The following is a 71405-nucleotide window of genomic DNA, read 5'->3' on the forward strand; positions in this document are numbered from 1 at the left end:
AAGACCTGGACTCCCAACACAGTGCTCACAGGTACCCACAGGGTTAGGCTGGCGAGGGCAGGAGAGGCAGAGAAGGAGGCAACATACTTATAGTGTTTGCTGTGGTCGAGCCCTGTTTCAGGAACAGGTCTTACATGGGCCTTGTCAACACATTTTAGAGATGACAGTCTCCCAGAAGGATGGTGACGTCAGTAGGCTATCCATCTAAATCTGGGACCCTCATCTGCCTGGCTCTAGCTCCTGGTCCTTGTCTTGCTTTTCCCTGTGACAGCTGTGCCACTTGGGGCACAGGGCCTCCTCCCTCGGGGCCCAGGCCCCTCAGCTACACAGTGGGAACAGTGTTCTTGATGTGGGGAATAATCAGCTCTATGATAACAAGCTCTCAGAGTCAAAACGATTTGTCAAGAACAAAGCACTGCGTGAAAGGGAGGGAATATTTCTATTTTTATTGTTTTTGTGTCAAGAGGCAAGTTTACCCACAGGATTCATACTGGAATGCATCAATTAATATCGCTCTAGGGCACTTAGTAATGAGTACCCTATTGGCTGCCAGGTTGCTCAGCAAGAGAATTCTTTGTGGGGATTGCAGCAGGGAGAGGGTTTGGGGGTATCCAGGCACAAGAGTTTCTGGGCTGGCACAGGCCTCTGCCCCTCTGTCCTCCTCAGGGCCCAGCGAAGGCCTTACTCGAGCTCCCAGGCCTGGCCATGCTCTGGCGTGCTTTGTCAAAGGCCACCCTGATTTCTTGGTTGATCAGGTCCTGCCAGGGATCCCTAGGGGAGAAGGAGAAACAAGGATAATAATACCACCACCCAGAACAACAGGGTGCCCTTCTTGTAAGGAGCCCCTTCTGCTTGGGCTTCTCCTGATCCCTGCAGCAGTCCCTCCAGGGGCATACCCAGACCAGGCTCAGAGAGGTGAAGTGTCGCAGACTCATGTGCATGTGGGGCTTTCGTGCCCAGCAGCCTTCCAGGAGATGGAGAGCCAGCCCCAGTTCCATCCCCCGCTCCACATGTGAGCTGAAGAAGCCAAATGCCGTGGGCTGAGGGGGCTCTGTGACTCTTGGGGCATGAGGTATAACTGGGATTGGGACCCTGGACCCCCACCCTGCACACACTTTCATTTTCTTATTTGCTTTTCTTCAGTGCCTAAAGGAGGGCAGATTAGAAAATAAATAAATAAATAAATAAATAAATAAATAAATAAATAAATAAATAAATAAATATAAAAGGAGGGCAGGTTAGGGTTATGTCCCTTGCTTGGAAAAGAGAGCAAGGCTTGACTGACAGCCAGGGTGTCACATCATCCTGGCAGGAAGCACTTTGGAGCCTGTATGGTAGGGGTAGGTGGGGAGAGAAGGGACCATTCTGTGGAGTGTTTCTGTGACATGAGACAGAAGGCACTTCCATGGGCACTTCTGTTGTGGCTACACCAAGACATGGGAGGGGGGCTTTGGTCCTTGCCCTGATCTTCACCAGCTTCCCTAAACATCCCAAAGTATGAAGCTAAATTACTTCTGCAGGTATGGCAAGTACAGAAAGTGAGGATAAAAGCAGCTTTAGAAAACTCTACTTTAAGAAAATATATTATAGCATCTAGGTCAAGTAAAAATTTGGTAACTGCCTTATAAATACAACTCCAAGATAAGTCTCCCTAAGCCCTTCCTGCAGAGATTCTGTGTGTGTGTGTGTGTGTGTGTGTGTGTGTGTGTGTGTGTGTGAGAGAGAGAGAGAGAGAGAGAGAAAGACGTCATCTCCAGGCAAGCAGAGGGGCCTCAGGTGGCCTTGCCACATGTATTGTGCATGTATTGGATGCCCACGACAGATGTGATGTGGGTGTACACACATGGATGCACACCTCCGTTTGTGGGCCCTGTCTTAGGTCTGAGTCCGTGGGCTAGGTGGGTGCCGATTCTCCCCTGCCTGCCTGAAGGCCTGAGGGGCTCCCAAGTCAGGCGGAGCTCACTGGGACTAATCTCAGCTCTCTTCTCTCCCTGAGCCAAGACGATGAAAACGTTTCTGGCACTTTCTAAAGTTTCCATCAGGGAGTGGAAAAGTCATCAGCTGAGGGAGCTCAAGATGACAAATGTTTGCCAGACCTGCTATTCCTGCTCCTAGGATGGGGTGAGCCAGGGCGCTGATGGGAGGCAGCGGGAGCTTCAGAGAGCCCCTTCCCTAGGCTGCTGGTGCTGGAAGACCTGCGGGTGCATCAGCAGCCATATCTCCTGGGGCTGATGCAAGCAGGGGAAAGTTCCAAAAATGAATCAAAAAGAAGTGTCAGGAAGCAGCAAGTGCTACGGGGATGCAGTGCTAGGAGATGAGAAGGAGGTGACACCAGGGCTTCCTTTCACACGTGCAATCAGAGCTGCCTGGCGAAGGAGCAGCATCAGAGCTGAGGCCTGCAGGGTGGAAGGGAGCAGGCCAGGGCATTCCAGGTACAGGGGATAGCAGGAGCAAAGGCCCTGAGTTAGAGAGACTTCCAGGGTGTTTTAAGGCCACTGCAAGGAGGTCCCAAGCAGGCAGTATGCTTGTGTTCCAAAGAGCCAAGGCCAGGAGCAGACCCAGGCCCAGGGGAGCAGGCCTCCAGGCTAGGGTGAAAGAGTTTGGGCTCGAGCCTCAGAGCAGTAGGAAGCCCTAGAGGGTGTCAACCAGGGCATCTTCTATGGATCATGGTAACTTTGTACTTAAGACCTTGATCCAGGGACACCTGGGTGGCTCAGTGGTTGAGTGTCTGCCTTTGGCTCAGGGTGTGATCCTGGGGTCCTGGGATAGAGTCCTGATCAGGCGCCCACAGAGAGCCTGCTTCTCCCTCTGCCTATGCCATTGCCTCTCTCTGTGTCTCTCATGAATAAATAAATGAAATAAAAAAAGAAAAGACCTTGCTCCAACTGCCAGGTAGTCTGGGTGGAGGGGCACAGTGGAAGGGGGAATGGTGAGCAGCCCCTGCTGCGGGCCAGAAGAGAGATGCCAAGGTGAAGCCCTCAGGCGGGGGTATGTTGGAGGCAGGGGTCCTGGGGACTTTAGGACAGCGTCCTCCACCTTTCTGACTGAGGATGGCAAGGCCACCCACAAGGAGAGAGCTCTGAAAGAGGGCCAGGCTGCCAGGTGGAGCTCCCGAAGGGTCTGGTGAGGGACAGCATGAGCTCTACAGCCCAGAGTTCCAGAGGGGAGGCCAGGCTGATCAGCCTGTGACAGATGTCATCAGCACATCCAGATGGAAAGGGACCACCCCCCCACCACCACCACTCCCGCATTGCAGGGTCACGGAGAGGAGCAGAGCTGGCTGGCCCAGAGCCTGAGGAGGGAGAGCTGAGAGCTGGAGAGGAAGGAAGGAGCACAGCTGGGAGGCCTGGGGCAGATTTCTGGGAAGAGGGAGGGCAAAGGGGAAATGCTGCCGAGCTGTCAATCGGATTGAGAACTAAAACTGCCCACGGACCTAGTGACATGGATGGAGGTCACTGGAGACCTTCTGGGCACGTGGGGTAGAAGTCAGACTGCGGGGGCTGGGCAGGGAGCAGTGGGTGAGGAAGTGAAGTCACCGTCAGCAGACAGGCCTTCTGAGAAGAGCAGCTCCCTGTGGGGGCGGAACCTGGGAGCACCTGGAGGCTGAGAGGCTGGGAGGCTGGGGGGCCGGGAGGCCAGGAGGCCAGGGAGGCTCCTTGAGGGGCACGAGAGGTGGGCTGGAGCAGAGGGCCTTGGTGGAAGTGGGAAGGACGCAGTGGGCTGGAGCTGTTCTCCTGGGGATGGGTGAGCCAGGGTGCTATGGCACATGGGAAGGCCCCAGGCCATACCATGCTCCTCACCCCACATTGCTGCCCCAGCAAACCGTCCCCACAGAGGCAGTCTGCAAAGTGGAAGGGACCCTGGGCGGCGTGGAGGCCTTTCTGTAAGCAGAAGCTTTCTGTACCCAGGAGGCTGGGGTGTCCTTATAAAAAGGGTGCCCCTGTGTGTCCTGCACCCTGGCCAGTACACCAGCGTGTGTCCGTCCACCCCTTCCCCCCAGCTCTGCTGCACTGGAACCCTCCCCAACTCCGTGCTGGGGAAGGGTACTCAAGAGATTCCCTTGGGCCCCCCAGACAGCAGGTGGAGAGGAAACGGCCTCCATGAGCATCTCCCTGCCAGGAGCCCCTGCCCACACCAGCCCGTCCTCCTGGGCCGCTTTAGTGCTGGTCTTTTCCCAGGACACACGTGTGTGTCCCGCATACATCTTGTCCTTAAGAGATGGGGCGGGGCAGGGCGGGGGTCATCCTGGGAGAGTTGAGAGAAGCCAGTCAGAAGTTCTGATGATGGAAAACCCTGGGCTGGAAGCTCTGATGCGCTGGTGCTGTGGGACACTCGTGGGGCTCAGCCTCTACACCTGCAATGAGTCTGTGGGTCCCTGCGGGGAAGCTGTCACTTCAGCCATCGGCAGCCCCCAGACGCCCTGCGCTGGGCCCCCTGTGGCCTGTCCTGTCTACTGCTTGAGAAGAGCACGGGGCAGTGCAACAGCTTTTCCTGCCACCCATCCTCACTGCCCTCAGGGAAGGACATAGGGTCACAAAGGACAGAGGACAAGGGGAAGAGCCAAACTGCCAGGCAGGCACAGGCTCTCTGTGGATCTGCCTCACTTGGCCCTGAAAGCGTGCCTGCTTTTTGATCTCTAAATCCCTCATCTGCAGAAATAGCCTGAATGGCGACAAACCACAAAAGTGGCCCAGTCACTTTTTATCCATGCATCCCCCGTGACCGGCTCAGAGTGGGAGGACTGGACTCGTGCCGTCGTGCCCAGCGAGAGAGGCCGAGCCGCCCACGGCGCACCCACGTGTTGCCATCCGAAGCCCGGAGGGATGCGCGGTTCTGAAGTGCCCGGCCCGGCCCGGACCAGCGGACCAGCGCGCAGGTCAGCGAGGCCCTAGCCAGGCAGCCCGACCTCCCCACGCCAACGTCAGCAGCAGGCTGTCTCGCAGCGGAGAGAGGTGACCGACTTTCTCGTCGTTAAAGAATCCTGTGTTTTCCAGGTTTCCCGCATTGGGCAGATAACACTCTTATAATCAGAAAAGAAAGAATGAATATCAAATTTCAAACAAAAGGGGGGCCGAGCTTTGGGGGGAAACTCCTGGTACTCACCCAGGTTTGATGTCCAGAGGCGTGGGGAGGGACCCAGGGAAGCCTGCCTTGCCCACCAGCCAGTAGGTCTCCTCTACGCCCTTCCCCTGGAGGAGAGAGGGAAGGGGATTGAGCGCACCTCCTGGGCAGAGCGAGGCCAGAGGAAAGGGCTCAGTTCTAAGCAGAGCGGCGGGAGTGGGAGCCACACTCTTTGGGTCCAAATCCTGCTCCATCCCTGGCTAGCTGTGTACTCTGGCCAAATTCCCGCACCTCTCTGTTCCTCAATACCTCATGAGTTGTTGTGAGGATTATGTGAATTAATATTTATCTATTAGAGAAGTAAATGAATAATAAATCATGAATTCTATGACCAGCAGATCTGGAAAACTGAGATCCCAAGATGCTACGATCTGTGATTTTTCCCAAACTGGTTGGGAAGGACCTGGTTGCTTCCTGGAATGAGGGTACGACTGCCTGGAACTTAGGAGTAGAGAGAGCATTAGGGGCCCTGGGGCCAGGGCTGGCTGGCTATAGATTCTGTACCCCACCCTTGGCCAGGGATGGGTATTGCCCTGCAGAGCCCCCAGGCCATCTTGAAGAATGTGAGGTTGGCCTGTTGCCCTCCCCACCCCCTCTCTGCATTCCCCTCTGGCATCAGAATCCTCTGTTCCTCAGGACATCTCGTGCCAGCTCCCCCCATACAAGACTCATTCCGGCTCACTCTGCCATAACCTCCAGAGCAAAGGATTCCACACATGCCAGCCCTCAGGGGCTGTGTGACCATGGACAAGTTGCTGCTCCTCTCTGAGCTGCACCCTCCTGCTCTGACATTTCACAGCGAGATGAAGTGAGTTCCAGGGAGCAGGCAATTTCTAGGGCTCACTCATAGTTCTGGGCCTTGAATGCCTAGGCTGCTCTTGTCATACCACCAGCCTGACTGGGAGGAATGGGAGAATGAGAGGTGGTAGGGTAGGAAGAAAAGTCACTCACTCGTAGGAATACGAGCCCTTACCGTTATTGAATGTTAACATTTTAAAAATGCAGAGGTGCTCATGGGCAGGTGTAACCCAGTGACACACCTGCAGCAGCAGAGGGCGATCATGGGACCGGTGGGGTGTACAGAGAGAAGGCATGATAGTGACTGCTGGGGAGAAGGAAGATGGGTGTACCTGGGTCAGGGCAGGCTTCCGTGACAGGTGAGATCTGCTCCTGGGCTCTGAGGGATGAGTAGGAACCCGATCATGTTATGGAGAAAGCACAAGCTTTAGAGCCATCAGATCTGGCATACAAGCTATGTGACTTTGGGCGAATGATTTTGCCTAATTTCATTTCCTCAACTATAAAATGGGGCCATTGATCCTTCTTTCATTATTACTGTGGCAATAAATATGTTAATGTTGAGCACCAGCCTGCCGCCCAGGTATGTCATCAGTAGAAGTAATTTCTCAAAGGGACGCGTGGGTGGTTCAGTGGTTGAGCATCTGCCTTTGGCTCAGGGCATGATCCCAGGGTCCTGGGATCTAGTCCCGCATCAGGCTTCCTGTGGGGAGTCTGCTTCTCCCTCTGTTTGTGTCTCTGCCTCTCTCTGTGTGTCTCACAAATAAATAAATAAAATCTTAAAAAAAAAAAAAGTAACTTCTCAATCCTGGTCCTTCTTTCTATGAGGAGTCATTGAGGGAGTGGTTTCCAGGAAGAAACAGTTCTTGAGAGTTTGGGGAGTGATGAGGATGTGTAAGGTGATCAGCTCCAACCTCAACTACAGGCAGGCATTTCCTTCTATATCAGTCAGATGAGTAAGAATCTCTCATGCTGCCCACAGAAACTGGATTCGGGGGGGATTTTTCCATCAATTCCAGGAAAGAAAGTCCCCTACCTTTAGCTCAGTCTGGCCTCTGATGTCAATTCTGTAGCCTTCATCCAGGCTGCGCAGTGTCTGGGCTGTGCTTCCGCTGACGTGAATTCTGTATGCTGATGAGAAAGATAGTAATCAAGTCACCACCTGGTGGCAGCATACCTGGTGTTTGGTAATACTAAGACCTGTAACAGCCCCAGTTCCAGCCAGTGACATACACAATTCTGGTCCATACATGCCCTTCACCTGACCTTCCTGTCCCTCTGGTAGACTGTTGGTCACTAAATTAGAGGCCTTGAGGAAAAACAAATTATATAGAATGAGTGTTAAGAGGAACTCAAGATGAAATCAGAACTCCTAGGAACATAATTTTCATTTATAAGGAAGTCTGTGAAGGCTGAGTCAGAGCAGATAAGCAGTTATTTTTCTTTTAAGAGCTGGGCTCCCACTAGAGCCAGCACATCTAGTCAGGCAGGATGTGTACCAAATGACACAACAGAGCACACAACTTACACAGCCAGAAGCAGAGGTCCTAGGACTTCAATTTTTATACCTTCTCTAACCAAGCCATCAGAGTGGCCTCTGCTGCCAGCAAGGGCCTAAAATGGCATTAAAAAATTGAGAGGGGGGATCCCTGGGTGGCTCAGCGGTTTAGCGCTGCCTTCAGCCCAGGGCATAATCCTAGAGTCCGAGGATCAAGTCCCACGTCAGGCTCCCTGCATGGAGCCTGCTTCTCCCTCTGCCTGTGTCTCTACCTTTCTCGCTGTGTCTCTCATGAATAAATAAATAAAATATTTTTTAAAAAATTGAGAGGGGATCTCCTAGTTGTAAAGATGTGAAAACCAAGACCTAGAGGAAGAGTATTTTGCCCGAGGACACTTAAGCAAGCCAGTGGCAGACAGGGCTAGGACCCAGGCTTCCTGCCTCTCAAGTCATGTCTTCCCTCATGAGATCATCGCAAAAGCCCCACGGAAATTTAAAAGAACCAGTGACATAGGTTATCCCCATATAATTGTTTTACTGACAGCTGAGGTACACTGCCACCAGGTGGTGGTTTGGTTACTAAGCACTATTTCAAATAGCCAGGCTGCAGGGGTCATTGAGCGTCCTCCCCCAGGCAAGATAGAAATATAAGACACTCACGCAGTCCTGTGGACTCCATCCGGGATGCAGTGTTAACAGTATCACCAAAGAGGCAGTACCGCGGCATGGTGAGGCCCACGACCCCTGCCACGCAGGGCCCTGAAACTCAAATGTGCCCAGTGAACTCCAGGAGGTCCTGGACCCAAGAGAGGTTCCGTGACAGTCTTGCCCTCCCCTCCAACCCCTACCATCTCGGCCCCACTTCCAGGGCTCCAGCTTGGGGGTGAAGATAAAGCTATATGCTGTCTGCAACTATACCTAGAGAAGAGATGTATCTGTGCCAGGCTCTGGGCCAGCAATAGGGGGACACAGATAGATCAGAGGCAGTTTTTGCTCTTGAGGAGTTCCCAGCCTGCTGGGGGTAGGAGGAGACGTGTAAACTGTGATCAGTGTTGTAAGACGGAAGCACCAGAGCTGTGGCAGCCCAGAAAAGGGAGTCTGACCCAGCCCAGAGGACTTTCTGGAAGAGGTAGTGTAATGAGCCGTATCTTGAAGGACGAGAGAATGAGTTGGCAGGGAACAGCAGGTGCCAAGGCACAGAGGCAGAGAGGCACATGTCTGTGGGAAGCTGCAAGCAGCTGAGTGGGGTTGGAGTGGCAAGTGGGAGGTGGCAGGAGACGAGGTTGGATGGAATCTGGGAAGCTGTGGGGGGGGGCAGGAATTTGGACTTTATCCTGCAGGTGAAACCATGGAGGGAGGAAGGGGTGGGGGCCCGAGAAGCCTGTATTACAGACTGTGAGATCTCTCCTAGACTCATCCCAGCAAACATTTAGTTGTTTGCAAAGCCACAGAAGGTCTCTGTCCTGCCTCTTCCATCAGACTATCAGCTCCTCAGCATGGCCTCAGATGACTTTGACAGATGCTGAGACAAAATGTGTGTGTGTGTGTGTGTGTGTATGAAACTGAGCATCACAGATTCTTTGACTTATAACATCTCAGAAGCTTCAAATAATTAGAAGGAAAAAACAAATGTCAAATTTTCTATCATAGAGTTTTAGAATCTCAGAATTCCAGAAGCACACCACTGGGGTTGCCCCGGCCAGTGCCCCTGGCAGGGTTGGGAGGGTGGTCTGGCCTGTCACCCCCCACACCCCTGTTTATACCTGAGTGCAGGCCAGCCCGGATGTAAATAGGCACCTCAGGTGCATGCCTCATCCGGAAGCCTCTCACAGAGCTAAGGATGTCCAGGGCCATGTTGGCGATCTCAGCCGCGTGCCGGCTCCCGTTGCGCCGGGGCAGCCCCGACGCCACCATGTAGGCATCCCCGATGGTCTCCACCTAGAAGTCACAGCCCTCATGTTCCAGTGCAAGAACACGTCCTCCCTGGACTATCCCACAGTCCGCACAAGGCCCTTCTGAGGACCCCTGACCCACCCCTCAAGTCTCTGGCCCACAGTGCCGTCTCTACCAGGCCTCCCATCCCAGTGCTCTAGCAACAGTTAGATCTGCACACTTCAAATTGCCTTGGTCTGAATTGCAGGTGACCGTGCCTATCTGCTGTCCACCGGCCCCAGGCCACGAGCGCCTTGGCAGGAGACATAGGCACCCTGTCTCCACAATGCCACAGCGACAGGTCAGGACTTCTTCATCTGGAGAGGAGCGCGTGTACATTGGACCCATATATACCCTGGGGGGTTTAGAAAAGGAGTACACCTAGTAGGCTTTCCAAAATGTACTAGAAAAAAATGTAGGGTCGGAATCATATAAATGTGGGTTTAATCCCCATCTCTGCCATTTACTTTGGGCAGCCCACTTGTGCGAGCCTCAGTTTCCTCTTAGGTGGAATGCATATTAAAGATAAAGTATTGAAAGAACTAGGCCCTGGTTACCAGAGGGGAAGTGGGGGGATGGGTGAAACAGGTGTTGGGGATTAAGGAGGGCACTTGTGATGAGCAGCAGATGTTGTATGGAAGTGTTGAATCACTAGATTCCACCCTTGAAACTAATAGTACACTGTATATTACCTAAACAAATTTTTTTTAAAGAACTAGGCTCATCATAGATGCTCAATGGATAGGAGACTCCTGTCACCACCACGGTCATCATCATCATTTCCCTGGCTAATGGTTTTGGAGATGAAAGAATCCCAGAATCTCAGAACTTGGATGGGCTTTGAAGTCCACCCACCTGCCTCCTGCCTCCTCAGTGGCTGGCCCAGCGTGCTTACATCTTGTGATAGGAAAGTTCCCCCCTTCTAGAGGTGGCTGCTTCTTCCTTTGGGTAACTCTGATTTTCAAAAGTTGAGTTGAATTGAAACCTGCCTTTCACCCGCTGGTTTCAGCTCCACCTCCTGAACTCCAGCCACAAACCCTTCCCAAGCTCCTTCTCTGTTTCAGGTACTGGGGACACAGATATGTACTGTGGCCTTCTTCTCTGCCATGGGCCAGGCCACTCAAGATGGCAACTCTACCCACCACCGGCCCCACCCAAGTTTTCCCCTCTGCAGGCTAAAGAGCCCAGCTCCTGCACTGCCTCTCCTGAAGCGAGCAAATGCTGGCACCCCCAGGACCCGGGGAGCAGAGCAGTCCTGGCCTGGCCTATCTGCTCTCCTCAGCACCTGGTGGGTAATAATAATAATAAAATAATAATATCCCTGCCCATAGGGGGCGTTGTAATTCAATAAATCTCTCACACATTTGCTGTGGACTGTGCCCTATTACCTGCACCCTCCAAACCTCTCCCTCACCCAGGCTATCTCTACCCCAACCAGGGAGTGACCTGCCTGAATCATGCCACATTCTGTTCAGATACCTTCATCTGCTCCCTGGGCCCTGGCAATCAGGAATTCCCATGATTTGGAGAATTTCCTGAATAATTCCTAACAGTTGCTCCTGGTTCCCCATGTTTCTGCCCACGGGAATCTTTCTGCTGTCCGCAGAGACACCCAGTGCTTACTTGATGGCCTGGTCCCTCTGCCCAAAATGCTCGCTCTCAGTCCCTGTTCGTTGAGATCCAAGCCCTCCATCAGCCCGGCTCCCACTTCATCATGTCCATAAAATCTCCCTGGTCACCAGATGTTTCCCTCCTCCGGGCTGTGAGCTCCACCTTGCTCTCCATCACCAGCTGTTGCCCACCCAGCGCTGGTGGGCTGGCAACAAATGTGGCACGGACATGGCTACTCCCCTCTGTGCACATTTCCACGGAGGACCTCCCACCCCATACCCCAGGAGGGAAAAATATGATCAAGCCCGGCTTTCCCTCTGCCCACCCACTTCTCCCCCATGGGAGGAAGAACACATGATCTGTCAAGTTTGGAAGAAGGACGTAGCACTTAAGTACTTGGACAGCAGCTCTTACATGCCAGATGCTGTTCCAAACCCTTCACAAATATTAACGCGTAGACCTTTACAAGAATTCTGCGGGGTAGGTTCTATTACCACTTTGCAGGGGGGCAGCTGGCCAGAGAATGAAGTCACTTGCCAACGTCACGCAGTGCAGACTTGAACTGGGTCAGTCCAGCTCCAGAGCCTGTATGCTGTGCTGCCTCTTGATTACACATGGCTCGGGCCCTTTCCCTCTCTCTTTCGGGGAGAGTGGCTGTGGTGTGGGGTTTCCCTCTGCTCTTGCCCTGCACGTGGTAAGCACGTGCCTGTAGGTCCCTCCTGCTTCCCAGGGGCTGCCCTGGAGACCTACAGCTCACTGACCCCACTTCTAGCCGCCAAGTGTACAGCTGCCATTCAGAGAGAGTATGTCTACTTTGGGGACCCAACGCTGCCTCTGTTAGGTGACCTAAGACCCAGACTGGGGATGAGGAACATGGTTGTTGTTCTAAGCTGTTAAACTGACCTCTAGCCCTCCATCCGCCTGCCTCCCACCTGAGCTCACCTGATTGGTGTCATTAACAATCACCCCTACAACTCCAGTGACAAAAATACGACCAGGCACAGGCCCCTAGGAGCTCAGACCCATAGTGATGCTGACTCAAAGACCCCTATGATAGTGGGCACTCAGCTGCAAACAAGGGTATACACAGCTGCGGTCCTTTTGCAGATGGGAGAACACGGCCAGAGGAGTGAGGCAAAGGTTTCCACACTAGCAAACACAGATGTGAATTCCAACTCTAGACACTGACTTGCTGTGTGACCTTGGCCTAGTTACTTACCTCTCTGAACCTGTGTTGCATCTGAAAGGATAATGGCCCATTCTTCTGCGGGCCATTGGGAGGGTTAATGACATCCCTGTGATAGTCCCTAGGCTGCACCAGTCCTCTGTAGATGCTTGACTGACACTGGGCCCCACCCCCGGCCCCTGCCCCACTCTGTTTTAGCCCCTGAACATGGTGGTGCTCGGCTTGAAGTTGGTGAATGAATGAACCATAGCACGTCCTCTCGCATTGCTCAATCTGTGAAACGCTTCTAAGCCATGGGCACTTTCGTCTCTGTTTTACAAACGGGAGCTTGAGATTCAGAGAGGCCAAGTGATCTGCCCAGGGTCGCTTGGCAGTGTGGCCAAGGCCAGTCTCGCCCACTGGGGCTGTTGGCTGGGGTAAGTCCTCTCTGCCCCCGTGGTCCACCTGGGCTCTGCTCTGGGGCGATGTCCATAAAGTACTTATTCAGTGCGTGCTGGCAGGGAACCACAAACCCCAGCGGAACCAGGAAATGATCGCCTGGCTGCCTCCCAACCCAGGCCGGATTAGAGAGCGGTAACCAGATCCTGCTGGGGACGGAGGGGAAACCGAGGCGGATGGCGTGAGTGATGAGAGACGCGCTCGCACATCGTCAGGAACAGGCTGCCTGTTCCCCCACATCTGGAGGGGCGTGTGGGCCTTGTTTTATTTCATTTCATTCTGCCAGAAAGATGCAGACCTCTTGGCCAGGGTTCAGAGCAGATCAGAAAGCATGATTCAGAGCTGGGAGGGACACATGTGTGAGAAAAGATTAGCAGGAGAAGAAGAGACAAGGCCAGGGGTGACTCAGGGCACATCAAAGCTGCAGGGCCGAGCAAGATGAGATGAAGAATCTTTTCCTGGGGCCCACAGGGCCAGGGCGGCTCTGGAAGTAAGACGGACATGCAGCCAGTGTGAGAGACGACACCTCCAAACCAGGGGCTGGGGTGGGAGTGTGGGCTCCTGAGAAGGGAGCAGGAGGGAAGCCACGTCCATGCAGTGTTGGGGGCTCAGGTCTCTGAGGCCCAGTGTGAGGCTGTGCACTGTAGCAGACAGAGCCGGGCAGTGGTGGTAGACGTTGCAGGTCTTGTCCTGTCTCTACCACCTACCGGCTGTGTGACCTTGGGCAAGTCACTTTCCTCTCTGGGCTTCAGCAAGCTCCTCACATAGTCAATATATATTTCCAGAGGACCTACTATGGTTTGGACATTGCCATGCTCTAGGGACAGAGTGATTTGGGTTAGAGCCATAAAGTGTGGCTATGCTGCCCAGGGGTACTTAGGAGAGCACCACACAGGAACTCCTAACCATGTCTTGGAGGGGAAGGAAGCTACCCCAGGGCCAGAAGAATGAGTAGGAGGGAACCAGATGAAAAGGTGGGAGAGCAGTGTCCCAGGAGGAGGCAACAACATATACAAATGCCTGGTGGTCCTGAGAGCAAAGCACGTGTGAGGAATGCAGAGGTCTATGTGGAGTGGCCAGAGGTACAGTTGGAGAGGTAAAGGGGGCCAGCTTTTAGGGGGTCTTGTGGGCCCCTATGAACCTGGGCTTTATCTTAAGGACGTCCATGTCATGAGGATGGTGAGCCCCCTGGAGGGGGTCTTGGGATCAGAATGCCCAAGTTCAAATCTCAGCTTCACAACCCGTTGGAAATATGTAATTAGATAAGCCTGTTAATCACCCATTTCATCTATGCATTAGGGGCACCATCTCCTACCTCACAGATTGTTACGATGGTTAAATGAACTAGTACATATAAAAGTACTTAGACTAGTGTCCAGTATACAGTAAGCACTCAATAAGTACCGGCAATTATTGTTGTTGGGATACTGTACATAATGCTATCAGCAGACTGCCTCTGAAACTTCCTGCCCAGGCCTCCTGTCTGTCCTGGCTTCTGCTCCAGGGCCTGACCCTCGCCTGTCCCTGCCTCCCTGGAGGCTGTGGCTGGAAGGTGACTGGTGGGTCACAACAGAAGGCTGAGGTCAGTGGAGTCTGAGTCTGGTGGTTTCTGGGGAGCTCTCTCCCAACCCCACCCTCACTGTATCTGGAGTGACCCAAGATCCAGCAACTGGATCAGCATAAGGGGCAAGATCAGGGTGGGGTCCACACAGCAGGCACAGAGGGCTAGGATGCTATTCACTTTTACAGTCTCAATTTACACAGCACTTCTTCAAGGGGGACAGGATCCACCATCATCTGTAAATGCCTAGGGCTGGGATCATCATTCCTATTTTATAGATGAGGAAACAGAAGTCCAGAGAGGGGAAGCCATTTTCCCGAAGCTACACAGAAGCTGGTGGCCAAGCTGGGACTCAGACCCAGGATGGAGAGATGAATAGGAACTCAATCATGGAAGGTCTTGACAGCCAGCCACCGCCCACTCCACCACTGGGCCACTTCATGTCCAGCCATTACAACCCATTCAGCACTCCTCATACTCACTGGGCCCATCCTCCCAAGGCTCCAGCTTTGGCACATTGCTCCTCCATGGCTTGCCTGGAGCAACCACACCCAGATCGGACAGCACTAGCAAGACAGCACCTCCTCCGGGAAGCCTTTCTTGCTTTTTACTGTACATATCTATCCCTAGCCGGGTTGGGGGCCCTCTCGCCTCCTCTGCCTGCCCTGATCATCATTTTTACTATGGATTGTCTTCCTCTCTCATCTACAGCACTGAGAGCTCCCTGACGGGAGGCATAGGAGATGAATCATCTGTTGGCCCTTGCCTAGCACAGGTGGATTTTATTTCCCCTTTCTTGAATCTGGGTTGGCCTTTTTTGTTAATTCAACTCTATGCCCAATGTGGGGCTTGAACTCATGACCCTGAGATTAAGAATTATATGCTCTACTGACTGAGCTAGCCAGGTGCTCCTGGGTTGACTTTTTAACTTCCTCTGACCAATAGAATATGTCAGAAACAGCCACACATCCAATCCCAACTTAGACCTCCAGAGGCTTCTGTGCTTCTGCCTTCTCTCTCGGAACCCTGCCACACCAGGTGAACGATACCAACCAGGCTGCTTGAGGCTAACAGACCATGTACTGTTCCATTCAAGGTTCCAGAGATGTGAGAGAGCCCAGCAAAGATCAGCAGAACTTCCTATCTCACCCACAACTGCCCACAGAGTGGTCCAGCTGAGTCCAGAGAACTTTCCAGCTGACCTATAGGTTTGTGAGCCATAATAAATGCTTATAATTTTACACTACTGGGTTTTGGTGTTATTTGTTACATGGCAATAGCTAACTGATACAAACACACAGATAAATGACCAGAAGTGAATGTATACCACAAACCCAGCAGTAAAGAAAGGAGAGGTGGGATGCCAGCCTCCTGGTCTTCTCACCTTATACACATCGTGGCTGCCCAGAACAGCATCGAACAGTGTATAGAGGTCGTTGAGCAAGCCGACCACCTCAATGGGCTCACTCAGGGCTGAGATGATGGTGAAGCCCACAATGTCACTGAAGTATATGGTGACCTGGTCAAAGTACTCTGGTTCCACAGGTACCCCCATTTTCAGAGCTTCAGCCACAGACCTGAAATAATGGGAAGGACCAGAGTGACGAGGTGGGAGGACCCTCTTCCCACAGTTTGGAGGTGAGGGAGGGATACTGGGGGGAAATTTCTGGGTTGAGAAACAGGGGATCTGGGTCAGGTCTGCTTGTGTGCTCAGCACCCCCCAACAAAGACCTATTTCTCTCTGGACATTATTTCCTCTGAAATCCAATGGGGGACACCATGCTCTCTCCTTGCTCTCAAGGGAGTGAGGTAGCAGAATTAATACTTAAAAGTGCAACATAGTGCCTGGCACATAAAAGGACTCTATGAAAATATATTAGATAAATAATGAATAAATTGAATGAATTCATAGAACCTAGATTTACTGAGCACCTACTATGTCCCAGGTCCCATGCTCAGAGCCAATCAAGCCCTAAGGGGCCACTCACGAAGGGAGCATCTGAGAGAGCAGTCTCTCTGTCTTCTGCTTCTCCACCTCCAGTTCCTCAGTCCTCTCCTGGATCAGGTCCTCCAGGTTCTGGGAATACTTCTCTAGCATCCATAGCATAGAGTCAGCAACACTGGTCTTCTTGCCTTGATTGATGCTTTTGAACTGAAAAATAGAACAAAAATCCCCATTCATCCTTGAAGGTGAACACACTCTCAGGTTGGAAATCTGGGCCACGGGAAAGAAGCAGACATAATCCCTGGCTGGAGGAGCTCTGCTGGTGGGGAGCAGATATGGAACAGACAAGGGATGGCAGCTCTGAGAAGGGAAAGCACAGACAGATGGGAGGAAAAGTGAGTTAGTTCTGTATGGGGCGGGCAGGCAGGGAGATGACTTTACAAAGGGGACTGTGCCCAGCATAGCATTACCATTAACAAACACTGATCCTACTGCTCTGGTTCTCACAACAACACTATAGAAGAGACATTCTCTGTTCTTCTCAAAGGTGGATGGATAGATGGACAGATGAGTGGATGGATACACAGATGATAGATGATAGACAGGTGGATGGATGGATGATTGGATGAATAGTTAAATACACAGATGGGTGGATATGATGGTTGGAAGGATGGATGCATAGATAAACAGATCTATAGAAAGGATATAAGTAGATTATTTATGTATATAATCATTTCTACCTCTCCATTTCTCTCCTTGTTCAAAAAAATTTTGTTTTACAAAATAAAATGATAAAACACTGGGACAAAAGGAGAATAAATGCTTTCTACTTTGGTGTAGCAAAATGCATGCTAGAAGTGTTCACAATTTTGGACATGAGCTTCCTAGCAACAAAGAGGGAAATATAGATTACACAATCCAGAGTCCATGAGACAGTGGAGCATTAAATTGGTTGCTCAAAAGAAACACAACTACTGCTGATTGCTGAACAAAGAGAAATACCTCTCTTAGGTCTCCATAGGAGGACATTCATGTGTGGTCATCAATCATACCTTCAATGAAAAGCTTACAGGAAATATAGCAGTGTGTTCCCAAAAAAGGTTTACTAGAACCTTCCCCAATCTGGTTCACACCTTCCCAAAGTGCAGTCAGTGAGAAAAGGAAATTAATGATGGCCAAAGTGAAGGAGTACATTCCTGCTAAATCCAGCAGCTTAGTGTGTGTATGTGTGTGTATATGCATGTGTGTGCATGTGTGTAGATGTGCATATCTTACCTCCATTAGTACCACTTCTCTCAACCAAACGCCTATGAGGTGGGGAGTGGCAGCAGCCGCTAACGTGCATCTATTTTGTATTGCCTGTTAAAAGCAGGGGTGCAAGCTTTAAAGATTACTCAGGGTGGGCATGGCAGCTGCTGACCTTGAGACTCCAAGGACACAATGCTGACCGGAGGTTCACTTTGGCAAGGAAGGCTCCCATAATACAAATGAAAAAACCAAGATCAAGGTCAAGAGGTAAAATAACTTGCCAAGGACCTCATAATGGCGGGACTGAGTTTCAAATTGAGATCTTCCAGGGATCCCTGGGTGGCGCAGCGGTTTAGCGCCTGCCTTTGGCCCAGGGCACGATCCTGGAGACCCGGGATCGAATCCCACATCAGGCTCCCGGCGCATGGAGCCTGCTTCTCCCTCTGCCTGTGTCTCTGCCTCTCTCTCCTCTCTCTCTCTCTGTGACTATCATAAAAAAATAAAAAAATAAAAAAATTAAAAAAAAAAAAAAAACAAAAAAAAAAACAAATTGAGATCTTCCATATGTTAATTTTATCATCAGCCACGCCACTGAATTATTTTAAAATTTTAGATGTGTTTTCCACTGTTTCTCTCGGGTTGCCCGGGAACACAATCATAGGATTTACAGATAGCAATCATTTTCTTCTCCCTTTTTGATATTCATTTTCTTGCTTAATTGCATTAGCAATATTAACATATCCCAGAACAATGTTAAGTGAACATGAACCCAAGCCTTTTGATTTTGGCATCAGTGTTCTTTCTCTAATGCCTCATCCACTATCTCTTTCTCAGAGAACCACCACGTTTTAACTTAGTTATCCCACTTGATGGTCACTCCAGTATGGCAAGTCAGGCCAGAGTTAGTCTTTCCAGGCCCACTTTTAGGGAGGTTGAAGTTCAATAGAGCAATCAACTTGCCCAAGGGCAAGGAAGTAAATTGCAGATAGATGTGAATGCAGGCATTCTGGCTCTTAGCAGAGCCCTCCCCCCAACCCCCCATCCCCCACCTCCATTCCACCCCCCACCCCCACTCCCGCAATGTGATGCAATTCCTGGAGCTCTTGGAGCCCTCATGGTGGTCACCCTACCTCATGTCTGTCCCTGACTTCTCTGCCCCAGAGCCTTGGGCAGGATCTGTCCCCACAGTCACCTGCCGCTGGCCATGGCAATCTCTGATCCCTGGATAGACTCCAGGCTCGTGTTTTAAGAATTGGCTGCTGGTCCCAGCTCAGCAACCCACCCTCACTGTGGCCACTGAGAGCTCATTTACTCTGAGACCCAGATTTCTCATCTGTGGAAGGGGGACACCACCCCTGATGCCAGAGCTGAGGTGGAAAGAGGATGTGGGAAGTCAGGGGTGGCAGTTCTCGGAGGACACCTGTGCATTCCTCCTGTCTGTCTTCCTGGCTCTCGCTCCCACATCACCTGTCTGGACGCCCCTCTTGCTTGCTGAGCCTCTCCTTGGCAACGTTTCCCTGCGGCTGGGGAGTGGAGGGCAGAAAGGGGAGGCATGAAGCTGTCACCGCAGGCTTGATGGGTTGGTCCTGTGGGAGCCTGAGCCAGCTCAATCAGGCCCGCACACTCCACCACCGCCCTGCAAACTCGTACAGACTTGCCTCACCCCTCTTGTGGCAAGTCCCAAGGCAGACTTTGGTGGGGGGAAGGGGAGGCACCTGTGCCCCTCACAGGTTCCACTCACGGACAAGGGGAACCAGCACTGCCTCCACAGCCACAAAGGGCCTGTGTGCTCCGGTGCCGGGAGGCCAGTAAGGGTTGAGGTGTACAGCACCAGCTCTGCAGAGAGGCCAACCCGAGTTTGGATTCCAGCCCCACTTTTCACTCCCTGAGTTACCTTGGGTGAGCCCTTCACCTCTCTGTGCCTCAGTTTCTCTCCTATGAGGCCAAGATAATAATAGTGCTTCTTTGGAGGGCTGTTATAAGATCAAATGAAGTAAGCATAACACTTAGCATGGGGCTTGACACTTAGGAAGGCACTCAACCAACATCCCCAGAACCTGGGGTTCTGAGAAAGCTTTCCTCAGGGGGTAGACCTCAGGCCCAGCCCTCAAGAGTGATGGTGTTGGCCTGTGCCCCCTTATTACACAGGGTTTCTAGGCCCCAGAGGTAGAGTCTGGCTCCTACTGGGCAAAGTGAGGTGAACTGATCAGCCATTTCATGTGAGCAGTGGCCTGGGAAGCACTGACCTGGGTGTAGATCTGGTCTAGGCTGGGTCTGTCCTCTGGAGCCTCCTCCCAGCACTGCTCCATCAGCTGGATACACTCGGGTGGCCCATGGTCAGGAGACACCCGGGGCCGGCACAAGGGAGGGGGTGATACCACCTTCCTGATGATTTCTGCAATAAACACCATGTGGATGACAGGCTCGAGGTTCCCAGGAAGGCTCGTGGGAAGCGGTTGGCCTGGGGTCCTGAGAGAGAAGGCAGGGAGGCCTCTGGGGGTGCAGGGATCGGGCCTTGAGGGTACTTCTCGGCTCCCCTGTTCCGTACCCCAGAGCAAGCTATTAATGGAGCCAGGGTTGCCCAGGATGTGGCCAGGGAAAGAGTCTCACGCTAAGAGGCTGAAAGAGTGGGTTTTGATTTCTGGATCTCCCACCATCTCTTTAGGAGCTGGTGAACAATAGAGTGATCTCTCTGAACCTCAGTCTTCCCATCTGTGAAATGAACTTAATAAACTGCCTTCTTAGAGCGCCTGGGTGGCTCAGTTGGGCAGTTGGCATCTGCCTTCGGCTCAAGTCATGATCCCAGAGTTCTGAGAGGGAGCCCCACATGGAGCAGGGAGCCTGCTTCTCTCTCTTCCTGCTGCTCCCCCTGCTTGTGCTCTCTCTCTCTCTGTGTCAAATAAATAAATAAAATCTTAAAAAAAAATTAACTGCCTTCTTGAGAGGGGTGTAGAGGGAAGAGATGATGGATGTTAGACAGCCAACACCTAGCAGGCTCTCCCCTAACCCCAAACTCAACTGCTGCTGCTTGCCAGTGATGCCCATCCATGTGCTTGAAACCCTGACACTGTGGCTCTTTCCACCAGCTCTGCCACCCAGACACTTTCTGGTGCCACTTCCCCATGTAAGAAACCGGACCGTCTGCTTTCATTACCATCAACATTATTATTTCCCAAGACAGCCCCTGCCATGATCTTCCTGCCCCCACTCCCTGTGGTAAAGACTACCAGACCAAGTTGAGGTCCAACAGATCAGTGTTCTAGTTCTGGCTCAGCCACTCGCTGTCACTCTGTGCCTCAGTTTCCCCATCTAACAACTGCCCAATAAAGCTCTGCCTCAGGAAGCTGTTGGGAATACTGAGGGAGCTAAGAGATTCACAAGGGCACTGTGAGGAAGTGAGGTTGGGTACCAAGCTCAGACTTGCAGTGGATCCGGAGGGGACTTTTAGATCATGTTCTAAGTTATGTCACTTCCCTGAGCCTCAGTTTACTCACATATAAAAAGGGCATAAAATAGTACAGACCCAGAGCTGTCAGAGCTACAACAGGTTTCTCTCCGAGGAGGACTGGGATCCTCCTCTCTTGGCGGAGGAGGTGGGAGCCCTTGGCACCAGTAAGAAGAAGTTTCTTTCTGGATTTCAATACGCACCCCCCCCCTCCCCCCCCCACACACACACTTCTGTTGGCCTCCTTGTCAGGAATACTGCTTGAGCCCCTGTCTCATTTTACAGATAGGGAAACTGAGGCTCCTGGGAATGAAGTAGCTCACCTACAGCTACAGGGCTGGTAAAAAGCCAATTCTAGATCTGAGCCTGATCTCCTGGCCTGCATAATTTTCTTTGCCTGGAGGCTTCCAGCCTGCAGGCATCAGACCCTGAGGGCCTCTGAGTAAAGGGTCTGGAAAGCTGTATGTGCTTTCAAAAGAGTGTGGGCAGATGGAATCAATAATACATCACACACACACGTACAACTTTTTTTCAAGAGTGTCCGGATGGTGTTGTGATGAATAAAATACAAATCCATTTCCAAGTGTTGCTGATTTCAGAGCAGATTCTGTCTTTGGGTATTGTCTCAGTCAGCGGATATTAAAAATCAAATAGTGGCATGTGAGGCCCCAAACGTTTTTGACATTAAAATGGAGCCCTTATATGTGAACGTGCTGCAAACCGCCGGCCCAGGCCAGGCCAGGTCTCGTGTTCCCTCACCGTGCCAGGCCCACTGTCCACACCCAATGCATCACCGTGATTGACCAGCCACGCCAGTGGGTGAGGAAAGAGGCTATACGCATCCAGCAATGTGGGAACATGCCCCATGGATGACTCCAGGAGATTTTAGGGCAAGAGCACTGACCCACTGCTCTCTGCTGAATGAGAAGTCCCTTCACATCTCTGAGCCTCACTTGACTACCTATGAGGAATGCACTACCCATTTCACAGGGGCTGCAAGTGTTCCCCGAGGGTCTGCTTCCAAGTTGGGAAGTCAGGAGAGAATGTGGGATCCCCCATCAGCACATCCCTAAAACCAGTCAGGCAAATATGTATGGAATGCCCATCATGTGTCAGGCACTTTGTATAAAGAATTTCACTGAATCCCCACAACCACTCTGGGAGGCCGGCAACATGGTCCCCATTTTATAGATGATGAAACCGAGGCTCTTTGCCTGAAAGGGATTTACTCAGTTATGAAGTGGATTGGCATGGAGCTGGGCTGAGGTTGGTGTCCCCCAGTACCGGTGCTCTTTGCATTTAACTCCCTGAGACCAGGGAAGGCACTCCCCAGGAAGTAGCAGGCCCTAGACAGCCCAATCCAGTGGTGACCATCCGAGCATTCCAGGCCTGGTCCATTCCCCTTAAGGCTCATGCAGTCTAGGCCCAAAGGGCTGTGCACTGGCAGCATGGCTTGCACACCCCATCTGGCTGGTCTTCCCTCTCTCGGTGGGCAAATGTGGGGGGCCGGGCTGCTGAGGAGTGTTGAACAAATGGCCTGACAAAGGCCCCTCTCTTTCTCACTCCTCCACCTCATAAATTTGGGGCCTGGAATGCTCATTACTCATTGAGCAGTGCTTTGGTGGAGACAGGAAGTGAGCCAGGCCTCCCATGAGTTAAAGATTATCCACTGGGGGTGGGAGGGGATAGTAGGCTCGGCTCCATCGCTGTCCTGGACTGAGGCTGAGAAGCTAGGGTGGCTGTGGGGATGGCTGGAAGAACTGCCCAGAGTCTGGGTCACCCTGACAGGGAACAGAAGGGGAGAAAATGTTTCTGAAATTGGGCCCTGAAACTGACCCAGAAAAGAAAACGTCTAAGATCAGGTGATGATGGGGAAGCTGTGAGTGACAATCCTGCACACCTAAAATATAGGGACTGAGATGCTCCTGAAGGAGCCCCATCTGGGCAGAGAAGCAAGTCCCGCAATACTGAGCAGCCTGGCCCCTTCTGACACGGACCAGATGTCTGGCCCATTCTTTTTTATTCCATCCCCATTTTAAAGATGAGAAAACTGCGGCTCAGAGAGGGGAAGTGATTTGTGTAAGACCGTGTAGTAAGTAAGTGACACAGAGGGGGAAAACAGGTCTGTAAAAGCACAAAGTCAACACTGGGCAAGGGGGCTAGTTAGGGCATGAGCACCCGCAGACATGGCAATGACTCTGGCTGGCAAAGGCAGAAGGGAGTGGAGGTTTCCTTCCAGACACCAATGTCTTCGGCCCTGGAGCTGGTCGGCTGCCATTTGGGCCGAGCTGCTGCAGGCTGCCTGGCTTAAGCCAGAGAAACTCAATTCTCGTGGTCAAACCAAGTGACCACAGGGCAAGTGCGTCTGTGTGGTTATTTCCAGGCCTCGCTCCGCTGATGGCCACAGGGCTCCCCAGCTACATGGGGACTCCAGCCAGGGAAAGGCCGAGGAGGGAGGACAGGGGTGCCGTACCTTCTGCGGAGAGCCCCGAGGAGCTGTAGGGTGGGCCTCGAGTCAGCACCTCCTGTAGGACGATGCCGATGCTGAAGATGTCTGCTTTGAGGGTGCCCCGCCCAGGCGCCCCCGGCGCCCGCAGCAGCTCCGGAGCCGTCCACAGCAGCTCTGCAGTCACAGGGCAGGGCCACGCCGTCCTCACCCACTGACCACCAAGCTGGGCCGAGATGGGCGGTGCTTCACGCGGGTGGCGTCCTCGCCCAGGAGGAGGTAGGTACTTTGGTTCTGCCCCATTCACAGGCAAAGGGCCTGAGGCACCCTCAAGGTCACACCATGGAAAGTGCTGGAGGATCAGACATCTCCTCCCTCCCCTGCCTCATAAGCATCTGATTTAAACAGAGGCCTCAAAACCTACTGGCAGCCCCTGCCTCCCCCTGAGCTGACCTTCTGGGGCTGGCCGGGGGCGGGGAGCCCGCTGAGCATCCAGGAGTTCCGCATAACCATGGTCAGTGACCTTGAGAACAAAGCGTCCATCCACCACACAGTTTCGGGACTTGAGGCGGCCGTGAGGGAAATGCCGATGGTGCAGATACCTCATGCCCTGGAGTGGACATAATGGTGGTCCATGAGGGCTGTGATGAATGAAAGGGACCCCTGATCCTCTCAGAATCCCATAGACCTCAGAAACCCTTCCTGCCTGCTCTTACCTTTTCCCACCTATTCAAATTTTTCTTAAAGGGGAAAGAGACCAGGTCTTGGGAATATGAGCATCTCTTGTCTCCCTCCCCGCCCCATGGCCCCCATAGTTCCAGGCCCAGGGACGGTTCTCACACGGATCAAATCCAGCAACAGAGAGGCCTTGAAGGTCCAATCCAACCGCAGAGCTTCATTCCGCAGCAGGTCCTCCAGGCTGCCCCGGGCACAGTGCTCCAGCACGAGCGCGCTGACCCCAGGGGCCACAAAGACTCCCAGGCAGGCAGCAACGTTCTCATGCCTCAGCTCCCGCATCTGTTGGGGCAACAGGCACAGTAGCAGCCCCCAGGGGCTTGTCCAAGGCTGGACCAGGTACAATCCACACCTGGGCCTCCAATATTTAGCACCCAGGACAGGGCAGAGCACAGAGAGGCACCAGAAATGTTGAATGGTTGGGTAGATGGATGGATGCATAGATGCATGGATGATGAATGGATGAATGGATGGTGAATGGATGCATGGATGATGGATAATAGATGGATAGATTATTGATGGATAGATGGATGGATGGATGGATGGATGGATGGATGGATGGATGGATAAATGGGTGATTGGATGGATGGATGATGGATGGATGATAAATGATGGATAGATGGATGATGGATGGATAATAGATGATGGATGGATAAATGAGTAGGTAAACAAGTGAGGGGAGGGATGCCTGGGTGGCTTAGCGGTTAAGCGCCTGCCTTTGGCTCAGGGCATGATCCTGGAGTCCCGGGATCAAGTCCCATATCAGACTCTCTGCATGGAGCCTGCTTCTCCCTCTGCCTATGTCTCTGCCTCTCTCTCTCTCTCTCTCTGTGTCTCTTATGAATAAATAAATAAAAATCTTAAAAAAAAAAAGTGAGTGGAAGCATCATGAGTAAATAAGTGAATAAGTTGTAACCAACTGCACAGTATAGGGATCTAGGCCTGTTTCCCAACCTAACTGGCACAATGTGCCTGAAAACTGTACATTCTCTCCCCCCAAAACTTAAGGCCTGATGAGGAGAGGAAGAAGATCAGAAGAGGTCAGTCTCAAGAAGAAAACAGCTTCCTTGATGGCTGCCCAGCAAGTCAGAGAGCCCCAACCCACCCAGCAATTTTAACATTTGTTCAAGCAGGAAAGATAGAAGGCTTATTTGATGCGGCTTTCCTCACAGAAACAGTTCGAGTCAAGTGAGTGGGGGAGACCTGAATACAAGTCACAATCATATTAATATACACGGTGAATTGAGAATGACATCAATCCTATGACACTCCTGACCTCAAGACGTGGGACCTCTGTCCTTTCCCCTTGAATATGAGTGAGCTCTGTGATGACCGTGACCAACAGAACATGGTGGAAGTGATCTTGTGCATGTTGGGTCTGGTTCTTAGGACACTGGCAGCTTCTATTTCCTGTCTCTTGGAGCCCTCTCTGTTGGAACCCTGAATGACTGTAAGAAGTCCCTCTCCCCAGGAGGGCCTGCCTTCAACTCAGTTTGTGATCCCAGCGTCCTGAGATCAAGCCCCACATCAGGCTTCTCGCTCATCGGGGAGTCTGCTTCCCCCTCACCCTCTACCTGCCACTCCCCCTGTTTGTGCTGTCTCTCTCTCTCTCTCTCTCTCTGTCAAATAAATAAATAAAATCTTAAAAAAACAATCCCTCTACCCAGAGTCACCACACTGGAGGGATCACGTGAAGAGGCCTGGGACTACAGAGTGGAAAGTCAGGTCTACCTGACTTCCAGGCATTTCCAAATGACCTGCCACGCATGTGAGTAACCGAGCATGTAAGTAAAGCCATTTTAGGCCCTCTGGACCAGAGGTCAGCAAACTCTTCTGTAAAAGTCCAGTTAGTAAATATTTTAGGCTTTCAAGCCCATACTGTCTCTGTCACAAAGACTTCTTACCTCTGCCATCCAAAGCCAAAAGCTGACATAGACAATATGTAAAGGAATAAGCATGAGTTCCAGTAAAGCTTTCTCTATAAAACCAAACAGTAGAACTGGTTTGGCTCACAGGCCATAGTTTGCCAACCTCTGACAGCCCATTTACAAGCTGAATACCATTGAGGGACTCCCAACCAATGCCAAGTAGGACCAAAGACTTGTTCAGCTGAGCCCTGCCCAAATTTCCAACCCACACAATTATATCATAAAAATGATTGTTGTTTGAAGCCACAACATTTTGGGGAATTTGTTACACAGTCAGAGATAATCAGAGCATATTAAAGATTCTGAAAAGCCCAATGGCTAACCTAAGCAATTTCCAAAATTGGAAATTTGACCACATATAAGACATTTTCTTTTAAGGAACATCAACTCATTCTGGTTGCAAGATGCCCACTGGGAAATGCCTACCCTCGCCTCTAGTCACTTAATCTTTCCAAACTTGATTTTAGATGATAGTCATATGGGAAATAATAATAATAAAATTCACCATTTATCAAAGGTCCGCTCCTGGCCAGGGACAGTTCTGGGTTATTTCATATGTTCTCTCTAAACCTCATGATTCCCCAGGAGTGGACTTAATTAGCTCCATTTTACAGGAAAGCTAAGCATTTCATGGAGGCAGATTTCTACCTGGGACCTTCTTTTTAAATTTATTTTATTTAATTTATTCACGAGAGATGCACAGAGAGCGGCAGAGACATAGGCAGAGGGAGAAGCAGGCTCCCCGCAGGGAGCCCAATGTGGGACTCCATCCCAGGACCCCGGGATCATGACGTGAGCCAAAGGCAGACGCTCAACCTCTAAGCCACCCAAGTGTCCCTACCTGAGACCTTCCTGACTCAAATCCTCTGCAATGTCCCCTAACCCACAGTGCCTCTCAGGATGATGGCAATCTCAGGGGTGAAGGGGCTTATGTGGTTAGTGATAACAAGTAAGTGGAAACTCCCTGAAGGAAGGAACCTCATTCTTCTCAGCTGTAGCCCCAAACCTAGAACATGGCCTGGCACATAGGGGGTGCTCAATACACAGTAAATAAATGGGTATATGGATGGAGGGATGGAGGGCACAGGATAAGGTCCTTCGGGGGTATTGATGATACTGACAGAAGGGACGGTGCCCCTGGTGGTCATGGTGATGGCCATATTGGGGTGGTGATGTGACTTTAGGGATGCTGGTATGTAAGGATGACAGTGATGGTATGTAACTGTGGTTGAGGTGTCAGCCATGGGACAGTGATTGTGACAATAAGAAGGACTCGTTGGTGGGACGCCTGCTTCTCCTTCTGCCTGTGTCTCTGCCTCTCTCTGTGTGTCTCTCATGAACAAATAAATAAAATCTTTTTAAAAAAAGAAGAAGAAGGACTCCTTGCTGAGACTAGAAGCTTCTATGTTGAGTGGGGACTACTCCATCCCACTAGGGGTCTCCTGACAGCACCCCCTCCACAACCCACTCCCCACACCCCCTGCAGCCCTACCTTTCTCAGGAGGCTGAGGCAGCTGGGCCGCAGCTCCGGGGCAGTCCCCGCTTCAAACCTCTTCAGCCACACCCACTCCCCCTGTTCAAGGAAGAACAAGAAAGAATTCACTACTTGCTATGCGACCTTGGGTAAATCCCTCAGTGTCCCTCGGCCTCTCCTTCTTCCCCATCAATGTATCCGTTCTGTGTGCTCCTGGCCAGCAGAAACCAAAGACTTTCACTTTGGTGGGGCAAAGCCAGGGGCCTGGCTTTGGCTGACAGACCCGAATTCAGTCTTAACTCTGCCACTGTCTGGCTCTGTCACCTCGGACAAGTGACTTTGGTTCTCTGAGCCTCGTGTTCCAACTCTGTAAAGCGAGGATGAGAGCCCCACCCACACTGCCAAGGGCTAACTAACAATGGGTGCATGGAGCGCATGTTAGCTCCCGGTCTCAGGGTCAGCTTTACTCTGCTGGCCTCGGGCACCCACAACACCCCAAAGCCCGCGAAGTGACCGGGCCTCAGTGACCCAGGGCCTGCAGGGGAGGGGCGGGCGGGAGAGAAGGAAGCGCGGGCCGGGGCTCTGTCCTCGCTGACCTGGCCCAGAGCTGGCTGCAGCCTGAGCCCTTGGTGCTCTGTCACTGATGACTTTCTGTCTCCTCAGCCTCACCCACAGCCTGTCAGCTAACTCAGAGGAGAGACAAAACACACTGTGTACATCGCGGAAGCCTCCTTTCAGCATCAAAGAAATAAAAGAGATGCGATTTCCCTGGGGAGAAGGTGGAAAAGAAGGAGCATGAGCCTCATGCCGCTTCCCGAGTGATTAGCCCGGCTCATCAACTACTGAGTCACAGAATATGAGAATCAGAGCACCAGCGGATTGTCGAATTTAAGAACACAGCACCCGAGGAGCCGCGGTGTCCTCAGCAGCTTTAGAATCCTGCGGGTCTAATCCCCCACTTTGCAGCCTCCCTATCAGCTGGTGCTGAGGCTCTGCCCACAGGCTGTCTGGGGTTGTGCGTGGCCCCACACCTCGGGGCCCCAGGGACCTGCGATCTCACTGTCCCTTGCTGAACCAGGCAAGAGGGTGACCCAGGCTGGCCCTGGTGCTGAGCGAAGCCCACATGCTGGGACTGCCCAGCCCCAAGTGGCCAGAGCCTGGCCATTCCCAAGGTCAGATCACAAATCATGCTGAACTGGGAGCTGGGAGTCCTGCTTCCCCACTCCTCCCAGGCCACTGATATGCTGTGGGACCCAGGAAAGTCACTGGTGCTCTTCAAGCCTCAGTTTCTCACTCCGTAACAGGAAGAATGACATATGGAAGACCAAGAGGCTGTGGGCTCCCTCAGCTTCTCCCAAACTGACTGCAGCTCCTTGGGCCTGGACATGGGTGGCAGAGGCCCTCACCTGGTACAGGGCCACATTGGTGGGTTCCTGGGGAGCTAGCAGGCTCCTTGCTGACCCCTGGGCCACCGACCTCAGGCTCCCACCTTCCACCGCACTCCTTGAATCGCTCACACTGTCCATGTGCAGCCGCTGGAGGGGGGGCAGGCATGGTCAAGCCCCTGGAGCAGGGTGCGGTCAGCGCCTTGCCCAGCCAACCCCAGGCCTGCCCCGCCTACCCGTCTGCTCGGGGGCCGATGGATGAAGGTGAGCTCCTGGGCTGTCAGCAGGATCCGGTGGGGGCCCCGCACCAGCCGCAGCTGTTGGATGCCCAATCTGGAGGCAAGAGAAAGTACAGGATGGAGGGATGGCACACACGCCATTCCACTTTGATCTGGCCCCTTGGACCTACGCTGATCCAGAGTTCTCTTCCTGTCTCCCCGGGAGTCCCAAACTGGGCTGGGATGGCACCGCTGAGCACTGCCTCCTGCAGAGGCCTTGACCTCAGTTCTGGGCTCGGCCCCTTACCTGATATGCCTGCTGGTCCCTAGCCTGGAAGTTCCCAAACTGCCTGGGAAGGTTCCTGGGGAGTCAGAGCCTGGGGTGAGGGCTGAGGGCGGAGTGCAACCCCTCCCAGTTGTGGCTGGGGCTCAGACCCAGGAAGAATTGTTTTCAATGCTAAAGGGCCCAGGGAGTCATCGTGGTCAAGCCCTCATTGCCCTCAGGGAGGGACAGTCTTGTCTAAGGTCCCAGGCTTCTTCCCCAACTTTCAAATAGACCTTTCCTAGAGGCACCCCAGCCTCCACAGGGCCCTGAGGGAGGCTCTAGGATGGACAGGAGTGCTGGGTGGTCCTGAGGTCCTGGGTTGGAGGGTAGGAAAGCCTCCTGCAGGTTGCCAAGACTGTCCCTACCCCTGTGGGGTAGGGAAGGATGAGGCTCCCGTACAGGCAGAGTCTCACCTGATGAGGCAAGTGAGGGCCCCGCCGGCCAGTACCAGGATACAGGCCAGGGCAAAAGCGATGAGGCTGCCCGGGGGCTGCACATCTGTGGCGGAAGCAGGGCGCATGTGAGTCCTAACAGTAACAACCACACAAGGAGGGCAACCCCATTCCCCCAGCTCCTGCACCTACTCCTTGTCCTTCCTCTGGGAAATGGGAGCACAAACCCCTATCCAAACCCTCCCCAGGGATGAGGCTCAGAACGGCCTCCAAGTGGGAAGGTCCGATCTGTGGCCTGGTCATCACACACAGATACTAATTCCTAGCACTTCCAGCTGGGCTCTTGGGCTCCCTGTCCCCAGGTCCCCATGGATCCTGCCCAGATCCCTTTACAGTCCTGATCATACTATGGTCTTTTGTCTGTTGGCTTATCAGGTCCCTTCCTACTAGACAGAGTAGCTGGATACCAGGGCCTGTGTCTTATTCGCCACACTGTCCCTGGCACCCAACACAGGGCCTGGACAAGGCAGGTACTGAATAAAAATTTTGTAACCCAGTCAATTGCTGTCCTACTTCTTACATCCATGCTGTGATGGGCCACTCACTACCTGTTTTGGCAGCCAGTCTCATTGTCCTTCACTCTGACTGTTAGGAGAGCCCTCCTTACACTGAATCCAAGTCTCCAGCCCTCGTGTCAGGAGCTGGATGTAAAGAGTCTGCTAAGGATCACTGGGCAAGATTGGGAGGGCTACTTTGCTCAGGCAACCCTGGCCTCAGCTTAGGCTGCCAAGGAAGCTAAATGCCCAGCCCTCTTGCTGCCACAGGAAGGGAGCCATCCCTTCTTCCTTCCATGCCTCCTCCCTTCCCTGGTGCACTGCTGTCTGCCCCCTGCTGAGGCCCCAATCTGAGTTAACGCCATCATAATAATAGCAGTGAATACCCTGCAATCCTATTATACTATTGTATTGCATTAAGCACGTATTCTGAGGATATTATGTATTTCATTTCAGTTATTCTGCACAATGACCTCTGGAAGTAGGCATGGTCATGATCACAATTTTGAAACAGAGGAGTTGAAAACAGAAGATGAAAACAGAGAGAAGTTACTGTCTATGAGTGGCAGAGCCTGGGTTCAAACCCAGTGGCAGTTTTTCTCTGGCATCTGGGCTTCTAACCAGAGCACCAATCTGGCTCTCACCCCGGGTCCGAGGGGGTAAGCTCTGAGTCTTTCTGGAGGGAGCCAGCACACAGTATGTGGCAGAAAAGCATTCCAGGCCTAGATGGCAGCAAATGCCAAGATCTGAAGCAGGAGCAGCCTGGTGTGATCACGTGAGGGCAGAGCAGAGCAGAAGACATGCCAAGGAGCCCAGGGGGCCAGGGTGCTGTGAAGCTTGAGGCCAGGACTCCTGCTTAACTCCAGGCAAGGCCAAGCCTCTGCAGGTTCTGCTGGGAGAGTGTCAGACCTGATTATGTTTCTAAAGGATCCTCCAACCTGCCAGGTTGTACAAGGACCAGGGGTAACAGGGTATAATCCAGCAAGAGATGTCAGGGGCCTGGTCCAGGGTGGGGGCAGTGAATGATGAACGGCTCTGCTTCTGGCCAAATTCTAAAGATAGAGCCCCCAGGGTATGTTGACCCACTGGATGTGGGGTATGAGGAGACAGAGGGCTCCTGCGCCTCTGGGAGGTTGGGGGTGCCATTACCTGCAATGGGGAAGATGGTGGGAGGCAGGTTGGGGGCAGATCAGGAGTTCAGTTTCAGACAACATCAAGTTTGAGATGCCTACTAGACCTCCAGGTAGCTCTTTACTGTCAAGTAGGAGATTGGGGAGATATGGAGTTCAGGCGCTAACAAGGATGGAGATGTCAACCTGGGACCATAAGAATGGATAAGTTGCCAAGGGAGCGAGCGCAGAGAGAATGCAGAAAGGCTCAAAGCACCGAGCCCACAGGAGTCGGTGGTAACAGGTCAGCACTGTAGGAGGACAGAAAAGGTGACTGAGAAGTGGCATGAGCAGTGGAGCTGAGCTCTCCCTGGCCCTGGCCAAGCAAGGCAAAGACTGACATGACAGTTGGCCCTAGGCCTCAGCCCCATGGAGGCCATTGGTGGCCTCCATATGGCTGCTCCTGTTAAGAGAATGGTGGACAGAGTCAGTGGAGAAGATTGAAGAGAAGAGGGGAAGTGACATTTAATCCACTTAGCATGGACGCTGTTTCAAGGAATCTTGTTGCCAATGGGAGTCAAGGAATATGGCTTGGGCTGAGAGGAGACGTGAACGAATGAATGAATCTCTAAGGTTAATATTTCAAGAGAATCAGATAAAACAAAGAACGTGGCATATCCTCTTGCCAAAAGAACCCTGAGACTCAGGCAGCAGAGAAGCCAGCCCTGGATAGGACAGTCCAGCCGGTCCCCAGGGTTCCCAGGTGTCACCTGGGGGAGTGGTTTTCACTGAGAACACCTGACCACACAGCTCGTTCTGTCTCCTTGAAGTACAAGGAGACAGAACCTGCTCCTGGACTCGGCCTTGCCCCTCGTGCAAGGACAGGTGGTTGAGGGTGCTAGGTCTTTGTTCCTATTTATGTATCAGAGATGGAGACCTAGAGAGGGTATGCAACTTGCCCAAGGTCACACAGCTGGTCGGCAGCAGCACTGAGCTGTAACCGTAAGTACATTTGCTCCAATGCCGCTGCCGTCTGTTCTCTCAATCCATGGTGGCTGATCAGTTGTATTGGGGATGATCATGACAATCCTGGGCTACAGTGTAAGTCACCGTGTTTGGATCCCTGAGATAAGGCCCATCCTGGGGCCAGTGCTGCTGCTCAGCCTCCCATCACCCTGGCTTCCCTATTCATAGCTCTGATCACACTGTGTTATGTTGTTTTCAGCTGTCCCTGTCTCTGCCACCAGACCGAAGCCCCTGGAAAGCAGGCTCTGGGGCTGGTCTTCAAGTACATCAGCTCTATGGGGGCAGGGACATCTTTTCATTCACTCCTAGAGCCCTGGGGCTGTGCACAGTGCCTGAGACTTGGGAGGTCCTCCAGCAGTATTTGTGGAAGAGAAGGTGCAAAGAAACAATTGGGTGAATGTAGCTTCATGAGTCTGGGGAACAGATGACACTGGTCCTTCTCAGCATAGGACACACACCCTATGAACATAAAGCAATTCACTCACGTGCTGTGGGGAGCACAAAGGAGGGGCCTTCAGCCCTAACAGGTAAGACAAGTAAGATTTAACCAGGCAAGATGGGGAGCACTCCAGGAAGAGGAAAATGCATTGGTTGGGTGGATGGATGGATGGATGGATGGATGGACGGAGAGATGAATGGATAGATGAATGGTGAATTACCTCTCACGCATAGCATTTTGGGGTCAAACCAGCAGCTGGAGTCACGTGCCGGAGGGGCCCCTCCTGGAAAGTGTATGGCCCTGTCCAGGGGCTGCACTTGCCATGTGCCTGTGTCCAGAATGTGAGTGGGGACCAGCTGGCTTCCCCGACCATCTGTGTCCAAAATGACATACTGAGCCAGCCTCCTGCCCTTCTCATCTGTCCGGATCCTCTGGCTAAAGCCAGCCACATTCAGAGCCCCAGTATGGTCCCCCAAACGGGCCCCTGAGAGTCCTGCACCATGGCTCTCAGAGCGGTTCAGGGCGTGGGCCAGCAGGACAACAGCATCATAGATGGTCCCAAAGAGCGGGGACACCTGTGGAAGAGAAGGTCCCTCAACTCTATAACCCCATTGCACAGGCTCCCAGACATCTCTGAGCCCCACCTGCAGCAATTGGGTGGATTATTACCCCTTCCAGGCCCCCAACACAATCCTCTCTGGGGTCCCACAGACCTCAGTCCCCTACTCAGTGGTATCACAGTCTCCGAGGCCACCACCAACTCTGATGTCTCACAGGCATCTCAAATCTGCCTGATATGTCTGAATTGGAACCCTCTTTGAGGTAGGTTCTCTCTGATTCTGCTACACAAACCCCACTCTTCCCACACTTTGGGAAATGGAACTACCATCTATCTGGTGTCTCAAGTCTAGGTTTGATTCCCAATTCCTCTCTTTCTCTTGTCCAGTTCATCTTTGAATCTTTTTGGTTTTATTTCAGAATTTATTGCCAACCCAATTGACTCCTCACCCCCTCTGCTCCCTCACTGCTCACCCAGCCCACACAGGAAACTCCTAAAGGCCTCCTTGCTTCATCTGGGTCTCTTCAAAACATTCAGGCAACCAAAGAATTTTTTTTAAAAAAACATAAATCTAGGGGCTCCTGGGTGGCACAGTCAGTTGGGTGGCCGACTCTTGGTTTTGGCTCAGGTCATGATCTCAGGGTTGTGGGATGGAGCCCTGGGTCAGGCTCTGTGCTCAGCACAGAGTCTGCTTCAGATTCTCCCTTCCTTTCTCTCTGCCCCTCCCACTTGTACTCTCTTTCTCTCTCAAAAAAATCTTTTTCAAAAACATAAATCAAATGATTTCATACTTAACACCTGTTGATGGTTTCCCGTTTCACTTATAAGTTGAGACTCCCTACCCTGGCATACAATGCCTCACATGGCTTGGCCCCAAGCTCATCTCAGACCCCTGTTCCCACCTTTCATGACAATCCAGCCTCTCCATGCCCTCTGCCTGTTCCTCTAGCCTCCAAAGCTCACTCTGCCCCCAGGCCTTTACACCTGACACTTGCCCTGCCTGGTCACTCTCACACAGATCTTCACCTCCCTGCTCCTTCCCATTCAGGACTCAGCTCAAGTGTCACCTCCTCACAGTGGACATCCCTGCCTGTTATAAAGCTTGTTACCCACTATTCCATCCCGACCACTCTCTGTTATTTAATCCCGTTTAATTTTTTTGGCAACATTATTGTGATTTGAATTTGGCTATATGGTTGCTTGGGTATTATCTGTTTGCCCCAATATAATGGAAGCTCTCTGAAGGCCAGGGCTGTCTTATCCATCACTGTGTTCCTGATGCCTGGCCCAGGGGCACAGCAGAAAGACTCAGTTCACGTCTGTCAGATGAATGGCTGGTTCTAAGGCCCTCCATCAGCATCTGCATCCCTGTCACCACCTCCAGACACTGTTTCCTTCTTGTCACCAAGAAATAGACATCCCAGGAGGGACTTAAGCAGCTGAGTCTTATACATCAAAGCTGAGCCAGCACCCACACCCCCACCACTGGCACTCCTCAGATTTATAGCAGTGACTCCGGAAAAATTTCCCATTCTCCCACACCCCAATATCTCTCCTACCCATCTGCACAATTTGCTAGGCAGATGCAGAGGAAGACAAGGGACAGTGTCTGAGAGAAGAAGAACAGCTGGGCCAGAAATGAAAATTCCGGGCACTGAGTTGGAGATAGAAAAATAGAAGCATAAAGTCACAAGAGAAGGAAAGTTGACAAAGCAGGCCGAGAGCAATTAATAGACACACACATGCCTGAACACACGCACACACACACACACACACACACACATAGACATGAGAGAGAGAGAGAGAGAGAGAGAAAGAGATAAAGAGAGAGAGAGTTGGAGAACATATATCTAGGGACTAGGGAGAGACACTTGGTCCGACAAGGGACAGGTCATGTACCCACAGTGGAGGTGGGACTGGTTGGCCAGGTGGTTGGCTGGCCAAGGCCAAGAAGGCCTAGAGTGGGTGAGAAATGCACGTAACCTGCTTGCAGCCCCACACCCTGGGCCCTGTGAGGGCCGGTACTGACCTACCTGCTCTGGCTCCAGGTGGGCAGCCACTTCTCCACTGGCCTTGGCAGCTTCAAAGGCCTTGTCCACAGGGTCAGACTCCAGGCTGATGGTGAGGACCGCATCATAGACCTCCTGCAGGGGCCCACTGTTGCCAAGGGCCAGGTAGGAGTGGTTGCGGTAGGGCAAGGCGAAGAGCATGGTATCGTAGGGCAGGAAGACCAGCCTCCCATCTGCTAGGCCCTGGGCCCACGCTCGGCTTAGCAGGGCAGTCTGCTCCAAGCCCCCCAGGAGCGCCGAGTGCATGCACAGCACCACAACTAGGGGTAGAAGCGGCAGGCTTACCTTGCAGGCCTTCCCTGAAGCCCAAGGTTTGTGGCCCTGGAGAGCTGCTCATGGCTCTCAGGTCCACTCCCCTACCATGAACACATTGCTCTTTACCTTAGTGAAGGAGATATGGCCTTGGTGATAAGGCAGCCAGTTTTGTCCCCAGGCACCCAGGACAGAAGAGAGCCCCTGTCCAAGGCAAGGGCCTCACACACCTCTCCCAGGTAGAGATCCCCTGGGTCTTTCCTCTCTTCTCCACTTGGGTCCCTGGCCAGGGCTACAGCCTCACCCAACAAAGGGTCACCACTCACCTTGGCCATGGTCCAGGTTCCTACTGCAATCCCCTTCTCTAGGAAATCCAGGGAAACGGAGCCACCAAGGAAGGCTAGGGGTTCCCCTGCTGGTGCCTGAGGCCCTCTGGTCATGTGGGAGTCAGAGCCTGGAGCCCTGAGCTCTGCGGAGCCTCTGGATGCTGTGTGGGCCACGGACCACGAGCCACTTGCTCCCTGTCCTGGCTTAGCAGGGAGGACCCTCAGAGACTCACTCACTAAGACTGGGAAGAAACAGAACCAGGGCTTCCTTTGCCCCAACTCTTCTGCCTTGTGCTTGTTCTGGCTTCTAACCCCAAAAAAGCCTTTGTTTTATAAGTTGGGGGAGCTGTTCTGCAGTTGGCCACAAAGGAAAGCTGGTGGCCACATCCGGGAGGAAGCATGGACTGGGCAAGTTCCACACTGATGGCAAGCGGTGGTCACTGATGCTGGGCACTATTGTAAGCCCCTTATGTGCTGTAGGCCTCTCATCTCCACAACCCTATGATGGAGGGGGTTTATTAGCCTCAGGTCACTGATGAGGACACTATAGCACAGAGAGGTTCAGTGAGTTGCCGGAGGTCACACAGCTGGTAGGAGGTGGGGCCAGGAATGAGACTCTGGCAATCCAACCTCAGGGAATGTGTCCTGAACCAGTCTGACTCCTGGCCCCCGAAAGCCCCCAATTTGGTTGGAACTCAATAACCTGCAGCAGGGGTGGAGGAGGAGTCTGATGAGGTGTCCTCCACCTCCTGCCACCGTGCTCTGGCCACACAGAACTGAGCTGTCCATTTTCCTAGTCCCATCAACATGTTTCCTCCATTCCTTTTCTCTAGCCCTTTGCCTGGAACACCTTCCTCTTCCTTGCCGCCTGCCATCAACTTCTTCTCAGGCCCTACCCTGGTGCCACCTCCTCTGTGAAGCCCTCCCTCCCCCAGAGTAAAGCGGCTCCCGTCCAGCTCCCTGGGCACCCTCTCCCCTCCACCTCCCTAGGCTCCTAGCCAGGCTCTGGCCCCGAGTAGCACTCAATGTGGCTGAATAAAGTGTTTACAAAGTGCTCAGCATCTGCTGCTCATGACCCTGCGAGAGAGGTGTCATTATCCCCATTTCACCTGCTGGAAAACCAGGGCTCAGAGAAGCGAGGTCCTGTTCCTCATGGGCAGCAGGCTCACTGGGGCCAGGTCTCACTGCCCACCTGGCAGGAGCTCCGGATGCGGCCACACCAGCTCGGGGGCCGCCCACCCACCCTCCCCGTGCAACGGCTTTGATTCGCTCAGATGGAGGACACAGTTGGGGGTTTCAGAAAACACTTTCCTCTGCTACCTCCTGAGACCTCCAGGGCCCAGCTCTATTCCTCCTCTGATTCTCCAAGCTCTATTCCCTTGGACGGCCTTGACCTCTCTGTCATAACCACCTGCTTATATACCTGTGTCTCTATTAGATAGTCTCCCCAGAGACCCTCCCCCTTGTCTGTCCTGTTCACCCATGCGACCCAGCACTCAGCACAGCAGGGACTTGATAAATGCAAGAAGAGATTTATCAGGCCACCCAGCTGGCTCAGTAAGTGGAGCATGCACCTCTTAATCTCCAGGTTGTAAACTCCAGCCCTGTGTTGGGTATAGAGATTACTTAAAAATAAAATCTTAAGAAAAAAGTGATTCTGACTCTAGCTGCCTTCCTGGGCTCAAATACTGCTACATTCTCATTTCCCTCAGTTTACCAGGCAGGAAGCGAGAAAGCTTTTGGCTCCCACTCCACAGAGCTTGAATCAGAGCTCAAAATCTGACTGCACGGCTTGCCAGCTGTGTGACTTGGGCAAGTTACATACCTTCTCTGAGCTGCAAAGTGCAGAGCTCCACAGGACTAGCTCACAGAGCTGCTGTGAGATTAAACGCAGGGCTGTCATCAAGTGCTCAGGCCAGTGTCTGAGGCAGAGAAAACTCCCCATCAGCGGCCATATGAGGCCCTGTTGCCCGCGGGAGGAAGGCACCCATGTACACTTACTTTTCAGGCCATCCACGCTGCAGAGCTGCTCCAGGACCTCCGTGGCCCCCTGCTCTCCAGGTCCTAGAGAGGTCACCAACCCCACAGGCAGCCCATGTGTCCTGAGAGTCATGGCCACCTGCCGGGCTGTGGCCACCCAGATGTCCTGGTGGGAGGACACAATGGCCACGTGAGCCCAGCCAAAGTGTCTCATGATAGACAGCAGCACATGGGCAGCAGAAGGCAAGGTGGGCACCAGCTCACTTCCTCCTTCCGGAGCTCCGCACGCCCAAGAGAAGAGGGTCTTGCCCCAGCCTTGGGCCAGCAGGGCTGCTGCTTGGCAGTAACCAGGATTGACGGGACCCACAAAAGCAGCTATGGTATTCTTGTGGGCCAGAAATGTGGCCAGGGCGTGAGGGGTGTCACAGCCTGTGGGAAGGACCACGGAAACCAGCCTTGAGCCCAGCACCAGGGAGGAGTCCTGGTTGGCTTGGTCCACAGCCAGTTGGGCAGCCACACTGGGGAGGGCCTGGGCAAAGATGGGGTCACAGTCCCAGGGACCCAGCACCCCTAAGGTGAAGGTCCCTGCCCCCTGGGCCAGATCAGGGAGGGAGCCGGCCCACAGAAGAGCACCCCAAAGCACCACAGAGAGAAGAGGACGGAAAAATGCTGTCCTCAGATGACTGAACGTGGACCCCCATGGGCCCTGGCAAGGCAGGCACATCTTCCCATGTGGCAGCATCCAGTACCAACCTTCAGGGTACAAGCCTCCCTCTAGTCCTGGGAAAAAGGGACAAGAATAAAGTTGCTTTCTAGCATTTTCTGCCATTACTCCCTGCATGATTCTGAAGCAGACAGCACCTTCCCCCAGAATCTCAGCCTCCTCATTGATAATATGAGGGATTTGGGCCCATCATATCTGAAGACATCCCCTGCTGCCCCCACTCGAGGGGCCTAACATCCTCTCTGAGACTGTCTCACAGCCTGGTGATGCCCACGCACAGTCCTGGGCTGAAGTTCAGGCTCTGGACTCAGAATGTGCCAGCCCTGGCTCACTGCTTCCCATCCTTCTTGCCCTAGACCAATCCCTGAGGTTTCTGAGTCTCATTCCCTATTCCTGTAAAAATGTGGAAAACAAAGCCTACTTTATGTGATGACTTAGCATAATCTCTGGTCCTTAGGTGTTCAATAAATCCTGCTTTTCTCAACCTATGATTTGTTTCCTGCACTCATCATCCCAGGTGGGCTAGTTCTTCGGGTGCCCTTCTGAGCCTGCCCCTGCCCTTCCCCTCCAGCCCAGCACCATCCCACAGCACTTGACTCTGCTGGACTCTGGGGCTCTGTAGTGCTACCAGGGCCTGGATACGGGCAGGGACCTCATCGTGTTTGCAGCAAGTGGGTTTACAATGCACATGCGCAGTCCCATCTCTAATCCCCTCGGCCCTGTTCAGACAACGATCTTTCTATCTTCACTGTACAGGTGAGGAAACTAGGGGAGATGAATGGAGTTGGCGGAGAGACAGGATAAGGACAAGTCTCTCCAATGCATCCTCCAACCCATGCAGGACCTCCTTGACAAGGATATTCAGACTAGAGCAGCCCCACTCCATCCTACTGTCCCCGACTTTGATGTCCACCCTGAAGCCCTACCACTTCTGCTTAGCCTCTGCCAACAGCCTTGTTGTGGCCCATTCCCGATCCATGGCACTCAGCCAAGTCATCCCACCTCCCTCATGCAGCCAGCAGCCTTCCACTATGGGTGCCCCAGGAAGGTGTAAAATCCAATCTCACCCTTAAGAAATTGCCAGGCCGATAGGGAGGTAGTTTCCAGCCAAATGAAGAGCTGACCACAAGTGCAGGCAGTAGGCAGGACCAGTAGAGAGGTACTGTGAGCTCATGGAGGGCTTTCCAGAGGAGGCAGGCTGGAAGCAGCCTATACTTGGAAGTGCAGGTCAGGAGAGTAAGGGGATGCCTTCTCAATGCCAATAACAATGGTCTGTGCAGAGGAGGTCTTTAGAAATTTTATTCCTGAGCACCTGACTAGCGCAGTAGGTTAAGCATCCAACTCTTGGTTTTGACTCAGGTCATGATCTCAGGGTTACAAGATTGAGCCCTGTGTGAGCTCAGTGCCCACTGGAGAGTCTCTCTCCCTCTCCCTCTGCCCCTTCTGCTCATGCTCTCGCTCTCTCTCAAATAAATAAATAATTTTTAAAAAAGATATTATGTTCAGTGCAGAGGAATAAGAAGTTCCTTGGAATCATACAGAGGAATAAGCCCTGATTTTATCACTCCCTTGTCCCTAACCCTGGATGAGATGCTTAACTTCTCTGGCCTCCATTTTCTCATCAGTAAAGTGCAGACGACAATAGCTATCTGGCAGATATTGTGCCAAAGACTAAAATGCGTAGAGTACCTACAATGGTAGGGAGGTAAGAAGTAGTAAGTAGTACTCGCTAAATGGAAGTAAGTGGATACTTACTATGTGGAATAGTTATCATCATCACCAGCACTGTCATCGCCATGATCATCACCATCTTGAGATCTTTGAGGAGCAGCAGGTTAGTATGGTGTAGAGAGAGCTGGACTGCGAGGTGGAGGCCTGAGTTTCAGCCCCAGTCCTGCCCCTGCCCTCCTTGAGGCCTCCGCCTCCCTGTCTGTGAAAGTAGCCGGGTTGCAGTGCTAGCCAACCTCGAGCTCTTCAGGCCTGTGATGCTGCTGTTCTCTCAGCTCAGGACTCAGTGACTTGGGGAAGGCTGCTCTCCTGCAAGCCTCTGAGGAGCACGCTCTGTGCCCTCCCTCCTCTTCTGCTATGATGCACCAAGTGGTCTCCTAGCATCCCCACCCCTCGGGATGAACCCCTCTGAGCAGCTGGGCTTGTTCTGGGCTCACAGAGAGCTAATTGTTTCCGGTTGGAAACGTCAGCATATATGCCTGATGCTAATGACAGCCACCTCTCCCCCTAATTTGTACTTTCCAAAGCACCTGTGATCCACTACTTTGCCTTGTCCTCCCAGACACCCCAAGAAGAAACCTTTTACCCTCTTTTCTGGAGCAGAAAATTGACTCCGAGGGAACAGCAATACGTCTAAGCTCTTGCCAAAAGTTAGGACTGTGTTGGGACTGGAGCTTGGCTTCCTATCTCCCAACCAAAGACAAAAATCAACTTTTTATCAAACGCCTAGAATATCACAACTGAAGGATCCTTGAAGATCTAAGTACTTAAACCAACTCCTCTATGTACAGATGGAGAAACTGAGGTACAGAAGGCATATGGATTTCCTTTAGTCCCAAAAATCAGGAGCAGGCTCCCATGGCACACAGTCCTGCTGGCTACACTCAGCATCCCAGGAATCCTGCAGCTGATGGCATGCAGGGACTCAGAGTAGACTCAGGCCCAGAGCTACTTTTAGCTCAGCTCTGCTGCTGACGTTTGGAACAAGAGTCCACACCTCTTTCTGTGCCTTGATTTTCCCATCTGTACAAGGAAGACTTAGTTTAGATGTGTAGGTCTCCAAAGATCCTTCAGCTCTAATGCTCTCTTTGTCAGTAAAAATCAGGAAATGAGTGGTTTTTGTCTCTGAAGTTGGCCATATCTCCCAGCCCTTCCCCCAGGAGTGTGTGAGCTGTCAGTGCTTCCGCCTCCAGCACAATGGGTTAATTCAACACCCTCCTAGGGAAAACCATTTGTATTTTTAGACTCTAGGAGATGGATGCTGATGAATAGGCACAGATTTCTTGGCTCATAGAGCCAAGCCCATGGAATTAGTCAACTCATAGTATCATAATTCAAAAAGAGAAAGATGCCTTTGGCTGCATTAAAAGACAAATGAGCAAAATTAAAAAGTAATGGGAACACAAGGAAGGAAGATGGAGGATTCCTGTTAGAGCCAGGGTTCCTTTAGCTCCTATAGCCAAGGGTCATCCTCATGACTGGACCCCACACCACCCCTGCCCCCAGCCTGGCCATTCTTGTCTTCCCAGCTGCTATGCTGTGCCATTTGGACTGACTCACCATCTCATTGTGGATCCTAAGGTTGTTGTGCCAGGGTCTCAGATGTCAAGTTGGCTCTGACCTGGGGAGCCCCCATTCCCACCACAATCCCCACAGTTAACACTCCAGCTTCAGTGGCCTGTCAGCTTCCCAGGGCTCTTGCCCAAGGAGCGCCTCATATATGGCTCATTTCCTCCCTGTCCCCTTCAGGGGCCTGAAGAAGCCACTTGGAAAATTCAATCTATTTAGATGCTAGGGCTCTGGGGAGCCAAGCAGAGAAAGGAAGGAGAGAATGAAGGAGAAAGGAACTGAGGGAGGGAAGGAGGGAGGATGTCTTCAGCACTCCGGACAGCTCCAGCCTGGAGGAAGGAAGGCTGGGCAAGCCGCAAAAAAGAAAGCAGCATTACTGAGCATCCAGTATGTGCCAAGCCCTGTGCTGGGCAGCGTTTATACAACCTAGTGAGACAGGTATTATTGTTGTTCTCACTCTATAGATAAGGAAAATACTACCCAGAGAGGTTAGGTAAATTGACCAAGGGCACAGAGCTAGTAAGTGGCAGGGCCAATTACATGTCCAGGCTTCTGCTCCTCACACCACATTGATTCTTTGGGATTATAATGGTGATTTTTCTATCTTCCTTTTTGGGGTGAGTCTTTTTATGAAGATAGATACTATAGTCCAGTGGATTTTCAGCTTTTCCTTCTCTACCTGTTCTCTCCTACCTAGGTGAAATTGACTAAGTACACTAAGTATTTACCATGTGCTAGTGATCCCAATTCATTTAACTTTTACAACCTTATAAAGTGGGTGTTGTATTTTCCTTACTTCACATCACTTTATTCATACTAACAATATTGACTTACCACCTACTATGTTTCAGGCACTGTTCACTTAAGATAAACAAACAAAAAAAGCAAAAAAAAAATTTTCCCCTTCACAGAACTAACTTTGTAGCAGGGGTAAGCTATTAAAAAACAATAAACATGGTAAATAGATTTATTTTTTATTTTACATAGTGATAGTTGGTATAAAAAGAAAAAGTAAAGAAAGATAACAATGTAGTATAATTCAACATAAGTATTTTATATATTGCTACTCAATCTTCATATTTATAAACTTAATGGTCAAGGAACACACTGGGTGGATGTGTCATAAGTCAGTAATTATCTTTTTGTTGTATATTTTTAGCCCTAATCTTTTTCTGGAAGGATTTTAGGGCCCTTGTTGATGTGCCCGACTTATGCTTTTTGCTCTCAGATCCATTTGCTGACTTTCCCAAACCCGACTGGGCTCCCAGTAGGGAGGTTAAGGAGGCAGCTCTATCCCACAGAGAGCTGACTTGAAAACTTCACTCCCAGCATCCCTTGCCTCTGGCTTCTGGCTGGATCTAGCCAAGAGGAGACATTCAAAGGAGAATGATGGAAAGGAGAAAGAGAGAAGCCAGAGATTCCCCCACCCACGCCCACATGTAGAGGATATCCCAGCAATGGCTGTGTCTCTCTGGTCCTGGCCTCTTCAAACATCCTTCCTGATGTGGCTCAGGTACTATACCACTTTCTTTCCCCCTTTCCCCTTCCCCAGTAGGGGTGGTAGAGGTTTTCTGCTGTTGCTGATGTGTGAACTGCTTCATATCCCAACACTTTTGTAATTGCTCTCCTACTCTAATTTCCCACTATTGATGAGGAGTGTGTTTTCCAGAGTATACCATGACTCATATATTATATATTTGAGTTGTTTGCAATTTCTCATCAATATGAATAATTCTTTAATAAATATCATTCCTGTATCATCTTTTTAATTTTTCTTTATGATAAAACTTAGAATAGCCAGACTAGCTCAAAGAAACATTTTTAAGGGACTCACTACATATTGCTTCATATTGTAATGTATTAATGTCAACATTATTGTCAAAATATTCTTCAGATAATTGGAGACATTTGAAGATGGACTGAGCCTCAACTGATACACAGTTATTTTTAAGATTTTTAGGTGTAATAATGGCAAGGTGGTTATGTAAAGAAATTTGCCATTTGTTTTCAACTATGCATATTTGAATTATGTAGAGGGAAACGACATGATTTCTGGGATTTGTTTTGAAATTATTATACAAATTGGGAGAGATAAAGTATGAAAATATCTTAATTTTTTAATGTAGGCTATGGTTGTACTTGGGTTGGTTATAACTATTCTTCCTACTTTTGCTTGTGTTTGAGAACTTGCATAATAAGAGAAAGTAGTGTTAATACCAATTAACAATGTAGGTATACAAGTTTCACCAAATCCTCTTCAGCATTCAGTACAATAATTTTTTAAAGATTTATTTATTTATTATTTATTTGAGAGAGAGAGTGCAAGAGCTAGTGTAGGGTGAAGGGAGGCCCAGAGGGAGAGGGAGAGAAAATCCCAAGCAGATTCCCTGCTGAGTGCAGAGCCTGACATGGGGCTTGATCCCACAAACCTGAGATCATGACCTGAGCCAAAATCAAGAGACCGACTGAGCCACCCAGGCACCCCTAATTTTTAAAAATTCAACTAGCATTTAAAAAAATCATACATTGTATTAGTTTTGTATGTTGTATGACAAATTACCACAAACTTAGTGACTTAAAACAGCATATGTGTATTATCTCAGTTTCTGTGGGTCATAGGTATGGGTGCAGCTTAGTGAGACTTCAGGTTAAGGTCTCACAGGGCACAATCACAATATTGGTCAAGGTTGAGGTAATCTGGAGGCTCAGCTAGGGAAGGATCTGCTTCCAAACTCCCTCAGGTTGTTGTCTATAGGATTCATGGGAACTTGCTTCTTTAAAGCCAGCAACAGAGTCTGCTAGCCAGATAGTCTTACAAGATATAACAAAATCTAATGCAACAGAATCATCAGAGTAGCATCATACTATATTATTTACCATATTCTTTGGGTTCAAAGCAAGTTGCAGGTTCCACTCACACTCAAAGGGAGAGTTATACAAGGGCACAAATACCAGGAGGCAGGAGTTGTGGAGGCAACCTTAGAATCTGTCCACCACAGGCATATAATAGTGGAAGAAACTGAGAGCCTCAAGGAGTTCTTTCCACAGCAAACTGGGTCAGGGCTAGAACTAGAACCCATGCTTCCTATGAAAATCATCATCACTAGCTTTATGATTCTGCTAAGGGGAGAGCCAGAACCATCTTCTTTCCTTCCCTCCATACTCCACCACTAACTTCTATCATCTTCCTCTTGCTCCCTGCCATGCTCCATGCACGACCCCATTCTCTAGTCTAAAATCTTCTCTTAGGAGGACATAAAGGTCATTTTCGCACTAAGGGACTGATGGTAAATATAGACTTACTAGGATTTCCAGCCCAGGGTATCTGCTGGGCTGATACAGACAATAAGGCAACAAGATGATTTGCTCCAAGAGAATTAAGGTTGACTCTTAGACACTTGGGACCATAAATAATCACTGGGGAGAGTTTTGGGATGGAAGAAATAATCAGTTACGATTTAAGAGTGGATAAACCCATCATGGCACAGTAACTAGGAACTCTGAGGTCTATAGACTTAGGTTAAAATCATCAACCCATCATTCACTTTCTGAGTAACCCTAGGCAAGTCACTGAGCCTCTCTGAGCTTCAGTTTCCTTATCTAAAAACTGTGATACTATTATAGTATCTATCTCACAGGGAAGCTGTGAGGTGAATGTTAAAGCATTTGGTAAACGATGAACACTAATAATGATAATAATCACCATCATCACCGTTACCAAGCACTTACTAGATGCAGGTACAGATCACATAATTCTAAAAAGAAAGTGCAAGAAATACAAAGTAAAAAATAAAATAGAAAAATAGAAAGTTCTCAGTGCCCTTGAGTCATACAGGAGAGGAGGGTGTTTAAAGAAAGGAAAGATTATATCAGTCAGGATCCCAGCTAGAAGCAGAGGTACACACAAATTTGGATAATTCAAGGATGATTTATTTACCAAAGAACTGTTCACAAAAGGATATAGCAGTAGTGAGCTGCTACCATTCTTGGCTGCAAAGGGAGGGGAGGCACAGTTACTAGCCCCTAGGAGGATAAAGTCATGAGAGAAGGCTGCCTTGATGGAGGCAATGACCTTTGGTTGAAGGATACAACCAGTTTGAGACAACCCTGCATGGAAGCAGCAATGGAAATAAATATCTTGACCTTGCTCCTTTTGATCTCCCAGGTCTCTACTTGGTCAAACCCAGGCAGAAGCCAGCAGGCACGGAGGTTTGATGGTGTTTTCACACATGCCCGCTTCCCAGGTCAGAGTGAGGGAGGTGGAGAGATCACCTGGCAGGCAAAGGGAAAGTGTGTGGTACAGCCCACCTGTCCTTCATCCAGGAGAGGTTGTCACTTAGATAGAAGACATGAGAAGTCCCTTCAGCTACTATATTAGGGGACTGTCAATTCACCCTACAACCACTTGAAACTAAAACATTAGTCACTACTAGTGTTCTTTGTATAGGAAAGTGGGTACAAAAGAAATAATTTACATAGCACATGGCTGCTACAGTCCCCATCTCCAAAGCCTATTGGTCATCTGAGGTACCAATCAGAGCTGCCTCCATCTGCCATTATTCTATGTACCCTTAGCCTCTTACAGCATCTCAGGTGGGGCTTCTCTACCTGGTGTAGTGATCCAAACCTTCATTCCTGAAGGAACTGAGTCCTCAGTGGCCTGCTCTTTACTGATTTACCCCATTTACTATTGATCAGGACCGAGTGGCAAGGGAGGACTAACAGGGTCCCCAGTTAATGTCCTGGGTGCTGGTTACAGTCCTCCCTGCCACTGTGAGGCAACAAATGACATTTCCTCATAGCAACTGGGACCCATCACTTGGCTTCTATAGTAGTGATTCCCTTCACTGCCTGTTGATTCAGGGTCATAAGGACAAAATGGTCAAGGGACAGCTTCAGCTTCCAATCCTTAAGATGAATTGTTGCATTCTCCAGTGGAACTGTTTGTCTCCTAGAAAATAAATGTTCCAGACTGCCAGGTCCAAGATCAAGCACAAGTGGCAGCAAACATTCTTCCAGTGGGTTAAGAATGAGAGAGGCCACTGCTCTTTATTTTGGTTTCCAACTGTGCATTCTGTCCACAGGAAGACAACACACTCGGTCATAGTATAAAGCATATATTGCATCCTGTAAGTACAAGCCAGCGTTTCCAGCTCATTCTGTAACTGAGCCTCAGCAGACCATCCCACAGTCCCATCAGGCCAGATGCTTCTGGATGATGAGAGTTGAAGTTAAATCAGCAAGTCCACTGCTGCTTCTTTGCAGTCAGATGCTCCCCTTCTCAGATCACTGTTGTAGAAGTCACTACAGTAAAACCAGGAATAACAGTTCTGACAAAAACAAAGTGGGCAAGGAAAGCAAATCTATATACAGTTATAGTCCTATCTCTGTGAGTAGAAAAAAGTATTGCATCCTCTATGAGGGGAAAGATCTGATATAACAGGTAGGTGGCTGAGCCTCCTAGGGAAATGGTGCTAGTTTGTGTGTTTAGCGTGGCCTCTGCTACTGGCAGGTTGGGCACTGAGCTGTGGCAGTGGTCAGATGAGCCACAGAAGTCCATGTTATGGAGCCCACACACAGTCTCCATTCTGGCTGCCATGGCCACTTTGTATATGAGCCCATTAAACAAGTGCCTGGAGTGGCTGGGAAGAAGCTGACTGATAACCACAGCTCATCTTGTCCGTCTAAGTATTGAGGGCTTTCTCTGGCATGCATGCCCTCTGGTGGGGCATTTGCATGGGATGTGTATCTTCATACCCTGTGCCTATTCTGAGAGAACTATCCACAGACCTCATTGACACCAGTTTTCCTATAATGAAATAATACAGTATAAATGAATATACTAAGACCTTGGCCATCCAGATGACCCATTATCAACTACCCATGAGTCAAAGCAAATTAGTTCCTCAGGCCATCTCTCCTGCACAAAATAGACAACAAGAGGGACCCCCTAAAGTTCTGCCCACTAGGAAGGTCTCCTTCATCATTTGTGTTTCAAAACTAGCCTTTGCTGGGGGTTGTAATGCAGCTGCCATCTGCTCCTGGCTGATTCCAGTGTATCATAATATCCATCCATAAACCAGGCCTACTTTTAACTCCTCCACTAACTATGACAAGGAATTCCTAATAAGGTCATGAGTACAGGTTGAAGGAGAAGCGGCAAAAAGCAGGGGTAAGTACCATGGGAGTCTGAGCCATCTCCTTGGTCTCCTATTTGCCACCTCTATTTTATTAAGGAATGCTTCTGTGCATGTCAGTATTATGGTTCAGTGGATCAGATAACACTCAGTTCACATGTCAATTCTGATGGTGTAGTCACTGGGTGTTTACAGTGTATTTCAGTCTGTACCAGGGTCAGGAACAAGTCATAAATTGCTTCTTAGATGGATAGAAGTTGTCTGCAGAAAAGAATATGGCTTTACTGTACCACTAGCACCCCCTGCCATGAATGCATCCCTTATGCTTTAGTGAAGGAAGTACACCCCAGCTTCTCCTAGGGGTGTGAATTGGTTGCATATAATAGATCCATTTCTACATGTTTACTTTCCTGAGGCTTTAGGCTCTTTCTTACAAGAATTCCAAGGAATTTCTGGCATGTCAACCTCATCTGGTGAGGCCATCATTGTGTTCAAATTTCAGTTAGGCAAACTAGCAGAAGATTAAAACTACTCCTAAAATTATTTCTAGGTGATCAAATGAGAAAACTAAACCCCAAATCCCAGGCTAGGACATTTGTCAGTGAATTTCGTCCAGTCGAGTCTTATAATTCTTCCCCTTGGTCTAACATCCTTGGAATCTACTCCCACATGTTCCTGCCAATATAGATTGACAAAGCTTTCTAAGAATTTCACTGTATGGACAATTTTCCTGAGGTGTAGGCTTTGTATTTCTCTCTATGCCATGCCAGAATCAAGCTCCAGTTAAGGGCTTGAAGGCTATGAAGAAGGATGAGAGTGTGTTCTGAGGAGTGTAGGATGAGGTTCTGGAAGGACTGCTCCGTGTTGGACCACCGGAGGCTTTTATGCAGAGGAGGGAGCGCATTCTGACAGGAAGGGAGGGGCTGCCTCTGCTGGCAGAGGAGGTCCAGGGGAATTTGCAGGTCGAAATTCTCAGCCCCAAACATATCTCCCCAATGCCCACTACTTCCTTGTTAGTACCCTTCATTTAAGGTATAACACCTGGGCTGGGGAGGCCGTGACCCTGCAGCCTTTACCACCTGAACCTGGGTTTGTCCAGCTACACCTTTCCTGTAGCCCCAGAACATAAGGGACTCCTTCAAGCTCTCATAGATGCTTTCTGCTATTCATGCATCTTCTCAGTTATGTGGCTTTTCATTTATTTCCTCTATATTTTCTCTTGGGCCATAAGAAGAAGCCAGGTGCTTCCACTGTCTTTATAATGAGTATTGTTGCCACAGTGCCAAGTGCCACAGCCACTTGCTATGCCAACTGGCCTTCCAACCTGCACTGCATCCCATGCTACTACTAATGATCATTTGAGTCATGGTGATACTACAAGATGCCACAAGTTGCATCCTATTTGCCTCAGCAAGATTATCCCTGCGTCGTTCAAATACAAGACCAACCGAATTCCAGAATCCTGTTTGAAGGGTCTGTTTCCTAAAGCAGCTCCTGGTGCTAGTCAGGGTCCCAGCAGGAAACTGAAGGCACACTCAAATTAGGATAATTCTAGGAGGGCTCCTTTATGAGGACCTATTATAAATTTTTTAAAATTTATTTATGATAGTCACACACACACACACAGAGAGAGAGAGAGAGAGGCAGAGACACAGGGAGAGGGAGAAGCAGGCTCCATGCACTGGGAGCCCGACGTGGGATTCGATCCCGAGTCTCCAGGATCGCGCCCTGGGCCAAAGGCAGGCGCTAAACCGCTGCGCCACCCAGGGATCCCTTGAGGACCTATTATAAAGGTGGAGATGGAAGTATCATAAGGAATATTGCGATAAGTTGAGGCAATGGTAGCAGAACTGCTGCTTCCCCAGGCCCAAAGAAATGGGAGGAGAGAGCTTTCTGGAGCCCAGAAGCAAGCAGGCTGCCTTAAAAGGTGAAAGAGCACACCCAGACTGCAGCACCCCGTCAGGGAGGAATCCAAGGAGCAGTGTAACCCTGGTGACATTGTCGATACAGGCCAGTCCTCTGGAGCTCCAAGGGGTGGGTAAGGTAAAGAGTTGATCTGGGTGGGTGAATGGAAGACACCGGTACAGCCACTTTTCCCCAAGAGAGTCAGGGGCAGGCAGCTTTAGTCCATCTAGGCCTCAAAGAAGGGGAGGTTTGCCCAGGAGCAGATCACAGGAGAGCACACAAGGAGAGGGAAGTAACACAAGCAAATGTACAGAGACCAGAGAGTGCCAGGTACACCAGATGTTGGCTGTGTACCTAGAAAGAGGGTCGGGGTCAACACATACAGCTCACGGGCAGGCCTGGCTCAAATCTCCATTCATCTGGAAGACTTCCTATTTCTGGAGTCTGTCCATCTTTCTGGGTTGGGGACCTCCTGCACTAGGCATCCAGAGACCTCAGGAAATTCTGCTCACAGGACTGATAGCTCCAGCGAGGACTCTGCACGTCCTGCCCTGCTGTCCACCCAGAATCCACAGCCTTCCAACCCTGCTCTCACCAGGGCTCATCTGACCAACTTAGTCTTTAACCAATTTGTCCTGCTTGCCCAGCCCTGCCATCGGACAAGGTCTCCATGCCCAATGGGGCCATAGTCTGGTGTCTGCCTCCAGAGAGAAAGTCTTGTGGCAATCATAGCCCTGACAGAAGAAAGTGCAAGGTGCACACAGAGCCCTGGGAGGGGACCAGCTGCCTGGGCAGAGGCTAGGAAGGCTCCAGGAGGAGGTGTCACCCGACTAGGTCTCAGGTGTCTGCAGTAGTTCTGCAGGTGGATAGGAGAGGAAGGTAGATGAGGTAGTGGGACCAGCAGAGATAAGTGTCTGGAGGTATGGGAGATGGAGAACACCAGGCTTCCTGGGGCTGGGGACATGGCAGGGGAAGAGATTGGAGGGACCTAATGAAAAAAGCCCTCAAATACCAGGCTCAAGAGCTTAGATTTTACCCTGAAGACAAGGGCAGGTGGGGGGGAGGTGGTACATAGAGTGCATTTTCAAGACCTTCCTATTGAAAGTACATTTGTACTTTCAAGATGTTATTATTGTTGTCCCCATTTTACAGATGAGGAAACTGACACTCAGGGAAAGTATGTAACTTGCACAAAGTGACCTGGCTTGTGCAAGATGCATCCATACATTCTATAAGCATACTATCTCTCAATTCCTGGTCTAGTCATCTAATGCTGGGAAACGTCCTCAAATGTAAAGGCTTACCACGACAACCACCATTTATTTTGTCCATGCATCTGCAATTTGGGCAGAGGCTGGCAGGGAAGGTTTATCTCTCAGCCACATTGCATCAGCTGGGCAGCTTGTCTGAGGCACGTAGGGAAGGCCAGTCAGGTTTCCACTGGTCTCCCAGGTCCTGGTGGAGACCAAGTCACAAGCCTGGCATTGGGGTTGAGACCAGGAGGTGGCTGTTCCTCTCTATCTTAGGGCACTCTCTACAGGAGTATTAGAGTCCACACCATCTCTCCTCCAGAAAAATGGAAGCCTTTAGCTGAGGAAGAGGCTGTAAGTGGCCTGTGTGCCACCTCTCAGACAGTATCTCTATTCATGCTTGCTCACGTCCACTGGTGAGCCACTCACTGCCCCAGGCCAGCTGCCCTGCTGTGGGCTGCATGGCGGGTAAGCCTTCTGTCTTGCTTCCCTCTGGCCTCAACACCTGGGTCCCTGTTCTACACTCTGCCCACAGAACAAGCCTGCTGCCTGTCACCCTCATCAGTCACAGATAGTCAAGAAGTGACACCAAACATAAAGTATGTCAATAAAGAGTCAACAGTCAGGATAATCACAATAGCAAACACAGTGCACATTATGTTTAGGACTGTTCTTGGTGCTTGGCATGTAATAATTCATGTAATCATCATACTCCTATAGGTAGGACAGATCTCCCCTGCCTTGTTCATTTCTGGGTCCCCAAGGCCCTGTCCAGCACTTAATAGCTAGATAATAAGGGTATGTTGAATTACTATCCCTATTTGGTGATGAGAAAACCGAATCGCAGAGAACTTAGTACTTGCTGCAGATCACACAGCTCTTAAGGGGCAATGCTGAGATTTCAATTTAGGATTTAGCACCAGGTGGTCCAGCTCCAGCCTCCATGGGTGCCCTCAACTCTAATGAGTGCTGCCTTTTTTTTTTTTTTAACATAACATCAACCATCCTCTCACCTTTTTTCTTTCCAACAAAGCATCGCCAAATCCTTTCCTGTTCCTCATAGAGGCAGTGACAATGATGTGACATGAATGGCAGTTATATGGCACGGTGATGTGTCCTCATCTCTTTTAAGCCTTGTTGTAACCTCTGCAGTGTGGGTTTGGAGAAGCAGGGGCTGTCCCAGCCCTGCTCACTGCTGTCGCCCGAAAGCTATGCCTGGTACAGAGCATATGCACAATAAATAGAAGTTGTGTGAGATAATTTTACAGATGAGGAACTGAGGTTCATATAGCTTAAGAAACTTGCCTGAGTTGGCAGGGACGCTGGGGTGACTCAGTCAGTTGTGCATCTGACTCTTGATTTTGGCTCAGACCACGATTTTAGGGTCATAAGATTGAGCTCCATGTCAGCTCAGTGCTCAGGGAGAGGAGTCGGCTTGAGATTCTCTTTCTCCCTCTGCCCCTCCCCCATCTCTCAAACAAACAAACAAATAAATAAGGTGTGGATTTTTTGTTTTTTAATTTTTTTATTTTTTTATAAATTAATTTTTTATTGGTGTTCAATTTACCAACATACAGAATAACACCCAGTGCTCATCCCATCAAGTGTCCCCCTCAGTGCCCGTCACCCATTCACCTGTTTTTTTGGTTTTTTAAACAAAGGAAGCTCAGGGCACCTGGGTGGCTCAGTGGGTGAAGCATCTGCCTTCGGCTGAGGTCATGATCTCAGGGTTCTGGGATGGAGCCCTGAGTCGTGCTCCCTGCTCAGCGGGAGTCTGCTTCTCCCTCTGCCTCTCACTGTACTCATGCTTGCTTGCTCTCTTTCTCTCTCACTCACTCTCTATCTCAAATAAATAAATAAAATCTTAAAAAAAAAAAAAAGGAAGCTTGCCAAGGTGGCAGCATTAGTAAGTGATAGAGACCTGCTTTGAAATCAGTCTCTGTTCCCAAAAGACTGTTTCTACTGCACCCTGCTGCTGGGTCTCTCCCTGGGGCTCAGTTTCCTCATCAGTTTAATGCAGATTCTAAGCCTCCTTAGGGTAGTTGTGGGGACAAAGGACACAATGGATGTGAAGGCGCTCTGCAAACAAGAAAGGACATGGTGTGGGGCTTCCTCATTTCCTTCTCATTGCTGAGGCCGTGCAAGGCCAGGTATAGAAAAGGAGCTGGGGGGCTTCAGTGGGCCCCAGAGAGTGACGGGGATGTTACAGGATGTCAGTAAAACTGGGATGGATGGATGGATGAATGGATGGATGGATGGGTGAGCACGTGGGTGGGTGAATGGAAGGCTGGACAGATGGATGGTTGAAGAAGTAAGTGTCCTTCTGAAGATGTTAATGTAGCACTGTGGACTCAGGCTAGTATTTTAGTCTGTGTGCAGCAGAGGGCACCAAGGCCTCAATAATCGGCCTAGAGGAGCATTGCTTGGCCCGCCGGAGGACACTGTCGCCAGCAGGGGGCCTGGCCTGTAGCTTGCTAGCAGCTCTGGCAGATAAAAGGATGCAGACATAGGGGACCACAGCAGAGTCCCAGGGGTGAAGGGTGAGGAGTAGAGTCAGGCTAGAGACAGATCCAGGAGCCCACCTCCAGTAACGGGGATCTTGGGGAGTTCTTCACACCCCAGAGCCGTTCCCTTTTGTGAAATGCGAAAATAAGTGTACTTTTAGGCTTGTGAGAATTAGATGAGACATACCCTACGGTGTGCATATCCTCGGCTCAGAGAGGTTTTTCTGATTCACCCAAGGCCACCTGGCAAGTATGAGGTGGTTTCTAAGGATCCTAAGGAGATTTCTATGAGAATGGAGTCATATTAGGATAAAAGTGGTTCTGGGGAAGGGAGTGAGTTCTAGGTGAGTGTGGAAGTTTTGTGGGGAGGGAAGCTGCTCAGAAGCTGAGGAAGATTCTTGGAGACTCTTGAGTTAAGGGAGCTCCCCTGCCACCCAGGGTGGATAACCAATACCCATCTAACAGCCAGCCCAGGAGCTCCAGGTGCATCTTGGTAGTGTGGGAAATTAAGATTTTAATGTGGAACTTGACTCACACATCCTCTGGCAGCCGGGTGAATTTGCCATCTTAACGGGTCTTTCAGGAGTTCTTCCGTTGGCATTTATTTTATGTGTGGCTGTCACTCCTGATCCCTGCCAGAGACTTCTCTCAGGGACCAGGCCTGGCTTGAGCTGCCTGAGATTGAGCTTGATGACAGGCGGGCCCTGCAGAAAGCCAAACCCAGCTCTAGATGGTTTCAAAAACATAAACAGAAGACCCATGCCGTGTTTCCCTGGAGCAAGCGGCCTTGCCAGACTGAGGAAGTGTCCAGGCCTGAACACAACAGCAAGTGAGTTCCCAGTGGGAAGCCAGTCCCCTGGCCTTGACCGTGGCCCTGATCTTGAGCAAGAATATTATCCACGCTGCAGTGCTCTTATTTCTGAAAGTGGCTTGCACAGGATAGGCCTCCCGTTTTGGGAGAGGATCCAAAAGTGGAGCCATGATGCTTTGTTTTGCCTTTTTTCTTTTTGTAAGGCAGCGTATAGAACCTTCCAAGGCCCTGCAGGCCAATGTAGAATTGGGTGGGACCGTAGCCAGCCTGGTGTAAATCTGCTCCCACAGGCCCCACCACATGGAGGGGGGGTGAGCCCACAGCCTCCGCCACCCGGAGGGCCTGCCTCACCCCTGGCTGCGGGACTCCCTGTCCTGGGCTTGAGCGGGAGCTTTGCACTCATTCTTGATAAAGTTCCTCCAGGCATATCCTAGTCACACCCGTGACGTCAACATTTTCTGCTGTCCCACTCGGGGCCAGCTCCATCTTTGGTACTAGGAGAGATAGGGTGGTTAAGCCAGGGTCCCTGTTATAATCTCATCTCATGAGGGAGGCAGGGGGTTGCTACCTAGTGGAGGACAGGAGCCCAGAAGAAGGTGGGAACAATGCTCTGGAATGAATCTTGTGGTCTGGTGGATCCCAGCCCCCACCTCCTCATGCTGTGCAGTTTGTCGAGCCTGCCCACCACTGCTTCACCCCCACCCCCAGCAAGCTGACTGAGCAGAGCAGAAGCCACGGAGGGCAGGCTGGCGGAGACTCTCGCCTGCTGACAGCCAGCCAGCAGCAAATGGTGAGGAGTAGATGGGAGAACCCAGAAGGCCAGAACAACAGTGTGATGACAAAGTGAAGCACCCTTGTCACATGGGCCGCTGCCAGTGCCCTGGGGGGTGTGGGGCTGAGAGTTTGCAGCGCGAAGCGCTGTCGACTTACCCTCTGTGGGCCCAGTACCCCAGCCAGGGTGGGCCTGGCACAGTGTCTGTAGAGCTCACCACTATGGCTCCATGTCGAGGGGCTCTGGGCAGGGAGGGAGGAAGGAGGCCACTCCTCCTAATGCTGGCAGGCCACCAGCCGGGTGCCTCCAAACGGGCGGCCTGCCACTTCCCACCCTGACATCCGGGCCCACTCTGGCGCTTCTTGCTTCCCTGAAGGACACACTTCGTGTGATGTGACCTGCTCCCGACCCCAAATGAAGCACTCCCTCACCCCTAAAGGTATAGATCTCGAGCGTTTCATCAGAACTCTGACAGTATCAGGGCAGCTGCTGGGGTATCAGATCTGACTAGCCTCGTCCCTATTCTGGCTTCTCCAGGACTAGAACCAGCCATTGAGGTCTACTCCACAGGATCTCTCGGCTTCTCCCACAGCCACTTTCATGTCTTTGGGTGGGGAGAGGAGCACATAGCAGGTCAGACTCGTGTGGGGCTGTTGGGCCTGTGACCCTGGGAGCCTAAGCCTCCTCACCTGTGAAATGGAGGACATAAATGTACCTGCCTCTCGAGGCTGCTGAGTCCTGAGTGAGGTGACGAGTGCCCTGGCACTGGGAGGGAGGTGCCAAGGGAATGTCTGCAAGGCCTGGATTCTGGAAAACATGGGTCCAGACTGCAAGGTGCAAAACCTGTCAGTTTGAGGGGAATGAAGCCAGATCCTAACCCTTATTGGTCAGAATTCTCTATCCCTACTGAATCTTGATCCATGTGTACATGGAGAACATTCCAATGGCTGAAAGCTTGCAATTAAGGCCAGAATAGACTTCAAAGAGAGAAAACACTGTTTACATGAACCTGAGAGCAAACAGCAGTTCTTGATGAGAAATGACTGCCAGTGCTCATGCCCTACCCCTGTGTGTGTGTGTGTGTGTGTGTGTGTGTGTGTGTGTGTGTGTGTGTGTAGTTGGGATTGCTTGTGCAGCCAATGCCCGCTATCTGGGTTTGGGCTGTGATGGGATTGGACATCCTCTCTGAACTCTGCGTGTGACTTTCTGAGCCTTCTGTGAGCCAGAGACAGCCAACAGGGCCCAACATGTGTGTCAGAGACAGCCTCACAGCTGCTTCTTCCATTATAGGGAGGAGCCTGGCGCTGGTAGGGGCTGCGTGGCAGCGGCGCCCGGCTCCTAGCCCCAGGCCAGGGCATGGATGGAAAAGGGGACAAGGACAGGGTGGGAGCAGGGACAAGAAAGGGGTGGGGATCCAGACACATTGGCTCAGGAATAGGCCGAGAAAGCAATGTGGGGCAGGGAGCCAGGAGGCAGTGATCAGAAGGAGAAACAGAATTCAGAACAAATCACAGAGAAGTGGTAGAAAGCCAGAGCGCAGGGCAGAGAGAGACAGAGACTAAAGAGTCAGAGGCAGTAGAAACAGAGAAAGGGAAGGGAGAAAGAACACAGTCAAGAAAGACAAATTAAGATAGGAAGTCAATGTTTGGAGTCACAGAAGAGAATAAAGTCACAGAAAGAGGAAGGAGAGAGGCTCCCAGAGGATCAGAGGCAGAGAGAGAAGAGAATACGATAAGTAGACAGGAAGCATAAAAAGAGATGGCAGAGATGGGAGGTAGGAGAGGGTGGAGCCAGGAGGGGCCTTAATATCTACATTCAACCCTCTCCCCATTTTCCCGATGAGGAAGCCGAGGCCCAGCAAGCCAGTGCCAGAATCAATCTTAGCATAGAGGAGACAAGGATGGTGAAAGGAGAAAGAAACCTGGAGAAAAGATGAGAGCCTGACAAAAAGCCCCCAAGTCGAAGGGAGCAAGAAAAGATGGGGGTGACGGGGCTGGGGTATGGCTGCAGACCAGGCTGCTGAAGCAGGGAGACCCAAGCACCCAGAGCCGTGCACACCCACCTCTCTTTCATTTGGGGCCTCCGGCAGGGGCCCACGGAGCCAAGGATCTCCTGCCTGACCCAAGTACCAGGTGTAGGCAGAGAAACTGGGGATGTGGTTTGGGTTGAAGAAACCAATGCAACAATATCCGTTTTCATAGACTTATCAGAAGGGAGCACATGGAGGTGGGCGTGCTGGCAGGTCTAAGTAATGCCAGCTGACAGCAAAGTCGGGGAGGGTACAGTTGTGAACAACAGATGCCAGAAGTGACCACGTTTACCGCTCTGGGACCATGCAGAGCAGGAGCATCAGAATTTAACAGTGAGTGTGCTTCACAGTGATTCATAGTTATCAAGAAGGTAACCCACCTTAGTGAACATTGCGCACAAAGTTGTGGAAATATAGCATGCATTTGAGGAAAAGTGTCTCAAATCAAGAGTCTGGCAATATATTCTGAGGGTATAAGGTTTTTTTTTTTTTTCAAGATTTGTCTATTTTTAGAGAGAGACAGCAGGAGGGGCAGAGAAAGAGAGAACCTCGAGCAGACTCCTTGCTGATTTCTTTTGTTTGTTTTTTAAAGATTATATTTATTTATTCATGAGAGACACAGAGAGAGAGAGAGAGAGAGGCAGAGACACAGGCAGAGGGAAAAGCAGGCTCCATGCAGGGAGCCCGATGTGGGACTCGATCCCAGGACTCCAGGATCACGTCTTGGGCCAAAGGCAGGCACTAAACCGCTGAGCCACCCAGGCATCCCGCTGATTTCTAAGGGGTTTTTTAACCGTGTGTTTTCCTTATTTTATATTATTTAAAAAATTCTCTTCCCAATTGATCAAAAGTACACCTACCATGATGAGCTCTGAATAATATATAGAATTATTGAATCACTGTATTTTCCTCTTGAAACTAATTAACACTGCATATTAACTATACTGGGATTAAAAGACAAAGAAAAAAACAAAAAAAATTATCTTCCCAGTTATGAAAACAAGTGATCTCTTGTTCACTGACAATTCAAAATTAGAAAAGATTTTTGTAGCATACAGCTTGAATTTCCTGGTGAGGGTTACTCAACAAAGACTGAGCATTGAGTGGATCGATTCAACAAATGTTGACCTTTACTTCCCCATTGCCAGGCCCTGGGACCACGTGGGGGACTAGCCCAGCATGGGGTAGCAGAGCACAGAAAGGGTTGAGGAAGCCATCCACACAAAGGAAGGGGCAGTGATCATGATGGGAGATTGCTTATATATATCAAATAAGTAAATATAATCAGGTTAATGGGAGCTAGGTTTCTCACTGTTGGAGGAGAAAGTAACAAATATGGAAAGAGAAATACAGAATTAGCTGTGTGGTATTGGAGTGGAATTGGAGGTAGTGGGGTGAACTCATGGTTTTATAGATAGATGTGCTTTTAGCTCTCTCCACTGAGAAGACCTGGGAAAAGTAACATGCCATTAGCAACGAGCACCCTAAATACCTAGATCTTGGCTTCTAAGAGGATGCAGGGCTCCTTGTAGAAGTGGCTTATTCCTGAGACCAGAATAAGATAAGCCTGTTGTCCTGGAAAGTGAGGAAGTACTTAAAGATGGGGATATATTAAAAAAACACAAAAGTCACTATGTCTAATCTGGAACATTTTGTGCATCAATATAAATAATGATAGTAACAGATTACAGCTTATTGAATAAAATAAGAAACCATGAGTCTAAGCTGTCAGTGAGGAAGGGAAGGGAGGAGGAGGGGAAGGAGAACCTGATGGAGAACGGGATATTTATATCATTTCAAAATACCTCCCCACGGATCCCTGGGTGGCTCAGCGGTTTAGTGCCTGCCTTAGGCTCAGGGCATGATCCTGGAGACCTGGATCAAGTCCCTCATCGGGCTCCCTGAATGGAGCCTGCTTCTCCCTCTGTCTGTGTCTCTGTCTCTCTCATGAATAAATAAATTAAAACTATATAAAAAATACCTCCCCACAAAAGTACTATTTTGTTGCAGATGGAAAGGGAATAATTTTCTGAGTTATTTTCCTGTGCAGAAGAAGCTTGGCAAACACTATCAAGGTGATCAAACAGCACCAGTAATGAGACAAATTGAAATCATGTGCCACCTGATAGCATGAACTGAGAACACAGCATCACTTCTGTGAGTATTCCTGCTAAAGATTCAAAACCTGAATCTAATCATGAGAGAACATCAGACGAACCAAGATTGAAGGGCATCCTACCAGGGCAGGGCAAGAATGGCTGGCTTATGCTCTTCAAAAGTGTCAAGGTCATGAAAGTCATGAAAAATGGTTTCAGTCTGAAGGAGACTAAGAAACACGACATAACAGGAGATTCTGAACTGGATCCTCTGGCTATAAAGGACATTATTGGGACAACTGGGAAAACCTGAATGGGGCCTAAGGGGTAGATTATGGTAATGTACACATGTTCATTTCCTGATTTTGATGGTCCTATTGTGGTTATCTAGGAAGATGCCCTTGTTTGTAGGAAACACTAAAATATTCATTAGGGAAAAAATATATTATGTATACTCTACTTGCAGCTTTTCTGTAAATGTGAACATTGTTTTAAAATTTTTTAATTAAAAAAATTTCTTTAATTAAAGGGTGCCTGGATGGCTCAGTCGGTTAAGTGTTCAGCTCAGGTCATGATTTCAGGGTCATGAGACTGAGCCCCACAACAGGCTCTGCACTGGGTGTGGAACCTGCTTAAGATTCTCCCTCTCCCTTTCCCCCTCCATCTGCTTTCTCTTTCTCTCTCTCTCTCTCTCTCTTAAATAAACAAATAAATCTTTTTAAAAAAATTCCAAATAAAACACAAGGAAAGTGTAGGGCACCAACTCCAGGACCTTTCCTGAGAGCCAGTTGGTTGGCCCCTTGCTCCTGAGCAGGAGCCTGTGCAGCTGGGGCACCATCTTGGGTCATGAGGGCCACCCTGGTTGACAGGTGACAGGGTGCAAAATGGGAGAGCCTGGGACATTGAGGACTTCCTGGAATACAGTTGCCCTACAACCCCTGAATGCTCACTCCAGACTTGTATGTGAGGGAGACATAAACTCCTCTTATGTTTAAGCTATTATTTTGGCCTTTCTGTCATTCACTGCTGAATATTATCTCGCCTAATACTCAACAATAGCAGATTAAAGGAGAAAAGCCATATTTTCATCCCGTAGATGAAAAAGAATTCAGTAATATTCAATATTCACTCATGACTAAACAAACAAAACTGAGTGTCTTTGACTCAGAAGGCAGAAAAACTTCCTAAACTTCACAAAGAATACCTAACAAAGCCTCCACCAGCAAACCATATTCAATAGTGAGATGTTTAAAAAAAAAAATCCTCTTTAAGATCAGGAACAAGATAAGGGTCCCTGCTGTCACAGCTTCTGTGGAATTGAGTTCTGTAGTCCCTAGCCAGCAAAATAAAATAAGAAGAAATGAGAAGTATAAAGATATCAAAGGGAAAAAACAGGACTCTTGTTGTTTACAGATATTATTGTCTATGTATAATTGACAAACAACCTTCAAATAATAAAAATCAGAGTTTAGCAAGATGAGTTCAAAGAATATAAATACATAAATAGCAGCAGCATTTTTTATACCAGCAACATAAAGTTCAAAAAGGTAGTTTTTCTAAAGATGCGTTTATAATAACAAAAATTAAAATGTGCCTTGAAATCAATTTAACAAGGACATACGAGCCCTGTTATGGAGAAAGATTTTAAACTCTATTGAAAAACATTAGGGGCGTCGGGTGGCTCAATGGTTGAGCATCTGTCTTTGGCTCAGGTTGTAATCCTGGGGTCCTGCAATCAAGTCCCCCATCGGGCTTCCCATGGGGAACCTGCTTCTCCCTCTGCCTATGTCTCTGCCTCTGAGTGTCTCTCATGAATAAATAAATAAAAGCTTTAAAAATAAAAAAAAAGAAAAACATTAAAGAAGACATTTTAAAAATGGGGACTCATTTAGGATTCACAGATAAAAACTGACCAATTATCAGCGTCAATTATCTCCAAATCAATTTGTAGATTCCATATCAGCCCACTAAAAATTCCAGCAAATCTTTTAGAGAATTTTGCAAGTTGATTTTAATGTTTTTGCTTTTAATCAACAAGCAAAAAGGCCAACATACTCCCCCAAAAAGAAAAATAAGGAGAGAGGCCTACCCTACCAGCTACTGAGACTTATCATAAAACGATAGAAATTAAGAAAGTCGGTATTGGCACAGGTGATAAACAACTAAAGCGATGAAATGGGATAGAAGTAAGCCCCTGTGTGTATGGAGACTTGATATCTGAGAGCTGCATAACAGATGAACAAAGGACTATTCACTGAATGCGCTGACACTTCTGGTTATCCTTCCGCAAAAAATGAAATGCAATCTGCACTTTACGCCACACACAAAAATCAATTCCAGATGGGTTGAGGGTTCAAATATGAGAGCCAACTTTTTTGTTGTTGTTAAGTTTGGGGGAAAATATAGGAACATTCCTTTATGAACTTCCTTTATGGAACAAGAAATTAAAAATGCAGACATAAAGGGAAAAGTGCAATAAGTCTGATTGTCACAGACGTTAGAACTTCTGTTCATCAAAAGATACCATAAAGTCAAAATGCAAGCTACAGGGTGGGTGTGGCAGATTTTATTTTCTCCAGAGAGCTGCAATAATATCTCCCATCCCACGTGCTCTTTTAGAACCTTGCCCCTCACCATGAAGAAGTAGAGTTTAGGGGCACGTGTGTGGCTCAGTGGTTGAGCATCTGCCTTTGGCTCAGGTTGTAACCCAGAGGTTCTGGGATCAGTCCTGCATTGGGTTCCCTGCAGGGAGCCTGCTTCTCCCTCTGTGTCTCTGCCTCTCTCTCTATGTCTCTCATGAATCAATGAATAAAATCTTAAAAAAAAAAAAAAAAAAGAAGAAGAAGAAGTAGACTTTATACCCTCTCCCCTTGGACCTGGCAGGCTCTTGTAACTGCCTTGACTAATAAGGGACTGCCAGAGTGATGCCATGTGACTTTACGGGCTAGTCATCAAATACGCCTTAACCTCCATCCCTTGCTTCTGGCTTCCCCCTCTCCCCACCTGTGCTTTGCAGGTGATACAGAGCCCTTTCCGGCTCAGACTCTGTCTTCAGAGTCTGATATGCTAATATTTGCATGGGCTTGGCTTCTCCAGTTGTCTCAGCAAGATCCTCCAGCAGGACCACCTGGCCTGGAAGCCTGCCTTGGCCTTACCTGGGACATATATTTTCACAGTCTCCAACCTGAGAGATGGAGAGAGGCACAGAAATCCAAGGCATATCCAACTCCATTTGTGCTGAGGAGTTGGGGAGAGAGGGGTGGCCTGGAGCAAGCAGGCTTGGGTACACTTAGAATGAGGAACCATGTCCCCATCAGCCACCCAGTGCTGTCCACCAGAGTCATCCCCAGTAAGGGTGAGGAAAGGTTGGGACTTGGACAGTTCTAAGTCCTTGCTCTGCTCCTCATATGCTATGTGACACTGGGCATGTCACTTTGCCTCTAAGGGTTTCAGATTCCCTAACACCAGGATTCCTGTGTTCATCATTTTCATCCATTTAATACCTAGCAGGGGGTCTGATACATGGAGCAGGTGCTCCATAAATGGTTCTGAAAGAATGCTCCCTTGCCCTGTCCCCCACATTGTTTCTATCCAGTAAACTTCTACTCATTCGTCAAGACCCATCTGACACCTCACCCCTGCAGTAAATCTCCCTTGACTCATCAGGCCCCTTTGCCGTCTCCGTGCTTCCTTCTATCACAGTACTAAACTCTGTCTCCCGTTTCAGCTACTCCTGACGGTGAGCCCTCTGAGAGCAGAAATCATATCTGAACCACATCTGTGTCCCAGGACCCAGCCCAGGAAACGGCTGCTGAACTAATTACTTAATTAGCACGTAAAGAAAGCTGTTCGTTTAAGAGCACCCAGAAGGGGCTGCTCTGGCTGATGGCCACTCTGGCTCAAAGCCACACAACAGTCAGATGGAGAACCAAGTCCCAGGCAGCTTTGAGATTCCCGTCAGTGAGGCCAGTCACGGGGCCATTGGGGAAAGTCACCGGCTTCCAGACAGCTGCTTTCTCAGCTGATCTCATGACACACATGAGTCTCTCATTTATTCATTTATTTTCCAGTAGTGGCAATAATCCAAGGGTGGCATACTTAATTTTCCTGGTAAGAAAAATGTAGATATCCATATATATATGGATATTAATTGTCATTAGTGCTGCTTCAAATACATCTTCATACCTTTCATGCCATCGTCAAACCGCACGGGGTAAATTCTCAAATATCTGCATGTGGATCATCCATGGCCCATGTAGACTCCCAGGTGGCTTCCCTGGGCCTCCCGAGTCACTTCTTCTTCTCACCTGAAGACTCGACCTTTCCCATTTAATCTGAGAACCAAATAAAATCTGATGTCCTGAGGCTTGTTCACACACCTGTGGCCTGTTCCCTTCCAGAATGGCCCAGCTTAGCGCAGCTTGGACTGAACTCAGAGGGCGATCCCTCAGTGAGCCCCACTGTGGGAGCTGAGCTGTCTCACCATCTCTCCACCTGCTTCCTCCTTTCCATACAGTTCAGCCTGGGACACCATGTCTCTGAAAGACCCGTGTAGATGCAAGGACACAGAGGCAGAACAGTGTCACAGACGCTAGGATGTCCTGCCCTGGGTCGCCTTGGACCACTGAAGTTCACAAGCAGCCTCAGGAAACAGTCCCATTCATGCTGACAGCTTCCCACCCCAGCACCTTGATCCCTCTACTCTCTGCCCATGAAGAGAAAGGCTTTCCCAGGAGCCTGCTAGGCCCTGCAGACACTTCCGGGCACCCGGGGGGAGTGCACTGTAGTGTCTGTTCTCCTCTCTCTGCCTGATTTACTTCTAGGGTCACCCCGCAAATAACCTATGTGCACCCAAGTCCTTGTCTCAGGGCCTGCTTTGGGAGGAACCCAAGCTAAGACAGCCAAGGAAGCAGTTGAGGCAACAGTGTGGGGAGGGATGATAGGGTCTGACCCAAAGGAGGGCGGTGAATATGCAGAGAGCCTGCAGATCCCACAGAAGTTTCAATGGCAGAATGGGCATGATCTGGCTAGATACCGGGACAAGGTGAGAAAGCAGGGAGGGGAAGCACAGAGACACCCAGCTTTCTAATTTGAGCAACACCTTTACTGCCATAAGAAACAGTAAAGTAGGGATGCCTGGGTGGCTCAGTCTGTTGAGTGTTCGACTCCTGATTTCTGCTCAGGTTGTGATCTCAGGGTTGTGATCTGGGGTGGGGGCTTGAGCTCAGCATGCAGAGTCTGCTTGTCCCTCCCCCTCTGCATCTCTCCCTCACTCACATTCTCTCTCTCTCTCTCTCTCTCTCCCTCAAACAAATGAATAAAATCTTTTTTAAAAAAGGAACAGTAAAGCAAATTTGGCAAAAAAAGTATGACCAGCTTTGAGTGGATTACAATTTCAAATTTTACATATATTACAGATAATCTTCATAACAACCTTGTGAGATATTCATAAGTATGTTGATTTCTCATAATGTCAAAAAGCAAAAAAAGGATTTAAAGTGGCTTATAAGATTTCATAAAAACACAAGATAAGGTATGTACAGGATTGTGTATCAATCGGTGGAGTATTAAAGGTAGTTGTGGAAACTATGATGTAGAAGAATACTTAATGACATGGAAAGCAATTTACAGCATTTTATTAAGTTAAGAAAAATTAGCCTAGGAGAGAATAGAGGAGCCCTAACTGGCAGTGTACTCATGAGTGTACATAATGTGTTCCAAACGCAGACCACTCAGATGTACACAAAAAAGTGGTAACTGCATTTTTCTAACTAAATTTAATTTGTACTACAAACCTCCATTCTGTGCAATGAAAACTTAACCTCAGTCATTTTCTGGGTCCACATGCATGCAACCAACTCCATCTCCTTTTCCCCGCCCTCAAGTGTCATCTGCCCACATTGGTGGAACATCCCTGGAGATATCCTGTGAGCCTGGCCAGCCCCAGCTGTCAGGTCTCATGGGGCGCGGTGGGTCAAGGCCTGTTCCCGTCCACCTGACCCTTCAGTCCAGGCAGGTTTCTTGGTCCCCATGATAGGCAGAAAAAAATGTCCCCACCCCTAAAACATATTCACTTCCTAGTCCCCAGAACCTGTAAATATTACCTTATATGGCAAAAGCTGAATATTGCTTTCTATGGAAAAGTATGAGATAAAGATCTTTTTTAAAAAAAATCCCATCCCATAATTTCAAAAAATAAACTGGGATCCAAAGAAATGAGTTCCCTTACCACAGATCACTGCTAGAGGCTCCTGATTTTTCCCCTTCTTTTGTTCACATCAGGATAAAACATAATGGGGCATGATAATGTAGAGAAGTGCCATCAGTGGGCAAACTGAATTCATTGATAACTTCAGCATTTGCTAAGAACCTATAGTACACAAGTTCTGCTAAGCGCTGGGGCTCACATACCCTGGCCCTCGCTAAGCTTAGGCTCCTGTGGAGAGAAGGAATCTTCCTCACCTTTGTTCAGTTGGTCTCTTCTACCCAAAGACCCTACATGTGCCTTTCTGACCCATCAGAGGCCAACAAAACATTCTCTGTCCTTTATTCTGTGCATACTTCATGCATTCAGTTGTCTCTACCAAAAGAACAGCAGTGACTCGAGCCCCACCTCACCCAGTACTTCTTTGGTTCCTGTGCAAGGGGTAGACACGGAAGGACACACACAGGGATAGAGGCGGAGAAGTGCACGAGTTGACATCTTTATTTTATTCTCACCTAGGGCATAAATTCACTGATGTATTTAAATTATTATTCACAGTTTTTAATGATTTGCCTATTTAAATTATTATGTATTTGCTTACAATTTTAATTTAACTTATTTTTTAAATTGTGTTCTATTTTTTAAAATATTTTATTTATTTATTCACAAGAGACACAGAGGGAGAAGCAGGCTCCTCATAGGGAGACTTATGTGGGACTCGATCACCAGACTGGGATTACGTCCTGAGCCGAAGGCCGACGCTCAACCGCTGAGCCACCCAGGCATCCCAAAATTGTGTTTAATTAATTTTTAAAAGACTTTATTTATTGGGGTGCCTGGGTGGCTCAGCGGTTGAGCATCGGCCTTCGGCTCAGGGCGTGATCCCAGGGTCCTGGGAGCAAGTCCCGTATCGGACTCCCCATGAGGAGCCTGATCTCCCTCTGCTTATGTCTCTGCCTCTCTGTGTCTCTCATGAATAAATAAATAAATAAAATCTTTAAAAGATTTATTTATTCATTCGAGAGATAGAGAGAGACCAAGAGAGAGGGCAGAGAACACGGGGGGGTGGGTTGGGCAGAGGGAGAAGGAGAAGCAGACTGAGGAGAGAGACCGAAGAAGGACTCAATCCTGGGACCCTGAAGAGAAGGCAGATGTCTAATGGACTGAGCCACTCAGGCTCTCCTTAATTATTTTTATCTTATTATTTATAAAGTAAGATTTTTTATTGAGACATGATTGCCATGTAACATTGTATTAGTTTCAGGTATAATGATTTGGTATTTGTATATATTGTCAATGATCGCCACAATAAGTCAAATTAACATCCTTCCTTATACATAGTCACAAAATTTTTTTCTTGTGATGAGAACTCTTAAGATCTATCCTCTTAGCAACTTTCAAATATACAGTACAGTTTTATTGACCATAGTCACCGTGCTGTACATTTTATCTCCAGGAATTCATAAATGGAATTTTGTATCTTTTGACCCACTTTCACCCATTTCACCCACCTCTACCCACTATTGGCAACCACCAATCATTTCTTTGTATCTATGAGTTCAGTTTGGGGGGGGTGGAGGTGTGTTTTTTTAGATTCCACTCATAAATGGGATCTTGCAGTATTTATCTTTCTTTGACTTACTAAGCATATGCCCTTAAAGCCCCTCTATGTTGTCACAGATGGCAAGATTTCCTCCTTTTTTATGGCCAAAACATATGCCATTTTTTATAGATCCACCACACCTTCTTTATCCATCCATCCATCAGTGCACCTGGGTTGCTTCCACATCTTTGCTATTGTAAATAATGCTGCAGTGAGCAAGGGGACGTATATATCTTCCCAAGTTAGTGTTTTCGTTTTCATCTGATAAATCCCCAGAAGAGGCATTGCTGGCTCATGAGGTAGTTCTATTTTAAATTTCTTGAGGAACTTCCATACTATTATCCACAGTGACTGCACCAGCTTGCATGACCACCAACAGTGCACAAGGATCCCCTTTCTCCACATCCTCACCAACACTTGTTATTTCTTGTCTTTTTGATGATCGCCATTGTAACAGGTACAAGCTAATATTTCATGGTTTATTTCAATGGTTTTGATTTTCATGTCATTGCTGATGAGTGATGTAGAACATCTTCTCATGTGTCTATTGGCCATCCGTAGGTCTGCTTTGGAAAAATGTCTGTCCAGATCCTCTGCCCATTGTTTAATCAGACTGTTTTTGTTTTGTTTCATTTCATTACTGGGTTGTAGGAGGTATATATTTTGTTGTTTTATGTGTAATATACTTTGAATATTGACCCCTTCTCATATATATGACCTTCAAATGTTTTCTCCCATTCAGTGGCTGCCTCTTCACATTGTTGATGGTTTCCTTCGCTACGCAGGAGGGTTTTAGTTTGATGTAGTCCCACATGTTTATTTTTTCTTCTGTTTAGGATAAGGATCTTGAGGGAAGGAGCTTATCCCAGATTATCCAGATGGATTTTAACTGCAATCACATGTACCCTTGTAAGTGAGAGGCAGAGGGAGATTGGACAAGCATGAAGAAGGAACAGAGGTGTAGCCATGAGCTAACGAATGCCAACAGCCACCAGAGGCTGGAGGAGGCAAGATTCTCTCCTAGAGCCTCCAGAGGGAGGATGGCATTCCCAGCACTTTGATTTTGGCCCAGTGAAATTGATTTTGGACCTCTAGCCTCCAGAACTTTTTTTTTTAAGATTTTATTTATTTATTCATGAGAGACACAGATAGAGAGAGAGGCAGAGACACAGAGGAGAGGCAGGCTCCATGCAGGGAGCCCAACGTGGGATTCGATCCCAGGACTCCAGGATCACGCCCTGGGCCAAAGGCAGGCCCCAAACTGCTGAGCCACCCAGGGATTCCCCTAGCCTCCAGAACTTTGAGAATAAATTTCTGTTGTTTCAAGCCAGCAAGCATGTGGTAATTTGCAGTTAGCAGCCACAGCACACTGGTGCAGCCCCACAGAGGGGCACTGTGATCCCACTGGTGTGTCCCACACTGTGTCCCACTGGTGTGCACCAGACAAGGGGAACCCCGGAGATCTCCATCATGCCCCACAACCTCCCAAGAGCCCAGGACCCCCCTCTCCCTCCCTTAGCCTCTCATGGGCTGGGGGACATGCTGCAGGGCTCTCTCAGCCCATCTGATGGGACTTCCCAATCTGCTCTGCTCCCCAGCATCTCAGTGGTGTATCAGGAAGTCAAGTGTCCTGGCCTCATCAGGATGTGCTAACAGGAGGGCATGGGTCCTCCCTGCTCCTGGAATCCTACAGCATTCTTCTGCCATGCTGGTCCCCACTTCCTGGGACAAGGCAGGGGTAGGGGACAGATGGGACAGACAGGTGGGAGACAGACAGGATCCCCACATTTCCTCACCTTCCCTCCAATGCTACCCCCTCCCCCACTTCCTGTCTGGTTTGGACTCTGGGCTGCTGGACTCTTCCTTAATTCTTCCAAATGTGTTGCTTATACTCAAACCTCAAAAGCCAAATACTTGCTTCCTTTATTATTTGTTTTCCACTCTGGCATGAAGTTTCAATCCCCTGGGAGCCTGAGTGAGGGAAAGGGCATTCGGTTAAAGGAACTATGGAAGAAGGAAAATAGACGTTTAGTAGCTCAATGTGACACACATTACACATATGTTGCATATATATGTTACATATACATCTATGTATCATACATGTGTATAACATATATATATAATCAAATGGAAATTCTATCCAAAAAGACTAAAAGTAGTTACCTTTGAGTCACATATATTTTACATGTTCATTTCCCAAAATATCTAACGTGAACACGTCTTATTCTTGTAAATGAGGAAGAATTGTTATTGTAAAGAAATGATTTAAGAGGCATAACGTTAGAAAACAATTCTAAAGCAGGTAGGAAAGCAACAAGCTTCCAGCAGCCAGTCAGCACAAGCAATACAGCCATAGTTCACAAGACCAACTGCTTAGAAGGACTGCTATTCTTAGGCCTGAATGCAGACGGGAATTTCTGCCAAGGATCTGTTAGACGCATATTCTTAATCTGCTTTTTTGCAGAGAGAAGAAAAATGAAGCAGAGTGGTAAAATGCGTTGCCCAGTGATAGAGCTACAAAGAGGCAGAGCTGGTATTGAACCCACGGAACAGCCATGCAGAGTGATCCTTTTTTTTTTTTTTTCTTTTTAAGATTTTATTTTATTCATGAGAGACACACAGAGAGAGGCAGAGACATAGGCAGAGGGAGAAGTAGTCTCCCTGCAGGGAGTCCGATGCGGGACTTGATCCCAGGACCCCGGGATCATAACCTGAGCTAAAGGCAGATGCTCAACCACTGAGCCACCCTGGTACCTGCAGAGTGATCCTTTTAAAACATAAGTCATGGGTGAAGGCGGTCAAAAGGTACCAACTTCTAGTTATAAACCTGGGGATGTAGTGCACAGCACGATGACTTACTAGTTAATAATACTGGGTTGTATATTTGAAAGTTGCTAAGAGAATAGATCTTAAAAGTTATCATCACAAGAAAAAACAGTTTTTTGTAACTATGGTGTGGTGATGGATGTTAAATTTATTGTGATAATCATTGGGCGTGTATCAAATGATCAGATCGGACACTTAAAACTAATACAGTATCACATGCCACATATATCTCTACAAAGATGAGTAAATATTAGATAAATCAAATCAAATCAGGTCATGTCACCCCTATGCTCAAAACCTCCTGTGGCTCCTTAACTGACTCAGGGAAAAATCAAAGTCCTTCTGATGGCTTTTAAGGGCTGGTGAACTAGCCCAGTAGCCACACTAGCCACATGCCCTAATGTTCTCCTGTCCCTCTTCTCCACCCAAAAGAAACTGAGTCAGATCCACCTGAAGGCCTTTGCCCTGGCTGTTCCCCTGCCCCCTACCTCACCCCCACATATAACTATGTGGCCAAGTCCCTCCTTTCCTTCAAGCTTTTGCTTAAAGTTCCTCTTCTAAGGAGCCATACACCAACCACTCTATTTTAGATTGTAACCCACTCCCTTTTCCCCACACTCCCCCTGGCAATGCTCTTTTTATTCACAGCACTTGGCACCTTCTGACACTCACGTTTGCTGTCTGTCATCTGCTCCCTCTGCTAGAAGGCAAGTTCTCCAAGGACAGGATTTTTACTCTTTTACACCGATAGATTACCTAAATGCTGTTGACAAGACCTGACAGTGTAAAAGCTCACCGAGTATTTGTTAGGTGGTTGAATGATGCTCAGAGAATGCTCACCACCTTGCCTGGCTCATAGTAAGTGCTCAGAGACGGCGGCTGTCAGGGCAGGGGACCACTTGCGTTTGCATGTATGATATTGGGTCAGATCCTGTGTTAGGCACTGGTGATGGGAAAATCCTGTCCTCAAGGATTTCCCTCTTTCTCACGAGTTTTTTCACTAAGTGCTCATGAGACCCACAGGTAAGTATGAACAGTCCCATCTTTACAAGTGAATGAACTAAAGCTCGCTAAGTCAGGTAAACTGCCCAGGTTCAAGTTAAAGAATGACTCTTTCTGACTCGGGGAGATCTTGAGATGGCTGCAGTAGAGCTGGCAAGCTAAAGGCTTAGCAAAAGAGTAACAGCAAGAGAAGGCTAGACTGCACGTACCAGGGGGCAAGGACCGAAGGGGCACCAAGGCACAG

The 71405-nt window shown here is 49.6% G+C and overlaps 1 protein-coding gene across 1 annotated transcript; it reads right to left on the bottom strand.

The window, feature by feature from the left end:
* Positions 1-464: 464 nt before the first annotated feature.
* LOC140615331 (guanylate cyclase D-like) lies at positions 465-40534 on the bottom strand. Its single transcript, XM_072795232.1, has 19 exons — positions 40480-40534; positions 38022-38780; positions 35407-35702; positions 33035-33389; positions 29708-29792; positions 28988-29084; positions 28773-28901; positions 27385-27465; positions 24070-24246; positions 23683-23839; positions 23257-23406; positions 19585-19733; positions 16134-16297; positions 15530-15722; positions 9181-9355; positions 8078-8176; positions 6956-7050; positions 5104-5189; positions 465-771 (listed from the first exon to the last, which is right to left on the bottom strand). Exons 1-19 carry the CDS (start codon positions 40532-40534, stop codon positions 663-665), a joined length of 3411 nt encoding a protein of 1136 aa, XP_072651333.1. The 3' UTR covers positions 465-662.
* Positions 40535-71405: the final 30871 nt, after the last annotated feature.

The sequence above is a fragment of the Canis lupus genome, chromosome 23 (genome assembly GCF_048164855.1).
Source record: "Canis lupus baileyi chromosome 23, mCanLup2.hap1, whole genome shotgun sequence".
NCBI classification, from domain to species: domain Eukaryota; kingdom Metazoa; phylum Chordata; class Mammalia; order Carnivora; family Canidae; genus Canis; species Canis lupus.

Bases quoted from the DNA above. Each gene is read 5' to 3' on its own strand.
- LOC140615331 (XM_072795232.1), bottom strand. From the start codon at position 40,534: ATGGTGATGATCATGGCGATGACAGTGCTGGTGATGATGATAACTATT. The intron at 16,298-19,584 runs GTCAGTGCTTCC...TCTATTTTTCAG, and splicing joins TAGACCAGATCTACACCCAG to TTCAAAAGCATCAATCAAGG. The intron at 9,356-15,529 runs GTGAGAAGACCA...TGTGACTTCTAG, and splicing joins GCAGCCACGATGTGTATAAG to GTGGAGACCATCGGGGATGC.